This window comes from Saccoglossus kowalevskii, chromosome 2, assembly GCF_978046115.1.
Source record: "Saccoglossus kowalevskii chromosome 2, keSacKowa6.1, whole genome shotgun sequence".
In the NCBI taxonomy this organism is placed as follows: Eukaryota; Metazoa; Hemichordata; class Enteropneusta; family Harrimaniidae; genus Saccoglossus; species Saccoglossus kowalevskii.
The window spans coordinates 599536-671624 of record NC_140642.1 but is presented as its reverse complement, the minus strand read 5'-3'; the positions used below and the strand labels follow the sequence as shown (position 1 = coordinate 671624).

The window sequence follows — 72089 nt, the reverse complement described above, 5'->3', positions numbered from 1 at the left end:
TGATCAATTTGCCTACAGTATATTGTAAACGGATCACAGTACATGTCTCCATTACCCTAGATATTACAGAAGTGTAATGTCATAATTCTCTTGCATGAATGCAATTCAGCGCTAACTCAGGCATAGCATCGAAAGCCGGTAATCGCTGCTTGCAGCTATATTTATTATTATTATTCTTATTCTGCCGTTTTTTAAAACTCTTCTGCTCGAAGACAGGTTATCCACTTGACCTGATACTTTACAGAAATAATCTATATGCAATTCTCTAAAACGTCAAAGTTTTCGATTTTCGATATGTGACGTCATTCGGCCGCCATCTTGGATTAAAGGCGAAATTTTCAATGCCGAATTGCACACCTTTCTGAGGGTCTGAGTGCTCCCAGTTTTTTATGGTAGCAGCAGTGGAACAAGGGCTAAAAATATCATCAAAAAAAACTTTAGCGGTCACGTGACTTTTTTTACTAGAATTTTCAGAAATTTTGTTTTGCATCTCATTTGCATATTTTTTGACTAATTCACTAACCCTGCATATATTTTGAAAGATCAAGTGCCATAGTATTTAATTTTCCAAACAGTTTCTCCAGGCGACAAGCCGTTTTTTAGAAAATGATTTTAGAATGTTTTTTCACATTTTTTTATTGTACCATGCAAAGCATCATGGGAAAGGGGGGAGGGCCCTGTACATTCTGTTTGAAATATCTCAAGTACTATTGCAGATAGGTACATGCAACCAGTGCAATATTGAAGCTATGTGATAAGAGATGTGACTAACACATTAAATGACCATATATGGTCATATGACCTCATTAAATATGCAAGTCTCAAATATCTCAAGTACTATTCCATGTAGAAACATGGAACTAATGTTATATTGAAGGCAATGGACAAGAGAATTGACTAAAATATTTGTTGACCATATATGGTCATAGAACTCATTAAATATGCATGTCTCTAAATTCTCAAGCACTATTGCATATACAAACATGGGAATAGCCTTATATTGAAGGCAATGGACAAGAGAAATGGGTAAAATGTTCACTGACCATATATGGTCATAGAACTCATTAAATATGCATATCCCGAATATCTTAGACACTATTGCAAGTATAAACACGGAACCAATGCTATATTGAAGGCATTGGAAATAAATGGCTAAAATGTTCAATGACCATATATGGTCATAGAACTCATTAAATGTGCATATCACTAATATCTCAGGCACTATTGCAAGTACAAACATGGAATCAATCCTATATTGAAGGCATTGAACAAGATAAATTGCTAACATGTTCAATGACCATATATGGTCATATGATTCATATAGTGTAATCAATTCACCATGCTGTGACTAGATCAACATACATTGTGATCAATATGCCTACAGTATATAGTAAAATAATCACCGTACATGTCTCCATTACCCTAGATATTACAGAAGTGTAATGTCATAATTCTCTTGCATGAATGCAATTCAGCGCTAACTCAGGCATAGCATCGAAAGCCGGTAATCGCTGCTTGCAGCTATATTTATTCTTATTCTTATTCTGCCGTTTTTTAAAACTCTTCTTCTCGAAGACGGGTTGCCCACTTGACTCAAGACTTTGTAGACATAATCTATATGCAATTCTCTAAAACGTCAAAGTTTCCAATTTTCGATATGTGACGTCATTCGGCCGCCATCTTGGATTAAAGGCGAAATTTACAATGCCGAATTGCACACCTTTCTGAGTGTCTGAGCGCTCCCAGTTTTTTATGGTAGCAGCAGTGGAAAAAGGGCTACAAATATCATCAAAAAAATCTTTAGCGGTCACGTGACTTTTTTTACTAGAATTTTCAGAAATTTTGTTTTGCAACTCATTTGCATATTTTTTGACTAATTCACTAACCCTGCATATATTTTGAAAGATCAAGTGCCATAGTATTTAATTTTCCAAACGGTTTCTCCAGGCGACAAGCCGTATTTCAGAAAATGATTTTAGAATGTTTTTTCACATTTTTTTATTGTACCATGCAAAGCATCATGGGAAAGGGGGGAGGGCCCTGTACATTCTGTTTGAAATATCTCAAGCACTATTGCAGATAGGTACATGCAACCAGTGCAATATTGAAGCTATGTGATAAGAGATGTGACTAACACATTAAATGACCATATATGGTCATATGACCTCATTAAATATGCAAGTCTCAAATATCTCAAGTACTATTCCATGTAGAAACATGGAACTAATGTTATATTGAAGGCAATGGACAAGAGAATTGACTAAAATATTTGTTGACCATATATGGTCATAGAACTCATTAAATATGCATGTCTCTAAATTCTCAAGCACTATTGCATATACAAACATGGGAATAGCCTTATATTGAAGGCAATGGACAAGAGAAATGGGTAAAATGTTCACTGACCATATATGGTCATAGAACTCATTAAATATGCATATCCCGAATATCTTAGACACTATTGCAAGTATAAACACGGAACCAATGCTATATTGAAGGCATTGGAAATAAATGGCTAAAATGTTCAATGACCATATATGGTCATAGAACTCATTAAATGTGCATATCACTAATATCTCAGGCACTATTGCAAGTACAAACATGGAATCAATCCTATATTGAAGGCATTGAACAAGATAAATTGCTAACATGTTCAATGACCATATATGGTCATATGATTCATATAGTGTAATCAATTCACCATGCTGTGACTAGATCAACATACATTGTGATCAATATGCCTACAGTATATAGTAAAATAATCACCGTACATGTCTCCATTACCCTAGATATTACAGAAGTGTAATGTCATAATTCTCTTGCATGAATGCAATTCAGCGCTAACTCAGGCATAGCATCGAAAGCCGGTAATCGCTGCTTGCAGCTATATTTATTCTTATTCTTATTCTGCCGTTTTTTAAAACTCTTCTTCTCGAAGACGGGTTGCCCACTTGACTCAAGACTTTGTAGACATAATCTATATGCAATTCTCTAAAACGTCAAAGTTTCCAATTTTCGATATGTGACGTCATTCGGCCGCCATCTTGGATTAAAGGCAAAATATTCAATGCCGAATTGCACACCTTTCTGAGGGTCTGAGCGCTCCCAGTTTTTTATGGTAGCAGCAGTGGAAAAAGGGCTACAAATATCATCAAAAAAATCTTTAGCGGTCACGTGACTTTTTTTACTAGAATTTTCAGAAATTTTGTTTTGCAACTCATTTGCATATTTTTTGACTAATTCACTAACCCTGCATATATTTTGAAAGATCAAGTGCCATAGTATTTAATTTTCCAAACGGTTTCTCCAGGCGACAAGCCGTATTTCAGAAAATGATTTTAGAATGTTTTTTCACATTTTTTTATTGTACCATGCAAAGCATCATGGGAAAGGGGGGAGGGCCCTGTACATTCTGTTTGAAATATCTCAAGCACTATTGCAGATAGGTACATGCAACCAGTGCAATATTGAAGCTATGTGATAAGAGATGTGACTAACACATTAAATGACCATATATGGTCATATGACCTCATTAAATATGCAAGTCTCAAATATCTCAAGTACTATTCCATGTAGAAACATGGAACTAATGTTATATTGAAGGCAATGGACAAGAGAATTGACTAAAATATTTGTTGACCATATATGGTCATAGAACTCATTAAATATGCATGTCTCTAAATTCTCAAGCACTATTGCATATACAAACATGGGAATAGCCTTATATTGAAGGCAATGGACAAGAGAAATGGGTAAAATGTTCACTGACCATATATGGTCATAGAACTCATTAAATATGCATATCCCGAATATCTTAGACACTATTGCAAGTATAAACACGGAACCAATGCTATATTGAAGGCATTGGAAATAAATGGCTAAAATGTTCAATGACCATATATGGTCATAGAACTCATTAAATGTGCATATCACTAATATCTCAGGCACTATTGCAAGTACAAACATGGAATCAATCCTATATTGAAGGCATTGAACAAGATAAATTGCTAACATGTTCAATGACCATATATGGTCATATGATTCATATAGTGTAATCAATTCACCATGCTGTGACTAGATCAACATACATTGTGATCAATATGCCTACAGTATATAGTAAAATAATCACCGTACATGTCTCCATTACCCTAGATATTACAGAAGTGTAATGTCATAATTCTCTTGCATGAATGCAATTCAGCGCTAACTCAGGCATAGCATCGAAAGCCGGTAATCGCTGCTTGCAGCTATATTTATTCTTATTCTTATTCTGCCGTTTTTTAAAACTCTTCTTCTCGAAGACGGGTTGCCCACTTGACTCAAGACTTTGTAGACATAATCTATATGCACGTCTCTAAAACGTCAAAGTTTCCAATTTTCGATATGTGACGTCATTCGGCCGCCATCTTGGATTAAAGGCAAAATATTCAATGCCGAATTGCACACCTTTCTGAGGGTCTGAACACTCCCAGTTTTTTATGGTAGCAGCAGTGGAAAAAGGGCTACAAATATCATCAAAAAAATCTTTAGCGGTCACGTGACTTTTTTTACTAGAATTTTCAGAAATTTTGTTTTGCAACTCATTTGCATATTTTTTGACTAATTCACTAACCCTGCATATATTTTGAAAGATCAAGTGCCATAGTATTTATTTTCCCAAACGGCTTCTCCAGGCGATGAGCCGTTTTTTAGATAATGATTTTAGAATGTTTTTTCACATTTTTTAAATGTACCATGCAAAGCATCATGGGAAAGGGGGGAGGGCCCTGTACATTCTGTTTGAAATATCTCAAGCACTATCACAGATATGTTCATGCAACCACTGCAATATTGAAGCAATGGGATAAGAGATGTAACTAACACATTGGATGACCATATATGGTCATGTGACCTCATTAAATATGCAAGTCTCTACTATCTCAAGTACTATTCCATGTACAAACATGGAACTAACGTTATATTGAAGGCAATGGACAAGATAATTTACTAAAATATTTGTTGACCATATATGGTCATAGAACTCATTAAATATGCATAACCCTAATATGTTAGGTGCTATTGCAAGTACAAACATAGAACCATTGCTATATTGAAGGCATTAGACAAGAGAAATAGCTAAAATGTTCAATGACCATATATGGTCATAGAACTCATTAAATATGCATATCCCTAATATCTTAGGCACTATTGCAAGTACAAACATGGAAACAACGCTATATTGAAGGCATTAGAAATAAGAAATGGCTAAAATGTTCAATGACTATATATGGTCATAGAACTCATTAAATATGCATATCTATAATATCTCGATCACTGTTGAAGTTAGAGATATGAAAATAAGGCCCTATTGAAGGCATTTCACAAAAGAAATGGCTAAAATGTTCAATGACCATATATGGTCACAGAACTCATTAAATATGCATAACCCTAATATGTTAGGTGCTATTGCAAGTACAAACATAGAACCATTGCTATATTGAAGGCATTAGACAAGAGAAATAGCTAAAATGTTCAATGACCATATATGGTCATAGAACTCATTAAATATGCATATCCCTAATATCTTAGGCACTATTGCAAGTACAAACATGGAACCAACGCTATATTGAAGGCATTGGAAATAAGAAATGGCTAAAATGTTCAATGACTATATATGGTCATAGAACTCATTAAATATGCATATCTATATAATCTCGATCACTGTTGAAGTTAGAAATATGAAAATAAGGCCCTATTGAAGGCTTTTCACAAAAGAAATGGCGAAAATGTTCAATGACCATATATGGTCATGGAACTCATTAAATGTGCATATTACTAATATCTCAGGCACTATTGCAAGTACAAACATGGAAACAATGCTATATTGAATGCATTGAACAAGATAAATTGCTAACATGTTCAATGACCATATATGGTCATATCATTCATATAGTGTAATCAATTTACCATGCTGTGACTAGATCAACATACAATGTGATCAATTTGCCTACAGTATATTGTAAACGGATCACAGTACATGTCTCCATTACCCTAGATATTACAGAAGTGTAATGTCATAACTCTCTTGCATGAATGCAATTCAGCGCTAACTCAGGCATAGCATCGAAAGCCGGTAAGCCGTTTTTTAAAACTCTTCTTCTCGAAGACGGGTTGTCCACTTGACACGAGACTTTGCAGACATAATCTATATGCAATTCTCTAAAACGTCAAAGTTTCAGATTTTCGATATGTGACGTCATTCGGCCGCCATCTTGGATTAAATGCGAAATTTTCAATGCCGAATTGCACACCTTTCTGAGAGTCTGAGTGCTCCCAGTTTTTTATGGTAGCAGCAGTGGAACAAGGGTTACAAATATCATCAAAAAAAAACTTTAGCGGTCACGTGACTTTTTTTACTAGAATTTTCAGAAATTTTGTTTTGCATCTCATTTGCATATTTTTTTACTAATTCACTAACCCTGCATATATTTTGAAAGATCAAGTGCCAAGGTATTTATTTTTCCAAACGGTTTCTCCAGGCGACGAGCCGTTTTTTAGAAAATGATTTTAGAATGTTTTTTCAATTTTTTTTAATTGTACCATGCAAAGCATCATGGGAAAGGGGGGAGGGCCCTGTACATTCTGTTTGAAATATCTCAAGCACTATCACAGATAGGTACATGCAACCAGTGCAATATTGAAGCTATGGGATCAGAGATGTGACTAAAACATTTAATTACAATATATGGTCATGTGACCTCATTAAATATGCAAGTCCCTAATATCTCAAGTACTGTTCCATGTACAAACATGGAACTAACCTTATATTGAAGACAATGGACAAGAGAATTGACCAAAATATTTGTTGACCATATATGGTCATAGAACTCATTAAATATGCATGTCTCTATATTCTCAAGCATTATTGAATATACAAACATGGCAATAGCGTTATATTGAAGGCAATGGACAAGAGAAATGAGTAAAATGTTCACTGACCATATATGGTCATAGAACTCATTAAATATGCATATCCCTAATATCTTAGGCACTATTGCAAGATAAATTGCTAACATGTTCAATGACCATATATGGTCATATAATTCATATAGTGTAATCAGTTGACCATACTGTGACTAGATCAACATACATTGTGATCAATTTGCCTACAGTATATAGTAAACGTTTCACAGTACATGTCTCCATTACCCTAGATATTACAGAAGTGTAATGTCATAACTCTCTTGCATGAATGCAATTCAGCGCTAACTCAGGCATAGCATCGAAAGCCGGTAATCGTACCTTGCAGCTATATTTATTATTATTATTCTTATTCTGCCGTTTTTTTAAAACTCTTCTTCTCGAAGACGGGTTGTCCACTTGACCTGATACTTTACAGACATAATCTATAGGCAATTCTCTAAAACGTCAAGGTTTCCGATTTTCGATATGTGACATCATTCGGCCGCCATCTTGGATTAAAGGCGAAATTTTCAATGCCGAATTGCACACCTTTCTGAGGGTCTGAGTGCTTCCATTTTTGTATGGTAGCAGCAGTGAGACAAAGGCTACAAATTTCATTAAAAAAAAACTTTAGCGGTCACGTGACTTTTTTTGCTAGAATTTTCGAAAATTTTGTTTTGCATCTCATTTGCATAATTTTTGACTAACCCATTAACCCTGTATAAGTTTGAAAGATCAAGTGCCATAGTATTTATTTTTCCAAACGGCTTCTCCAGGCGATGAGCCGTTTTTTAGAAAATGATTTTAGAATGTTTTTTCACATTTTTTTTATTGTACCATGCAAAGCATCATGGGAAAGGGAGAGGGCCCTGTACATTCTGTTTGAAATATCTCAAGCACTATCACAGATAGGTGCATGCAACCAGTGCAATATTGAAGCTATGAGATAAGAGATGTGACTAACACATTAAATGACCATATATGGTCATGTGACCTCATCAAATATGCAAGTCTCTAATATCTCAAGTACTATTCCATGTACAAACATGGAACTAACGTTATATTGAAGGCAATGGACAAGAGAAATAGCTAAAATGTTCAATGACCATATATGGTCATAGAACTCATTAAATATGCATATCCCTAATATCTTAGGCACTATTGCAAGATAAATTGCTAACGTTCAATGACCATATATGGTCATATAATTCATATAGTGTAATCAGTTCACCATACTGTGACTAGATCAACATACATTGTGATCAATTTGCCTACAGTATATAGTAAACGTTTCACAGTACATGTCTCCATTACCCTAGATATTACAGAAGTGTAATGTCATAACTGTTGCATGAATGCAAATCAGCACTAACGCAGGCATAGCATCGAAAGCCGGTAATCGCTGCTTGCAGCTATATTTTTTTTATTATTCTTATTCTGCCGTTTTTTAAAACTCTTCTTCTCGAAGACGGGTTGTCCACTTGAGACGAGACTTTGCAGACATAATCTATATGCAATTCTCTAAAACGTCAAAGTTTCAGATTTTCGATATGTGACGTCATTCGGCCGCCATCTTGGGTTAAAGGCGAAACTTTCAATGCCGAATTGCACACCTTTCTGAGGGTCTGAGTGCTTCCAGTTTTTTATGGTAGCAGCAGTGGGACAAGCGCTACAAATATCATCAAAAAAAACTTTAGCGGTCACGTGACTTTTTTTACTAGAATTTTCAGAAATTTTGTTTTGCATCTCATTTGCATAATTTTTTACTAATCCACTAATCCTGCGTACGTTTGAAAGATCAAGTGCCATAGTATTTATTTTTCCAAACGGCTTCTCCAGGCAATAAGCCGTTTTTTAGAACATGATTTAAGAATGTTTTTTCACATTTGTTTTGTACCCTGCAAAGCATCATGGGAAAGGGGGGAGGGCCCTGTACATTCTGTTTGAAATATCTCAAGCACTATCACAGATAGGTACATGCAACCAGTGCAATATTGAAGCTATGGGATAAGAGATGTAACTAACACATTGGATGACCATATATGGTCATGTGACCTCATTAAATATGCAAGTCTCTACTATCTCAAGTACTATTCCATGTACAAACATGGAACTAACGTTATATTGAAGGCAATGGACAATAGAATTGACCAAAATATTCGTTGACCATATATGGTCATAGAACTCATTAAATATGCATATCCCTAATATGTTAGGCGCTATTGCAAGTACAAACATAGAACCATTGCTATATTGAAGGCGTTGGACAAGAGAAATAGCTAAAATGTTCAATGACCATATATGGTCATATAACTCATTAAATATCCATATCCCTAATATCTTAGGCACTATTGCAAGTACAAACATGGAACCAATGCTATATTGAAGGCAATGGACAAGAGAAATGGGTAAAATGTTCACTGACCATATATGGTCATAGAACTCATTTAATATGCATATCTCTAATATCTTAGGCACTATTGCAAGTACAAACATGGAACCAATGCTATATTGAAGGCATTGGAAATAAGAAATGGCTAAAATGTTCAATGACTATATATGGTCATAGAACTCATTAAATATGCATATCTATAATATCTCGATCACTATTGAAGTTAGAGATATGAAAATAACGCCATATTGAAGGCATTTCACAAAAGAAATGGCTATAATGTTCAACGACCATATATGGTCATAGAACTCATTAAATGTGCATATTACTAATATCTCAGGCACTATTGCAAGTGCAAACATGGAGACAATGCTATATTGAAGGCATTGAACAATATAAATTGCTAACATGTTCAATGACCACATATGGGTATATAATTCATATAGTGTAATCATTTCACCATGCTGTGACTAGATCAACATGCATTGTGATCAATTTGCCTACAGTATATAGTAAACGGATCACAGTACATGTCTCCATTACCCTAGATATTACAGAAGTGTAATGTCTTAACTCTGTTGCATGAACGCAATTCAGCGCTAACTCAGGCATAGCATCGAAAGCCGGTAATCGCTGCTTGCAGCTATATTTATTAGGCTTTCGATGCATTTCAGCATCGAAAGCCTTTTGTTATTGTAATGTTTATTATTATTATTATTCTTATTCTGCCGTTTTTTTAAAACTCTTCTTCTCGAAGACAGGTTACCCATTTGACCTGTTACTTTACAGAGATAATCAATAGGCAATTCTCTAAAACGTCAAAGTTTCCGATTTTCGATATGTGACGTCATTCGGCAGCCATCTTGGATTAAAAAGCGAAATTTTCAATGCCGAATTGCACACCTTTCTGAGGGTCTGAGTGCTTCCAGTTTTTTATGGTAGCAGTAGTGGGACAAAGGCTACAAATTCCATTAAAAAAAATATTAGCGGTCACGTGACTTTTTTTGCTAGAATTTTCGAAAATTTTGTTTAGTATCTCATTTGCATAATTGTTGACTAATCCACAAACCCTGTATAAGTTTGAAAGATCAAGTGCCATAGTATTTATTTTTCCGAACGGCTTCTCCAGGCGATGAGCCGTTTTTTAGAAAATGATTTTAGAATGTTTTTTCACATTTTTTTTATTGTACCATGCAAAGCATCATGGGAAAGGGGGGGGGGCCCTCTACATTCTGTTTGAAATATCTCAAGCACTATCACAGATAGGTACATGCAACCAGTGCAATATTGAAGCTATGGAATAAGTGATGTGACTAACACATTAAATGACCATATATGGTCATGTGACCTCATTAAATATGCAAATCTCTAATATCTCAAGTACTATTCCATGTACAAACATGGAACTAACGTTATATTGAAGGCAATGGACAAGAGAATTGACCAAAATATTCGTTGACCATATATGGTCATAGAACTCATTAAATATGCATATCCCTAATATGTTAGGCGCTATTGCAAGTACAAACATAGAACCATTGCTATATTGAAGGCATTGGACAAGAGAAATAGCGAAAATGTTCAATGACCATATATGGTCATATAACTCATTAAATATGCATATCCCTAATATCTTAGGCACTATTGCAAGTACAAACATGGAACCAATGCTATATTAATGGCATTGGAAAATAGAAATAGCTAAAATGTTCAATGACCATATATGGTCATAGAACTCATTAAATATGCATATCCCTAATAACTTAGGTACTGTTGCAAGTACAAACATGGAACCAATGCTATATTGAAGGCATTGGAAATAAGAAATGGCTAAAATGTTCAATGACTATATATGGTCATAGAACTCATTAAATATGCATATTACTAATATCTCATGCAGTATTGCAAGTACAAACACGGAGACAATGCTATATTGAAGGCATTGAGCAAGATAAATTGCTAACATGTTCAATGACCATATATGGTCATATAATTCATATAGTGTAATCAGTTCACCATGCTGTGACTAAATCAACATACATTGTGATTAATTTGCCTACAGTATATAGTAAACGGATCACAGTACATGTCTCCATTACCCTAGATATTACAGAAGTGTAATGTCATAACACTGTTGCATGAATGCAATTCAGCGCTAACTCAGGCATAGTATCGAAAGCCGGTAATCGCTGCTTGCAGCTATATTTCTTATTCTTATTCTTATTCTGCCGTTTTTTAAAACTCTTCTTCTCGAAGACGAGTTTCCCACTTGACCTGATACTTTACAGACACAATCTATATGCAATTCTCTAAAACGTCAAAGTTTCCGATTTTCGATATGTGACGTCATTCGGCCGCCATCTTGGATTAAATGCGAAATTTTCAATGCCGAATTGCACACCTTTCTGAGAGTCTGAGTGCTCCCAGTTTTTTATGGTAGCAGCAGTGGAACAAGGGTTACAAATATCACCAAAAAAAAACTTTAGCGGTCACGTGACTTTTTTTACTAGAATTTTCAGAAATTTTGTTTTGCATCTCATTTGCATATTTTTTGACTAATTCACTAACCCTGCATATATTTTGAAAGATCAAGTGCCAAGGTATTTATTTTTCCAAACGGTTTCTCCAGGCGACGAGCCGTTTTTTAGAAAATGATTTTAGAATGTTTTTTCAATTTTTTTAAATTGTACCATGCAAAGCATCATGGGAAAGGGGGGAGGGCCCTGTACATTCTGTTTGAAATATCTCAAGCACTATCACAGATAGGTACATGCAACCAGTGCAATATTGAAGCTATGGGATCAGAGATGTGACTAACACATTCAATTACAATATATGGTCATGTGACCTCATTAAATATGCAAGTCCCTAATATCTCAAGTACTATTCCATGTACAAACATGGAACTAACCTTATATTGAAGACAATGGACAAGAGAATTGACCAAAATATTTGTTGACCGTATATGGTCATAGAACTCATTAAATATGCATGTCTCTATATTCTCAAGCATTATTGCATATACAAACATGGGAATAGCGTTATATTTAAGGCAATGGACAAGAGAAATGAGTAAAATGTTCACTGAACATATATGGTCATATAACTCATTAAATATGCATATCCCTAATATCTTAGGTACTATTGCAAGTATAAACACGGAACCAATGTTATATTGAAGGCATTGGAAATAAGAAATGACTAAAATGTTCAATGAATATATATGGTCATAGAACTCATTAAATATGCATACATATAATATCTCGATCACCATTGAAGTTAGAGAAATGAAAATAACGCCATATTGAATGCATTGTACAAGAGAAATGGCGAAAATGTTCAATGACCATATATGGTCATAGAACTCATTAAATGTGCATATTACTAATATCTCAGGCACTATTGCAAGTACAAACATGGAATCAATCCTATATTGAAGGCATTGAACAAGATAAATTGCTAACATGTTCAATGACCATGTATGGTCATATCATTCATATAGTGTAATCAATTCACCATGCTGTGACTAGATCAACATACATTGTGATCAATTTACCTACAGTATATAGTAAAAGAATCAGCATACATGTCTCCATTACCCTAGATATTACAGAAGTGTAATGTCATAACTCTCTTGCATGAATGCAATTCAGCACTAACTCAGGCATAGCATCGAAAGCCGGTAATCGCTGCTTGCAGCTATATTTAGGCTTTCGATGCTTTTCCGCATTGAAAGCCTTTTGTAATTGTAAAGTTTATTATTATTAGGCTTTCGATGCATTTCAGCATCGAAAGTCTTTTGTTATTGTAATGTTTATTATTCTTATTCTTTTTCTGCCGTTTTTTTAAAACTCTTCTTCTCGAAGATGGGTTGCCCACTTGACTCGAGACTTTGCAGACACAATCTATATGCAATTCTCTAAAACGTCAAGGTTTCCGATTTTCGATATGTGACGTCATTCGGCCGCCATCTTGGATTAAAGGCGAAATTTTCAATGCCGAATTGCACACCTTTCTGAGGGTCTGAGTGCTTCCAGTTTTTTATGGTAGCAGCAGTGGAACAAGGGCTACAAATAGCATCAAAAAAATCTTTAGCGGTCACGTGACTTTTTTTACTAGAATTTTCAAAATTTTTGTTTTGCATCTCATTTGCATATTTTTTGACTAATTCACTAACCCATCATACATTTTGAAAGATCAAGTGCCATAGTATTTATTTTTCCAAACGGATTCTCCAGGCGATGAGCCGTTTTTTAGATGATTTTAGAATGTTTTTTCACATTTTTTAAATGTACCATGCAAAGCATCATGGGAAAGGGGGGAGGGCCCTGTACATTCTGTTTGAAATATCTCAAGCACTATCACAGATATGTACATGCAACCAGTGCAATATTGAAGCAATGGGATAAGAGATGTAACTAACACATTGGATGACCATATATGGTCATGTGACCTCATTAAATATGCAAGTCTCTACTATCTCAAGTACTATTCCATGTACAAACATGGAACTAACGTTATATTGAAGGCAATGGACAAGAGAATTTACTAAAATATTTGTTGACCATATATGGTCATAGAACTCATTAAATATGCATATCCCTAATATGTTAGGCGCTATTGCAAGTACAAACATAGAACCAATGCTATATTGAAGGCATTGGACAAGATAAATTGCTAACATATTCAATGACCATATATGGTCATAGAACTCATTAAATATGCATATCCCTAATATCTTAGGCACTATTGCAAGTACAAACATGGAACCAATGCTATATTGAAGGCATTGGAAATAAGAAATGGCTAAAATGTCCAATGACTATATATGGTCATAGAAGTCATTAAATATGCATATCTATAATATCTCGATCACTGTTGAAGTTAGAGATATGAAAATAACGCCGTATTGAAGGCATTTCACAAAAGAAATGGCTAAAATGTTCAATGACCATATATGGTCATAGAACTCATTAAATGTGCATATTACTAATATCTCGGGCACTATTGCAAATACAAACATGGAGACAATGCTATATTGAAGGCATTGAACAAGATAAATTGCATGTCTCCATTACCCTAGATATTACAGAAGTGTAATGTCATAACTGTTGCATGAATGCAAATCAGCGCTAACGCAGGCATAGCATCGAAAGCCGGTAATCGCTGCTTGCAGCTATATTTGCCTTTTGTATTTCTAACTGTGATATTGGTTGGTCAAGATTAGTTGATTTGAGAATATTAGTTTCTAAGTCTTTTTTGATATTTGGGTCTATTTCATTTGTAACCGTGTTTTCATTCAGATTTGTAAAGTGTTGGAACATTTTTGCACTTTCAACATGGTCACACTTGTTGTCGGCTTGGTTTTTTTTTAGTTCTTTCATGAGACGCCAATATTCATTTGCTTTCACATTACTCAGATTCTCAAGTTTACTTAAAATATTACTTTTAAATTCTCTTTGTTTCTTTCTTACCAAGTTTTTGACTCCCATGTGCGAAGCACAAAATGGGAGTCTTTGCAGTTAGTGTGTCTGTATGTGTGTGTGTGTGTATGTGTGTATGTGTGTCCGACTGTTCCACTGCTATCTCAAGAACCATACATCGGTTTTTGATGAAACTTGGTGCATAGATGCTCTGGGCCAATGCGCAGATTTGATTAGATTTTGGTAAAATTCCATGCTCGTTAATTACCTAATTTGCATGATAATTAGCTAATTTTTAGCTGTTCTATGACTGTTCCACTGATATCTAAAGAACCACTCATTGGATTTTGATGAAACTTGGTACATAGATGTCTGAACATATACGCAGATTTGATTAGGTTTTGGTAAAAATCTATGCTCGTTAATTACCTAATTTGCATGATAATTAGCTAATTTTTAGCTGCTCTATGACTGTTCCACTGATATCTAAAGAACCACTCATTGGATTTTGATGAAACTTGGTACATAGATGCTCTGAACAAATGCTAGGTTTTGATTAGTTTTTGGTAATAATCCGTGGATACTAATTACCTAATTTGCATAATGATTAGTCAATTTTCGGTTTTTCCACTGATACATGTATCTCAAGTACTAATCATCACATTTCAATGAAACTTGGTACATAGATGTCATATGACACTGCACAGACCTGATAATTTTTATGGTAATATCAGTACATATAATTACCTAATTTACATAATTAATTATTTTTCAGCTTTTGATATAAGTAGTGAGCAATACATTTCAATGAAACTTGGTACTTACATACTCAAGGACTATGCAGAGATTGATTGTTTCAGATAAATATTTGTGCATATTAATCACCTAATTTGCATAATTAGTTAATTTTCAGCTTTTCCACGGGTATCTCAAGTACTAATCATCGTATTTCAATGAAACTTGGTACATAGATCCTTTAGGACTATGCAGAGACCTGATTAGTTTCAGGGTAAATAATTGTGCATATTAATTACCTAATTTGCATAATTAATTTTCAGCTTTTCTACTGATATCTAAAGTACTAATCATCACATTTCAATGAATCTAGAATTATGCAGAGACCCAATTAGTTTTTGGTAAATATTTGTGCATATTAATTACCTAATTTGCATAATTAACCAATTTCCAACTTTCACACTGATATCTCAGGTACTAATCATCACATATTAATGAATGTTTATACATGGATGCTGTAGGACAATAGACAGACCTGGATAATTGTGGGTTAAAATCTGTACATATTAATTACCCAATTTGCATAATTAACCAATTTTAAGCTTTCACACTGATATCTAAAGTACTAATTTCCATTTTAATGAAACATAGTACAAAGATGCTCTAGGACAATGTACAAACCTAATTAGTTTGGGGTAAAACTCTGTTCATATTATTTCCCTAATTAGCATAATAATTCATAATTTTTTGGTTCTAATCACATTTCAATTAAACTTGGTACATAGAGTTTTTGTTACATTGCGCAGACCTCATTAGTTTTACAATCAAATCTGTTCATGTTAATTTTCTGATTTGCATAATTAGTTTTCAGCTAAGTAATTTCAAATTATATTTAATGTGTCTCCAATACTCTCAGCACATGGGAGTTCTTTCTAAGCTTTCTTTGATTATACTTTTTTTCAGGCTATAGCATTCAAGTCTCAGTTGTTTATTGTATGGCTCCTTACTTAGCTTGTTTGATAGTTTGTATACATCATTTTTCATGGTGAAAAGATCCTTTGTGTACCATTTAGAATTTTTATTTTTTTGTTTCTTTTTTGTATTAGTTTTACTTTTCCATTTTTTCTTTAAACTTTTACCAGCTGCCTCTAAATATATATTTGACAACATAGCACCAGCAGTATCAATTGACTGCTTTGAAAGATTAATTATTTCTTTGTTAAATTTATTTCTAAGTGATAAAGAATCTTTACTTTGTAAAGCATTATAAAAGTTATAGTGCGAGTCCCCATCCCATAAATAAGAAATATTTGATTGCTGACTGTTGTCATTAGAATGTGATACTATGTTGTTAGATATTGCATTAGTATCCAGTCTAAAAGAGATAGGATAGGGTCAGATTTAAAGGATGGATACAAAACTGGCTTATTTTGTTGTAAATAGCATGACTAACAATAGTGTAGTCCACTGTGCTGCTGCCTCTACTCTGATGGCATGTATACCTTCCTATAATGTCTCCCATGCAGCGACCATTAAGAATTACTATGTCTGAAGAGATACATAGGTCTAGCAGTAAATCACCATATTGGTTTTTTACTGCTAGATCTTGGGAGTTTCTTTTTTTTGAATGTATAATTTGGCTCTGATGAGTGGTAATCTATGTTATTATAAATAGCCACATCTTGTTCCATCTTAGTACGTACATTGAAATCACCTGTAAGAATTATAGAGCCAAATTTTGCATATTTTGTGACATTCTTTTCTAAAAGTTGGTAGAGATTAGTATCTTTCCAACTGAAAATACTAGAGGTTTGAGGGCTCATGTAGATCGTGCATAGGAAAACATCTTTTTCTAAGTCAAATACCCTTTTATCAAGGCATATACAAATAAAATCCTTGCAACTACTTTCCATTTGTTTTATACCATGTTTGTATATATTTTTGTAGTATAAGACTACGCCGCCAGAGTGTGAGCGAGCATTTTTATGTTTTGTTGATCTGAATGAGTGAAAGTAGTTGTAGTTTGGGATATCTAATTTGGAATGAATGTTAGTTTTTGTTTCTACTAAACTTATAAAATCAAAAGTGTTAATGCTATCTATAAAACTACTATCACTAATTTTATGTTCTAAACTACCATAGATGTTCCACGTAATAAATTTGAACGTGGATCTACCCACTGATTGTAGGTTATCATTAAAAATACCTCATACTAGGTCTTCATGTTTCTGCTGCATAATGGTTTAAGATTGTTTATCTATTCAAAAAATTCATTATGCCTGAAAATAGTTCTTCCATCTTTGTCAAATGTTCCATATTGTTGCTGTTATCAAATTTCTGGTAATGTCTGTATCTGTTGTTACTACCGGTATATGGCTTTTTATGATGATTATATTTCATAATCTTTTGTGAGCTCTAATTTTTATTTTGGTTGTTGTTGTTGTTGATCTGTGAGGTTATAACTCTGTACACATGTCGTTTGATGTTTGCGACTAATGCTGCTGTACCCTTGGAGTTTGGATGGACATTATCCTCAAACAGAAGTGACTTAACCTGGTTTCCTTTATCCTGGAAGTTGTTGTGTATGTAGCAGACATTGGGTATATTCAGGCTTGTTTCTTGTAGTGCAGAATTGAATTTGGTGCTGGCAAGGTTGAAGGAATGGTTGTTTTGTCTGGGTAAGATGCTGGATATGAAGATTTTGCTCTTTGGGTAAGCATTGCATGTTGTTTCAAGGAGTTCTTCGTATTTTTTGTGAAATGTTAAAAGCAAAGTTCCACTATCAATGTTATTTGATCCAATGTGTAGGATTATATTTTTGGGATCTTTGAGGCTGGAATTTTTTATGTAAGTAGTAACTTCATCTATTCCTTTTCCATGTAGTGTTTTAACATATGTTTTCCTGGCAGTTGAGAACTTGTGTGAGTCTATGTGTTTGATTGTGGAGTCTCCCATAATTAAAGTGTTGTAGCTACCTTTACTATGGCTTGTATCGGTTTGTACTTTGTAGTTGGTCTCAACTCGGCTACCATAACTTGTAGATTTAGTGGTGTCAGAGCTTGTTGACGGTCTTGGTGTTGGCTTAGTGTTGGCTATATGATGGCTATATGTCTCAGTTGCCTTGGTGGTTGACTTTTGCATATCTGAGGTATTTTTGTCCAAGACTTTATAATGGTTATCAACTGGTACGTTGGGTATAACACAGTCTGCGGCAGAATTTGTATTTTCGAGTTGTTCATTATTTGATTTATTGTTTACTGGAATCTCAAGTTCAGTTGTTTGTGTAGATGCACAGACTTTTGTTGGTTTTGGTGTTATCAGTACTAATGAAGTTTTAATTTCTTTTAGAACTTCAAGGATGTTGGTCTGTGTTTCTTCTATTTTCATGATGCCTTTCTTAACTTGTGCTATTTCTTTGTTAGATTGCATTGCGACTGTATTTACTTTACCAATTGATCCCCTTACTTCAGTAAATTCTTTCTGGTAATTAGCAGTAATCTAATCCTGAAAATTTGCTATTTTGTCCATTTTGTCCTGTTGTACTTTGTCTATTTTGTTTGACAAATTCACGTAACTTGTCTTTATGTCTTCAATTGTCTCCAGGAAACTTGTCTCTTTTTGTCTTAAAGTTGACTTGGAGTGTGATCGACCAGTAGTTGGCGTTTTTCGTGTTAGTGACTCGGGGGACTCGTCGATGTTGACGCAATCATAGCCATAATCTGTTTTTATTGTTGGCGACTGTACATTTGAACGATCAATCCCTACTGTTTCTTTCTCGACTTTGGGCGACTGTAAATCCACACAAGTACAATTATCTTTGGCTACTTCTTCCGCGACACTAGGAAATATGTCTATTTCTTCCACGTAAGTCTGTTTTGATGGAGATGACGCGGCGTTTTGTTTACAGTGTCCACCATCTTGGATTTCGTGATCGTTATCTGATTCACTAAACGTGACTTTTCTTTCTGTGATTGACGCTTCTACTGCTGATTTTAAGACACGATACTTGTGTTCTGCCCATTTTTGTATGTACCTGCCTTGGATATATATTACGCCTGATAAACTATAAAAGCAAACTGTAACTTGCTTACTACTGTGTTCGGCATCGTTGTGGAGGTCAATCCATTTCATCTGAATTCCACCAGAGACATTGAACCATTTTACTTCAATCTTGTTCTTTTCTTGGAAGGTCTCATCGTATTTTCGTTTGGCTACTTCTATCCATGATTTCATTCTTTCTGGAGTGGTCCTGTAGCAGATGTCATTTATTTCTTGATGTTTACCTTTATCTCTTCAGTGTATAACACTGTCGGTCTCGTCAGGGCGAAGATCTTTTCCCTTTCGTTGCAGTGTCTGTATCTGTGACAATATTTCATTGCTGTTGTTAGAGTAACATTCCTTGTTCAGATTAGAATCTGATTCGTAGATAAAATCCCCATATTTTGTTGAACGGGTTGTTCGTTTTGGATTGTTGTATTCCTGGATAAGCTCAGTTTCTTTGTTCTCGGCAGCCATCTTGTTGTTATGGACGCGTGTAGTTTTACGTAGCCGGAAACTGTTGATAATTTCACTGTAATGGATTTTCCGCTTATTGAAAGTATTTCTGCTGATGATATACTCCTTTATAAGAATAGTTTGAATGTTTTTAGACCTGTATCGGTATTTTTTGTGCCAAAACTAGCTATTCATGACGGAGTAGTGAACACACGTGACTAGTATGTTTTTGTTAATAATATATCTGGTATATATCAGGTGACAAAATCAGATTAGTACTTGAGTAAGTGTGAACAGCAGTGATTAACGCAAGCTAGCTCCTCCCCTTCTTTGAACACTCAGCCACCTCCCCCACACCTAAATGGTATAGTCCGGCACGCAAGTTATTGGCAATTCAATTGACCATGTCCGTTTCGGATTCGGGTTGCGTCAATGCATAACAATTTCTTGATTACAACGAGGCTATGACTTGAGTATCTACATCTCGATATGTGTATCCTCTCCCAAGGTGTAGCCTGCGCCCATATGGACTACTACACCCAAGGCAGTGACATAATAATATCCAGTCGAATTAAATTAAATTTTGGGTAACCTATAGTAACTACAATCACTGTCCGTCCTTTGGAACTCGCATAGATAAGTCCGTCAAGGAAATCGGCCATAGTACGTGATCTATAAACGGGAGTGAAAGAAGTGTGAAAATGGCACTCAATGAGAATGAATAGAATAAGCATGCATTTATTCACAGTTTGGCTACTTCCCTTTTCTTAATAAAAGCCTCAGTAATTATTGGAACTAAGATTGTTATTATAGTAGCAGTGACAGTACTCGATGACACCATGCGTTTGTATGTCACATACAGTATACATAAATTCTTAAGTGTACACAACCGATTAAATTAAAAAAATCGACGGCAATTCCCGTCGTCTGAGCGTTCCCGCCACTTAACGTTGAAGTTTGCACAGTAAATATTTATGCTTCATATATCTATCAAAATTTGACTGTAGTTAATGAATCGTGTGTGGTGCATACAATAATATTCCAATATAGGAATAAAAGCGGGTAAATTTATAGTTACAAGAACTTTAACCTTATGTAATTCTCAGATAACCAGTCTAGTGTGGATCCCAGTATATCGGACACCATATCTAGCGATCGTCTCAACATGACATGTGGAGAGAATCATAGGAAAATAATCAGATTACGTTCCCGTTGCAAATTGAATAACCAGGAAAATTTTAGTAGAACTTCGCAACTTGTTTCTTTTCTTGTCGTAAAAACTTGTTAACTGATTATTGGATTTTAAAGAAGTGCCCTGAATGCGTTTCCGTTTTAACTGCATGATTCAACCAGGCAGCTGTGATCTCATTAATTCAGACTCAGACCACTAAAGAATTCAGCCAAGTAAATTTGACAATCCTAAAACCTTTATAATAGACGTCTAAGTTCTCCACAACTTTAAAAAATACAGTGTTCAGGAAATGAGTAAGGGTCCAAAATGTTGTATACAAAAGCGTTTCACAGCTTAATATTATGTGTATACAACCAACAGGGCAGTCTCGTATTCAACTCTGAATACAACAGAGATTATACAGAGTTAGATAACCAAGGTCATGTAATTCACTGTTTGTAAATCAGTGGACAAATATACAGAAATTAGCATATCAATAGGTAACCTACAAGGGGGCGCTATTTTAGGAAAGGTTTTTTGACCGAGTAGGATACCGTCGGCCAATACGCAATGAACCTAGGAGACAAACGCCTGAGCATGGCGCGAAGAACCTAGAACACTTTCCCGGGGTATTTGAAACCAAAATTGTCATCTAACTGTAAGCCCGTCGCTGATTGGCTGCTGAGCTGGAATGTCAATTCTTGGTTTCAAATACCCCAGAAAAGTGTTAATTCTAGGTTCTTCGCGTAATTAGGTGTTCGTATGCAAGGGATTTTTCCACACAGGAACGCCGAATTCGGCCGAATTTTGTTATCTGTTGGCTTAATATAACCCCAACGGATCGTAATTTGTTAAAGATTGGTAATTTTCACCAGATTTGTAGGAATCTGAAAAACGTGTTTCACAACTTGTCTCTTATTTTTGGTTTGTGTTGGCACAGACCTGGTTTGTAAAGACATGGCCCCTGAGCTTGATGCAATTCAAGGATTCACACCTTTTTGAGTTAACCAATCAGTTTGCATTAATTTTGACCACTCACAGGACTCCTGTTTTAGCCAATCAATGTAATTCTATTAGCCAATCAGTGCTATCTTGCATAGCGTCTCTCCTTTTTTTAGCCCATTCATAAATGTGTTATTCATTCTTTGATGCAACTCGTTTGCGTGAATGTTCTTGTCGGCTAATATATTCTACTTTTCGTGTAACTTCAACTTTATTTACATCACAATTCGTTACTGTGATCGACACAAGCTAGAGACTATTCAGTTTTGCGTGAACGGTTGTGAAACCGGTTAGCTTATACAATTACTTGGACTAATTGCTTGCGGGAGCGTGAACAAAGAAAGTTTTACAACTTCGTGACCCAGCCTTTGTTCCGTGTCTAATTGACTGTAAGTGACAATCTACTTTCTAAATATTTCGCTATGGCGCCAAGAGGAAAAGGGAGACCTCGCATTACACCGAATACTCCACCGACAACGCGATCGAGCACCCGTGCGTCGACCAACAACAGTACAAGCTCTACACTAGACGATCTAGCGGTTCAACAACAACGGGATAACAAAAAAGTTTGATTTAGATGAAAGCAATATTGTTAGTCCTTTAATAGCTTTTAATGAGATCATTTATAATGCAGCTGACAAATCTTTGAAATTTATTAGAATTAAGTGCAAAAGAAGCAATAGGAATAATAAGAGAAGGGTTAAACAAAAATGGTTTGACAATGATTTTGAGATTGTACGTAAAAAACTTAAAGATATTTCAAGGCAAGTGGACAAATTCCCATTTGACCCACACCTTAGAATGAAAAGAATGGGGCTGAATAAGCAATACAAGAAACTCATAAAAAATAGAAAAAATCAGTTTAAAGAAAAATTGCTTCAAAAGTTAGTTGACATGGAAACTTATAATCTTTCAGGTTTTTGGGACATCATAAAAGAAATTAATGATTTCACCAACCCTGGCAACAAAAAACAAGCCCCTTCAATTTCACCAACAGAGTGGACAAATCATTTTTCATCCCTATATAATAATAATAATGAATTTATTGCATCCTTAGAAATAATTTCCATTGGTTGAACAGCAATAAAATGTTAGTAATAAAGTACAATACGTATAAAATTAAAGTAAAAGTAAAATGTCAGTTATTGATATTTCTGATTTCAAATATTTTGTATAAGTATTCACCAACTTGTCTTATTAGTACGTCTTCTCTTGAACTCATAATATATTTAAATATCTGGTTATCACTTTTCAATTCTTCTGGAATACTGATATTATTAAATAGCTTTTGTCTTTCTGTTTGGTACCTAAGACATTCCATGAAGAAATGTTCTTCATTTTCAATTTTGATCTGGGAACATTGCTTACAGATTCTGTCTTCTAAAGGTATTTTGGGTTGGGTATGTCTACCCTTCTCAATTTCTAATACATGACTGCTAATTCTGAAACGAGTTAATAAGATTTTATGTTTCAGATTACATAAGAGCAAATATGGTTCAAAAGTGTATGAGTCTTTAAACTTTATATACGTTCTCAGTTTTCTATTATCATTTGTCACACTCAACTTCCAGAACTCTACATACCTTTGTTGGATGTTGTTTCGTATGTTTTTAATTTTACTGTGTGGTAATTTTTGAGGTATGACAGACGAGGACAAGTTTGTAATATTTTCGGAGACCATGTTTTTTACTGATGTAAACCAATTTAAATTTTGTTGTTTTTGTTCTTCAAAGGCTTGTTTTGTAATATTACTGTCTGGTAAGGCACTAATACGATACCAGTATTTAATAAGATTTTCCTGAATATCTATAAGTAATGGGAATTTACCAAGTTCAGCTCTGCATGCTGCATTTGACGAGAATTTACTCACACCTAGTATTTGTTTGCAGATTTTCAAATGTAACTGTTCAATTGGTGTTTTGTCCCATCTATTATTGTCTAGTATGTCATGTCCCCAAGTTGTTGATCCATATAACAAAATTGGTTTAATACATATCTGAAAAAGGTGCATAAATGTTCTACAGTCAGTCTCTCTTGGCATTGCTTTCAACAGTGCATACATTGCTCTAGTAGCTTTGTTTGTTAAACATTGTCTTGTTTCTTGGAACTTTCCATTTGATTGTAAAGTTATACCTAAATAAATATAAGAATTGACACAACTTATATTTTGTTCTTGGAATTGAAATAACTCTCTCTTTCTCATTGTTCCCTTTTTGAAAATCATAACTTTGGTTTTATTAAGATTTACCTGGAGTTTCCATTTGTGGCAGTATTCAGATAGTTTATTTAATGCATTTTGCAAACCTAATTGTGTTGTTGAAATCAATACTAGGTCATCTGCATAAAATAGAGAGTTAATTTTATAATTAATGTCAGTAATGGACAGTCAAGGTCAGATATTGAGTTAAAAGTAAATAGCTATATACAAAACACTGATTTGACTTCCACAGATAACCCAATGCTAGATAAAGAAATTAGTAAAGAAGAAGTTATTCATGCTATCAAAAAGACAAAAGTGGGGAAATCATCTGGTCCTGACTCTATTATTAATGAGATGTTTAAGAGTTGTACTCCCACATTATTATTATGCATGTTAAAACTTTTCAACCAAATATTGTCAAGTGGAAGCTACCCTACACTGAGTGGAACACAAGCTATCTAGTACCCATCCATAAAGCAGGGGACATTTCAGATGTAAATAATTATAGGGGCATTGCCCTCTCAAACTGTATTTCAAAAATATTTAATTCGATCATGAACAACAGGTTAAAAAGTTTTCTTGAAAGTACGAAATTCTTTCAAAATAATCAGTTTGGATTTCGTGAAAATCATCGTACAACAGATAACATTTTCATTCTAAAATCACTGATCAATAAGTATATAAATCAGGCAAGTAAATCTTCATATTTATTTGCTTGTTTTATTGAGCTGCGTAAAGCATTCGATAGTGTTTGGAGAAATGGTCTGTTATATAAGTTATCCAAAGCTGGTGTAACAGGAAAGTGTTTCCATTTGATTAAGACTATGTATTTAGACACCAGATATGCAATTAAAACAAATCAAGGCCGCACTGATTCCTTTTTATCTAGTAGTGGAGTAAAACAAAGGTGTAATTTGAGTCCCCTTCTATTCAATGTCTTCATTAATGACTTATCGGATAGTGTTAATTCAAACCTGTTAAGTCTAAGGAACTCAGATTTAAACAGTCTGCTTTTTGCTGATGACATAGTATTGTTATCAGATTCAAGCAAAGGGCTTCAAAATAACCTAGACAAACTCAGTACGTACATGTATTGTGAGATGTGGAAATTAAATGTAAATATTAATATTAAAGACAAAAATAATTATTTTTAATAAAAGGGGGAGAACTCTTGACAATGTTTTCTATTTTGGTGATCAGGAAATTCAAATAGTACCTTCATATACTTATCTGGGAATTACATTTCAAAGCAGTGGAAATTTCACAATAGCGATAGACTGCTTAGCTAAAAAATCATTACGTGCATTGGGTGCACTTAGACAAACTTTAAATTTAGGGAATCACACTGTTTCCCCCAAAAATGCCATACATGTACATCTTTTTAAAAGTACAGTGTTACCAATTATCATGTATGGGTCAGAAGTATGGGGTGCTTTCACTTTTAAACTGTACAAAACAAAACAAAATAGTATTATTACTAATGAAGCATTCATTGAAAAATTGTTTAGTGACAAAACCCAATTTGAACAGCTTCACATCAAATTCTGTAAGAAGGTCTTGGGTGTACATAAGAAAGCAAGCAATAATGCTGTCAGAGCAGAGTTGGGATGCTACCCTATTATTATTGAACTCTGCACACATATGCTGAAATTCTAGAAAAGACTTAAGAATTATAAATGGAATGAATTGGTGTGTTCTGCTTTCAACCAAGAAAAAAATAGTACTGGTAATACTTGGACAGCATTTATTAATAAACTGCTTGAAATTACTGAAACTAGTGTAACTGGGATTGATATTTCAAATTTTAAAACAAAGTTAAAACAATTGTATATAGAAAAAATGTGGTTGCAAAGTCTACAAAAACCAGAAAATAACAAATTACGAACATACAACAAAATAAAATTAGCATTCAAATTTGAGCCATACCTGGATCTTATGAAAAATATAAAACATCGAACCAGCTTAACTAGATTTAGAATTTCAGCTCATTCACTTCCAATTGAAAAGTTGAGATATCAAGGAATACTTCTAGAAGAAAGAATTTGTACACTATGTGATCTAGGGGCTGTTGGCAGTGAAACTCATGCATTCATGGACTGTGGAAATATTGAAATTAAGAATAGTCGTTTAGAATTTTTAAATATGGTTTCGGTTTATGATGAAAAAATTCAAGAATTATCCAAGGATAACTTACTTAAAAAATTATTTACCTCAAATGATAGTTTCATTGTTAACAGTCTCGGAAAAATTGGTTAATCAAATTATAATGTCTAACAATATCTAAATTTTACTTTTGTTTCTTATTACATGTACTACTAATATTTTATATTTCTTTGCTTACTTATTGTTTTATTTGTTATTGATGTTTGTTACTTGTTGTTGTATGTTTATTGACCATTGATAATGTAATTCAATGCATTATTTCGTGCCAAATAAAATATACTATACTATACTATACTACTACCAATATCCAATACGGCGACCGACACTGTCAATCCAGTAACTACCATACAGACTACTAGTACATCGCCTCAAAACTGCTGTCACTGCTGACATGTTTTTAAGTCTACAATTGTCCATAGCCGACTTAGCTAGAAGTGTCGCAACACAAGGTCAACAGATTGCAAACCTAACAGCGTCCACAGCAACACAAGCACCAGTAGCAGTGACGTCACATGCACCAACATCATCGCCATCAGTAGCAGTGACGTCACCAGCAGCTCCCACAGGAACGACACGCAGACAACAACCGAGCGGTGGTTTTGAAAATGACTTGCTTCATACCCCTGGTGTTTACTCAGAGAATCTACCCTACGTTGAGTTAGTCTCACAGGCCGTACGACGAGATATTATCCAAGGTAAGGATATTAATTTAGCATGCTTGCTAATTCCTGGATACAGCAGTAACGATACACAATGTCATGTTGTCATCGGCGATGATACCTTCACCTTAAGACCAGCACACGATAATAGACTTTCCCGATCATTGACAATCTCCTAGTTTATTCTGGCTTTCTCAATTTACAAGAACATAATGTGCTCTGTCTATAAAGATCGACGCCCCGAATTGGACGCGTATGAGCGGGATATTGTTGAAATGAACTCGCGTTTCAAAGGTTATGCTTTTTACCAGTACCACCGGGCGTTCTCTGCTAGATCTGCTGCCCTCTTGATCAATCATAACATTAAAGTCGATTGGTCACGACGTGACAACCAACTGTATTGTTCCATTATCTCAGGGTGTGTTGCAGTCACATGCGATACCTGCTACGACCCAGGACACAGCACCGACATGTGTCCTAACTTTTTCAATAGAAAGTCGAATCCCAGCAATAAATTTGACCGTCCATCCAGTGCTACGAACACCCATGATAGGAAAGGTCGTCGCTGTGTAGTTTACCAAGGCAAAGAAATTTGCAACAATTTTGGTTCTGGTACCGGTTGCAACAAAGATCCCTGTAATTTTGCACACATGTGCAGCTTGTGCTACACCGCAGATCACAATATAATTCGTTGTTCAAAACGTAATGATAAAAAACAAGCTTGACTGTTGCCTGCTGTTATACCAACTCCTGTGAACAATAAAGCTCTGGAAAAAGAACTGGCTCTATATCCGGATGTTAATTTTGTCAACTATCTTGTGGGTAGCCTCAGAGGAGGTTTTCACACAGGAGTACACCATCCCCCGACATCGTCATTGGTTTGCAAAAATCTTCTCTCTGCTCGTAATCAGCCAGAAATTATTAATGAGGTCAAAAAAGGTTTTCTAATTGGACCGTTTGTCTCACCACCTTTTGAGCACTACCGTTGTAGTCCAATAGGCATTGTGGACAAAAAATACTCCAATAAAAAGCGCCAATAAAAATTGTTGATTTTTCATCACCACATGATGTTGCAGACACACCAAGCATTAATGACTTGATTAATAAGGAGGATTTTTCTCTTTCATATGTGACAATCGGCGATCTGGGAAAGGAGCTAAGTTATGCAAAACTGACATTGCAGATGCTTTCAAACTAATGCCAATTCATGCATCTTTGTGGCATCTCTATGGTATCCATTGGAACGAACAGTTTTACTTTTTTGTTCGCTTGGCCTTTGGATGCCGTTCTAGACCAAAGTTTTTTGACCAACTTTCAACAGCAGTATGTTGGATTGCAGAACACAATTATGGAGTCCAGACAATTTTTCACCTCCTGGATGATTTTCTTACTGTGAACTCTCCTTCATATGATGCAGAACGTACTATGGCTATTCTAACATTGCTATTTCACCGACTTGGGATTCCGCTAGCCAAGCAAAAAACTGTGGGACCTTGTTGTAAACTTGAATATCTCGGGATCGAACTTGACACTAATCATATGCAGGCTCGTCTCCCAGAAGACAAACTTGCACGCATTCGTGAGCTTCTTCAGACTTTTCTCAATCGCAGGACTTGTACAAAACGTGAAATCCTCAGTCTGCTAGGCCATTTGAACTTTGCATGCAGGGTCATAGTTCCTGGTCGTACATTTATCTCCCGACTAATTACCCTATCCAAAGGCGTTAAAAAACTCCATCATCATGTAACAATTACCAACGAAAGTAGACAAGACTTGCATATGTGGAATATACTTCTCTCAGACTGGAATGGAATTTCCATGTTTCTTTACACCAACACAACTTCAACGTCAATGCTTGAGCTTTTCACAGATGCCAGTGGTATTGGTTTTGGGGGCTATTTTCAGGGCCACTGGTTCCAAGACCGATGGACTGATAAACTCTTGCTGGAAAATGATCCATCCCTCTCAATCGCATTCCAAGAACTTCACCCCATTGTGGTAGCATGTATATTGTGGGGAAAACATTGGGCTCGTAAACGCATACTCTTCCATTGTGACAACATGGCAACCGTGCTTATAATAAACAAAGGAAGATCAAAATCGCCAGCAATAATGAATTTAATGCGCCGTCTGGTCATTGTAGCAGCAGCTAACAACTTCATGTTTCAAGGCACTCACATACCAGGTGTGCGTAACATAACCCTTACCAAATAAGAATACATTTGAAATGTATTTAAAATGTGTTTTTTTTCACTCTTTTCAATGCACTGTAAATATGTTGTAAATGTGTTTAAAATGTATTAGAAACGCCTTTTACACAAGAAAAAAACGCCTTTTAAACTGCCAAGTTTTCGACACTTGAGATGATGAGGTGGATGCATTTTAAATGCATTCAAAATGCGTTTTAAACACGTTTGGAAATAAATGCATTTTAAATGCATTTATTATATCGAGCCATATCAGAATGGAAATAAACGCATTTATAAATAAATGCGTTTAAAATGTATTTTAAACGCATTTATTTATAAAATTATTAAAATGCAGTTTACTTGATATTCATGTCTCAGGAACAATTAGTATAAATGCATTTTGAACTGGTTCATCTTCATTCACCAGATTGTGTGTGTAAATGTACTTGGGAAATAATGAACTGATACCAAAAAAATACCAATAACAATCCGTTTTATTACAAATGATACATGTGTAAAATTCTTACAAAAATAAATATTAAAAATTTTTTTTTTTACAATCTTGCACATTGGGAATCCGGAGTAATGTGCATGGCAAAATTAAGTATAAAAGCTCGGAAATAATGTATATAAACATTTTGCAAGTAATATACTCTCTAAAATTTAACAAGCATGCATAATTATTACTACTTAATATAGAATAAACAGACCAAAAAGTTTATTACTGGTACTAAACTGATATCAAATATTCATTTTTTGGTGTCTTGATACCGTAAACCTGATATCATAGTGCCCAATGCACGGTTTATGGATGCTTCTGGTGTCGATTTTGGTCCACTCATACAGAAAGCTGTTGAGGAATAAACAGTAAATAGAGTAAAAGTTCAATGAGATGCATGTTCTTAATACAATGTGTAGTTTGTACATGTGACTTGTGTCCCCTATTTAAACTGATGCATTAAAAACAATTCATTGTTTTAAGTATATGACTCAGAACGAAGGTTTGTTAATGCGAAACCTTGATGTATGATGCCTTCATTGTGCAGTTTCATTGAGACACAAAATCAGTCAACCTCACAAGTATACAATCTGCACTGGTTATTGTGAAAGCCATTTTTTTGTATATTTCATAGATGGAAGCTCAATCAACAGGATGAAATGTCTATTGCTATTTTGACTTGTGCAATAAGCTGTAACTCACTTTCACAAAAAAACAAATTTTATTTGCAGTGCATTAGTATCAATAATTACAATATACTTACCAATAATGGACGACCTTATGTCTGGATCCATTGGTTTTTCCCCATTAACTCCACGTATATTCATGTTCATAAGCTCCTTATCTGTGAACATTGTTCGTGCTAGGAACAGTGCGCTAGCAGTTGGCGATGAAGCAAGCTTGTGTTTTGCCTTCATCAAGTTTTTCTGTGTTATATAAACACCATCACCAGGTGTCAATTCTACCATCTATGCAAATAATACAATAACAAAAACATTAAAATTATCTCTGCACAACAATCTTTATAGTTGTTACACTAAACAGCAACTAAATTGTTGACTGATGGGGGACCTGTGTATCATATTCATTTCAATCTTTAATGGCTACACAATTTGCTGTTTGTTATTGCACATTATGTAGCTGTTATTTAACACTTAACATAAAATAAAACTAGGGGTGTTATCAAGTTTGTAAAATATACACTCCACTTTATAATTCAGCTATCTTTGTGATAAGCCAAAAACAGAAATCCGACACAGTTTTTGCTGCTAAGTGGGTTTATTAATTAACATGGAAATCCTTTCGTTTTTTGACTTGTCACTCTGATCACTCCTAGACAACTGAATATTGCAAAATTGCCTGTCGGCTGAGATAGCTCCGCTGTTAGCAATGCACATTTCAATTAAAGAACAGAAGATATCATTAAATCAAAGAAAGCTTAGAAAGAACTCCCATGTGCTGAGAGTATTGGAGACACATTAAATATAATTCGAAATTACTTAGCTGAAAACTAATTATGCAAATCAGAAAATTAATATGACCAGATTTGAGTGTAAAACTAATGAGGTCTGCGCAATGTAACAGAACCAAAAAATTATGAATTATTATGCTTATTAGGGAATTAATATGAACAGATTTTTACCCCAAACTAATTAGGTTTGTACATTGTCCTAGAGCATCTTTGTACTAAGTTTCATTGAAATGGAATAATTAACACCGCGAAAACTCCAAAATTTCGACCCCTCTAAAAATTTGACCGCCTATTTATTTGCCGGGTTTCGGTGTTTTATTTACCTCCAAATTTTCGACTCCACTAAAAATTGCCGACTCATTCTTATTCGAAAATTGCGACCAGTTTTAGTTTTCCCCCAAACGAAAAAAAACCCGATGTGAGCGTTCAAACGGGACCTTCCTCAAAGGCATGAATCCGGGTTTCTGATTGACTGAGAGATTTTTATTTTATTGGTAACGAAAATATATTCTAAATAAACGAAGTTTCAAATAAAAACGAACACAAAAATCTCGGCATGCTGCGTTTCTGAATTGTTGATTATTACTGTACTCAGTAGTGATTATAATAATGTACACAAAATAAATTTGTTGAATGGTTATGAAATACAAATAAAAGTCAACTTAGTTTCATCGTAAGCGAATGATTCCGGTCTCGTATAAACGTTTGATGCTGTAGGATATCCGCCATGTTCTCTTAGGTCAAATAGGTCAAATCGCTAATTAACCAATCAAAAAGCTGGATGATGCGAAAACGGCATGATTTTTTTTAAATAAAAAAATTAGTTTTTAAAAAATAAACTGGTCATCTGAAGAATAATTTAACATTGTTCACAGTGATAACAGCTCATTCTCGAAAGGAAGCTTACCCGCTCACGCTAGTCACGATAAAAATCATACACGTGTACTCTTGAATAGACAGACGTCAATGACTACGGTAAAACTTAGACTCTATTTTAGCCGGCAGGATTGATTGAAATGTCCGAAAAATGACGCCAAAATACACCTTAAAAGTCCCATTTTATTTTCTTAAATCCCATTATATTTTTTAATCCAAGGGCGAATTTACGGCAGAATTTGGTCCCTCAAATCACCGGTACGGTGCTCAAATAAGGGACACGTGAGCTTTGATTCTAACCGGATACATTGCACTGGGTCGGGGAGATCGTTTGCTAAACTTCCATGTATCTTTTGTCCAATGGGTACCTGTACTTCGAACATTCACAAGTTTTCCTAGGTAGTGCGAGACAGCTTTGTCTTTTGACCTATTAGTTTTGTGCTGACCTCTTCTCCGCGTCTTGATGTTTTGTTTTGCTTGTCATAATACTCACTGATTGATGACTTTGTTTAGATTTTGAGTTACAACTCGGCCACGACCTTTGCTTTTACCGTGAAACATGAGGAAGTTTACGTCAATTGACGGACATTGCATTTTTTAAAAACTAATGAAGCACACTGTCTATCATCCCCATTTTTTTTTGCTGATTTCTATTCTGAAAAATTCGACCGTCCGAAAATGCACCTTAATTTTGACTCTAAAAACACGTCACATTTCTAACACAAATTATTTAAAACCAGTCGAAATTTTGGAGTTTTTACGGTACTTTAGATATCAGTGTGAAAGATTAAAATTGGTTAATTATGCAAATTAGGTAATTAATATGTACAGATTTTAACCCACAATTATTCAGGTCTGTCTATTGTCCTACAGCATCCATGTACATTCATTGATATGTGATGTATAGTACCTGAGATATCAGTGTGAAAGTTGGTTAATTATGCAAATTAGGTGATTAATATGCACAAATATTTACCGGAAACTAATTGGGTCTGCATAATTCTAGATTCATTGAAATATGATGATTAGTACTTTAGATATCAGTAGAAAAGCTGAAAATTAATTATGCAAATTAGGTAATTAATATGCACAATTATTTACCCTAAAACTAATCAGGTCTCTGCATAGTCCTAAAGGATCTATGTACCAAGTTTCATTGAAATGCGATGATTAGTACTTGAGATACCCGTGGAAAAGCTGAAAATTAACTAATTATGCAAATTAGGTGATTAATATGCACAAATATTTATCAAAAACAATCAATCTCTGCATAGTCCTTGAGTATGTAAGTACCAAGTTTCATTGAAATGTAATGCTAACTACTTATATCAAATGCTGAAAATTAATTAATTATGCAAATTAGGTAATTAATATGTACTGATATTACCATAAAAACTATCAGGTCTGTGCAGTGTCGTATGACATCTATGTACCAAGTTTCATTGAAATGTGATGATTAGTACTTGAGATATCAGTGGAAAAACCGAAAATTGACTAATCATTATGCAAATTAGGTAATTAGTATCCACGGATTATTACCAAAAACTAATCAAAACCTAGCATTAGTTCAGAGCATCTATGTACCAAGTTTCATCAAAATCCAATGAGTGGTTGTTTAGATATCAGTGGAACAGTCATGGAACCACTAAAAAATAGCTAATTATCATGCAAATTAGGTAATTAATATGCACGGATTTTTACCAAAAATTAATCAAATCTGCGCATATGTTCAGAGCATCTATGTACCAAGTTTCATCAAAATCCAATGAGTGGTTCTTTAGATATCAGTGGAACAGTCATAGAACAGCTAAAAATTAGCTAATTATCATGCAAATTAGGTAATTAACGAGCATGGATTTTTACCAAAACCTAATCAAATCTGCGCATTGGCCCAGAGCATCTATGCACCAAGTTTCATCAAAAACCAATGTATGGTTCTTGAGATAGCAGTGGAACAGTCGGACACACATACACACATACACACACACATACACACATACACACATACACACATACAGACACACTAACTGCAAAGACTCCCATTTTGTGCTTCGCACATGGGAGTCAAAAATGAACAATATGTATAGTATCAAAGCAATGGGACTTGCTGTTTTCAACAAGAATTCAAAAATATCACTTTTCACCAAAAATACAAAAATAATCATCAAAATTAGATAATTGAAGATATCACCACGAAATTAACAAATCTGAAAGAGGTCTACATGTAGTACCTATATATGTAATATAAAAGCAATTGGACTTGCGGTTTTCAACAAGAAGTCAAAAATATCACTTTTTACCAAAAATATTCATCAAAATTAAAGATATCATCACGAAATGAACAAATCTGAGAAAAGGTCTACATGTAGTATCTATATATGTAATATCAAAGCAATTGGACTTGCGATTTTTAACAAGTCGAAAATATCACTTTTTACCAAAAATGACAAAAATATTCACCAAAATTAGTGAATTGAAGATATCATCTCGAAATGAACAAATCTGCAAGAGATCCACATGTAGTACCTATATATGTAATATCAAAGCAATCAGTCGAAAATATCACTTTTTACCAAAAATGACAAAAATATTCACCAAAAATAGAAAATTTGAGATTTTGACATGAAATGACTTTTTCGACAGCGGAGCTAAAAAGGGGAACATACCTTGAACAAACGAGCAACCTCTTTACTTATTTTCCCATCAGTTGGGGTTGATGCCATTTCAATAACTTCTTCATCCAGTTCTAAATAAATAAAAAGTATTTTCAGCACAAAATGCAAAAAGCAACTTCAATCACTGGAACTTCTATAAAATTGAGTCGTATACCTGCCTTCAGTGGTACCGTACTCAAGTCGGAAAATAATGATTTTTTAAGGATGAGCACATACCCGACCACCCCCTCGGAAAAAGAGAGCAAATTTTAATTCATGTGACAGATTGAGGGGGATATCACGTCTTTTAGAGAAAATAAAAATACAAAATTAGTTGCGTCTTCATTGACTTTTACAATAAAATAACAGAAATGGTCACAAAAAATATGCACATTTTTATAACAATATTAATTATATACCACCCAAATTAACTAGATTAAAAATGTTAAGCCAAAATCTTTATCATTAATTATCAAAGACCAAGTTTTAAATTAAACAAGTCATTGTCAATGACACGTCCCCGTTCCGTTCATATTTGAGTGACATATACATTCAAAGCAGATCATGACCGAAATGCACCTGCATATGTACAACACATTGTACTAAATCTGAACAAAATCCTTGCATGCATGACTGAGATCCGGTTCTGGAATTGTGAAAATGTGCGATTTCAATGCATTTTCGGCCTTAAAGCGGCCGCCATTTGGCTATCGTTAATGGGATCATGAAACAAATGCACATACATATTTGTGACATGATGTACCTTGTGTGTGTGAAGTTTGAACTTGATCAATCCAGACATGTCTCGGATACGGATCCAGAACTGAATTCTTTAAAACAAAATGGCCGCCAGTCGGCCATTTCGAACTTGATCTGAAAAAAAAAATGACGTGCATCAAGGTCCTATTATGTTTAATGTATGTACCAAATTTGAATGAAATCTGTCCATGCATAACTGAGATCTGGGTCCGGAATGGTGAAAATGTGCGATTTCAATGCATTTTCGGCCTTAAAGCGGTCGCCATTTGGCTATCGTTAATGGGATCATGAAACAAATGCACATACATATTTGTGACATGATGTACCTTGTGTGTGTGAAGTTTGAACTTGATCAATCCAGACATGTCTCGGATACGGATCCAGAACTGAATTCTTTAAAACAAAATGGCCGCCAGTCGGCCATTTCGAACCTGATCTGAAAAAAAAAATGACGTGCATCAAGGTCCTATTATGTTTAATGTATGTACCAAATTTGAATGAAATCCGTCCATGCATAACTGAGATCTGGGTCCGGAATGGTGAAAATGTGCGATTTCAATGCATTTTCGGCCTTAAAGCGGCCGCCATTTGGCTATCGTTAATGGGATCATGAAACAAATGCACATACATATTTGTGACATGATGTACCTTGTGTGTGTGAAGTTTGAACTTGATCAATCCAGACATGTCTCTGATACGGATCCAGAACTGAATTCTTTAAAACAAAATGGCCGCCAGTCGGCCATTTCGAACTTGATCCGAAAAAAAAAATGACGTGCATCAAGGTCCTATTATGTTTAATGTATGTACCAAATTTGAACGAAATCCGTCCATGCATAACTGAGATCCGGGTCCGGAATGGTGAAAATGTGCCATTTTGATGCATTTTCGGCCTTAAAATGGCCGCTATTCGGCTATCGTTAATCGGATCATGAAAAAAATGCATGTGCATATGTCCCATATAATGTGTGATGTATGAGTGAAGTTTGAACATAATCGGTCCATGCATGTTCGAGATACAGGTGATCACGGACGCACGGACGGACGCACACAGGGCAAAACATAAGTCCCCGTTTTCGGACTCCGTCCGAACGGGGACTAATTAGTGGCATTTTGAAAGAATAGGTGCTTTACTGAATGCGACCCCGAATATAAAAATTATGCAAAAATGGGATGTGGGGCCTAGACCAGGCATGGGCGCTAACAGTACTTTATCAATTCACTTCTGTGTGTTTTTTTTTATGGCTATAAAAAGTCAATTGTGCCTTATGAAATATCGTAAAGTTCTACAATTCAGTCCAAAACAATTTTACAATTTTTGTCATGAAAACGGGTGCCCACAACCCTTGCATAGTAAATAGCTCATGTATCACATGTAGGAACCACAATCTATAAATTAAAACTATTGTATACATAAATACATAAATGAAGAATATTGAGAAAATATTTATTTTTCACTAGGCGCAAAGGCAAACTTATTGGGCATTGCGCCAATTGCTCTGTAGCCTCTGAAGTTCAAGCCCTGTGATCATTATACTGTCATGTAGTGTATAGGAAAATCAATTTTGCAAGAGTAAAATCATGAAATTTTGTGTCAGTGACTTTCCAAAAATTGTGTCTGCAGTAATATTATCAAATAACGAAAATTCATAGTTTTGAAATTTGAGCAGCTTACAGGAATTCAATTTAAAAAATAAAAATGCACAAATGTGCCCTCAACACGAGTGTCTTTAAGGTTGTTCAATGCAGTCTTGAACGTGGGTGGGTCCACCATATGTGTTGGCATAGGGCAAATCACTGAAACCCATGTATCTTTACAAATGTAGTTCCAGATGCATCGTTTCATCACGTAATTATAATTTCCCCATGTATTAACTCCATAATCCATCTAAAGTAATAGTATGTTTATCTAAAAAATTAGGTATGTACACCCTATTTTTTTCACATATGACCATGTAGCAATAATTCATAAATATAAAAAAAAAATCCAAGTACTTTTGTGAAACTGTATTGAGCAACCTCACAGCAAGTCTCAGAAGTATTGGGGCAGCCAATTTGCAAACTCGCTAGCGAATTGGCTAACTGCTTGGGTTTTGACTAAACAGTTGGGTTTCGAATCTTACTGGTGCCGCCTTGTGGTCACGCCCACTCTGGGCGAATCTATATAACAGCAGGGGATGACGATTTTTTTAGCAGTTGGCTAATGTTACCCTGACGGGGTCATTTAGGTGTGAAAGTTTGTCATTTTCTTCCTGATTTGTAGGAAATTGTTTATCAACTTGTCTCTTTATTTAGTTTCAAGCAGTGTTCAAGATGGCTACCCCCATATAGTAAATATCGGCGGATTAATCGCATTTATCATATTATCGCTTTACGCCAGCTGACTATGGCCATTTTCAGGCTTACCAGGCCATTTTCAGGCTTACTACTTTTACATTATCACGCCTCGTAACAAAGTAAATCATTCAGGGGAATCTAGACATGCTTCTACCAGGCTACGTAAAAGCATTCTATGTCCTCTAATGCAATTTAGACTCCCCCAGAGTGGATGCGGCCACGAGTCGGCAACAGCGAGATTCGAAAGCCAAATGTTTAGTCAAAACCCAAGCAGTTAGCCAATTCGCTAGCGAGTTTGCAAATTGGCTGCCCCAATACTTCTGAGACTTGCTGTAAGGGAAGTAAACAATGAAAATAACAATGTAACTTACATTCATTTCGAACAGCTGCAAGCTGAACTTTAAGGTTTGCATTTTCTTTCTTCAGAATGTCATTATCCAATTTCATTGATTCACATCTCTGAAGAAGTGTTGAGTACTTCCTGCTCAGTTCAGAGTAATTAGTTTCATTACCAGTAGTACCCTGTTTTAAAAAATGTGCACGGGGCGCCTTACCACCTTGAGTTGGTCTATCATCTTGATGTTGAGATTTGTGTGCTGGTTTTTCTCTTGGTGGAGTTAAAAGGCTTAATGATTCTTCCACCAAGTCATCACTACAAAAGTTTTGTAAAGTGGCATACTGTGGTGGTTCATCATCATCATCAACATTAGTATCATTATCATCCATAGAAGTAATTAATGGGTTCTCATCAAAAACATCCACAGATGACTCTGCATAACTGCAAATAATGTACAAAATATCTTTACACTTTTGTGTCAAAGTTGAAGCCACCTGCAGAAAAAAATATGCTCTTGTGAATAATATTAAAGTCATATGAAAGAAAAGTACACACACATAGCAAAGCTGCCAGACAAGTACAGACAATGATTCAGTGCAATAATTTTTGTAAAACGTGAAGTGTGCTTTGGAAGCTGGTGATTGTATTACAATTTTGTTTAGAGAGGCAGTTCAGACTTAATTGGAAAATATGTTTTTTGAGCTTCTACAACAATTGAAGACAGTCTTTTTACCTGAAGAGGCCTTGTTGTTTCATCTGCTGCAAAGCATCATCACAACTTTTTAAATTAATTGTCCTTCTCTCTTCTTTTTCTTGTTTTTTCTTCAGGGTTTCCTCTTTCTCTTTTCTTTTTAGTTCCTGCTCTGCCTTTTTCTTTTCTTGAGCTTCCACTTTTTCTTTTCTCTTTACTTCATCCACAACAGTTTTCTGTTTTTTTTCCCCAGAATCTTTACTTTGGATCACATTCTCTGACTTCTTCTTTTTGTCAGATTCATTGGTTGAAATCAGTTGTGATTTTCTTTTACCACCATTCAAGGCTCTCTCAATTACTGACTTGCGATGTAGCAAATCATCTTTGTCATCTTTAAAATAAATTCATGAGTCAAATCAGAGAAAATCATTTAAAGGCATCAATGTGACAAGAACAAGTCTCACAACACAACCCAAGTCATGAAGTTCTATTTTGATGTGCCTAACAATGACCATTTGTGGTTAGTGAAAAAAAATTATCAAAGACAAAAAAGAAAAGTCCAAATGAAGTCGCATTATGAAAAAAAACTACTATAAATTGAGACAGATTTAGAAGAAAAGGCTGACAATCTCTGGAAAAATGTCATTTTCATTCTAATTCAAGTAATTTAATTCTAGTAATGTTAAAATATGAATTGTATTTGGCATTATAGACACACAGACATGTATTTTAGTCCATGCGCTTCTAATAGACAAAACATGATAAATGCCATTTCACTGATACCATTCAGTGTTTTTCCAATATATAGCTTGTGAAAAGTGAAAAAAATATACAAACACTATAAATAAATTATTTAACTTGTGTGTTAATTACCATGCAAATTAGCAACAACCAGTGACCAAAATCCTGGGGAGAACATGCACTGACAAAGAAAGGCTATCGAATACTCACCACTTTTACCGAGAACTAAGCATTTATAATGCTTTTTATCACTGGGCCACACTGCTGTGGTAACACCTCCATTTACTGTCAGACCACTCTCTTTCACAACAAGATATTTGTTGTCTTGAGTGAACTGAACTAAGACAAAATCTGAAAAGAATAAATAATTATGACAATTAAAGTTTTAAAAATGCATAAGAATGAAAGATAAAATAAGGCATCATACATTGAAAAGTTAAACTAAATTTCCTTTGAAATACTAGTACTCAATCATGGTAAAATAATAGTTCGACACCCCCCCCCACCCCCCACCCAAACAAACATACTTCTGTTTATAGCATTTACGTAAAGCTGCCATTAATTTTCTCAGAACATCACAAATTCTAAATAAGATTTAAGTATATGGCACGTTCGTGAGTAAATATATTAATTGGGTTGATAAAATAATGAACCCTCTGTTGGTCAATAGTTGGTCGAAGGGCGATCGAATTATCATGACTCAGAATGCATTCAATAATTCTTTTTAAAAAGAGCAGATCTCTCATAAACTTAACTACATAGCAACGTACCTTCATCTCTGAGATGTGCTGGTGGTTGTCTTTTTCTTGCAACAGCCATAACATAAGTATGCAGCGAATTGTTATTCAAATGCAAGCGACTAACAATATAGACTGAATGAAAATACCGCGTATTGTAAGAGCGGGAAAAGAAAGTAAGGTCATTACATGGGGTCATTTCGTTTTCTTCGCTGTGATTGGCTGAGCGGAACCGGAATGGCGAGTTTTTTTTTGTTTTTTTTGTTTACAAAATTGTACACACTTTCAAATTGTTTTTATAATAATCAGATAAAAAGGGAACATACATAATTAACTCAGTAGTAAATTTAAAAAGATAAAAGATTCATCCTGAGGAATTATGACGTCACGCCGCCATTTGGCATCTGTACTTTGTCACACTTGCGTTTGAGAAACTAGTCTGTGAACTTGTAAACTTACTGGTTTACAAACTTTAGTTATCTTTTTTACGCGTAGTCATGGATGAACACATCGATCAGCCATCAACTAGAAAACGGGGACGTTATTTGTCGTATCTCAGTGATACATCGGTGGCACTTCCACGCTCGACTGCAAGAGTTTGGCCGAGCACTGCCCGCCGCGGCTTAACAACGCCGAATACGATTGTAAATACTCGCGCCAGTTTGAATGACTCTGTCGAAAGCACCATTTTTCAGGCTAGTGGTCCTTCTGATTTCGGGAATGGAGTTTGTAGTGAGCGTGTAGGATTCCCGGTCGTTAATGTGGATGATGGAAATTCTGACGTTTCTGGCATATATAGCGAACGTGCAGACGAGCAATCTAGCCCGGAAATAAACACCCTTACTGACAGTGACATTGGAGAGCCAAATGCCAATAATTTCGAGAATGATTTGTTTTCCCCAGAGGGACACCAAGAACAGCATCTCTGGGGAAAACTATTTGGATGACGCTCCATTGGATATAGACGACGAACCTTCGTCACTGTCTGAGTCAGATGAAAACATGCCCTTATACAGTGGCTCCCCAGTTACTGTAGGTGCCAGTATGCTCCTAATCATATCATTTGCTATTCGTCACAGTCTTAGTGGTGAAGCCCTTTCAGATCTCTTGACACTTATTCAACTACACTGCTTGTTACCCAACTTATGCCGGACAAGTTTGAAATTATTTCAGACGTTTTTCATGAGTTTGAAATCACCAATACAACGCCATTACTTTTGTCCACACTGTGGGGTGTACATAGGGAAGACGCTTATTGACCACTGTTTGGTATGTTTGAAAGACACAGTGGATAAAGGATCATCCAGCTACTTCATTATTTCGCCTCTCTTCAGTCAACTACAGAGTATTTTAGGAAGTGAGTACCTTTATTTGTTATTTTTGACCTCACCAACAACTTTAATTTTTCATGTAAATGCATTTTTAAATGTTAATTGTGTTACAACTCAAAGTATGGACATTAATTTTACTGAAAACTGAATATGAAAATTTGCTATTAGTTCAGACTTTCCGCGGTCAATTAAAACTAAATTATTTACAGCTTCAATTTGTTTTTATCTAAATTTTGCAAGTACATGTAAATTCTAAATTTAAGGGTTATCATATAGGTTGAAGTTGTTTGTAATAATTTCCTGAATTATGATTGGTTGAATCTGCTACAGTGTTTGTGCAATATTGATATTCATTTTACAAGCAGGATATTGTTGACCATATCTTTGGTCGTGCATGAACATATTTTGTTCAAACTGATGCATCATGTCTGTCACACAAATGTAAATAATTATTTGACCCTAATTTTGATAGTCACTAAAAACTGCTTGGGGACTTGTCATTGACAATGACTTATTTTAATTTTCAGGAGATAAAATGCTTGATAAAATGAACTACCGTAGAGAGAGAAAGAAGAGACATAGGCACAATGTGGAAGATGTTATGGATGGAATTCTATATAAGAAACATTTCACTGAGGATGGGTTTTTTCACCATTCAACTGCAGAACAGAAAAAAACAGAATTACATCTGTCATTGCAGATGAACTTTGATGGTGTTGCTCTATTTCGGTCCTCGAAGTTCAGCATATGGCCAGTATATTATACAATAAATGAGCTTCCGCCATCTGAGAGGTAGGCTGTTTTTTCTAATCGTAGAATATTATTACTGGTGTTATACTAGGTGTACATGTATAAACAAATTATTTTGGATATTTTTGGTCAAAACCAGGATTTGAAACTTTCAATCTATTCTCCAAAACAGAAACTCACAATGCTTTTAAATTAAATATACAAATATATTTGTTTTTGTTAAAATGTGTTTATCTTATACATGTAATACAGAAATTGTCATTCGCCCTCACTGTAATGTGTTTATATCTCTTGTGTTTGTGTTATTACTTAATATCTTATACTTCAAATTGCTTTAATTCTGCAAAAGACAAATTTCAGTGAAAATTTCTCATCATCAGAACAAGAAAATTGCTCGGAGTGGAAATTTAATAGTTTACAGTATTTCATTTACAGTAGAAGAGTGAAGTGAAGCTCTTTCAATCATAAGGTCACATGTGTGGTATTCAGGGCTTGAGTTGTGTGTTATCATTAATTTTTCTATGAATAATTGCTTGTGAAACAAGACACTTGAATACAGTCTGAATTTCATTTATCTTTAGGTATCGAAGGTGTAACAAGATATTTGCTGGTATTTGGTTTGGTTTTAAGAAACCAGAATGTAAAACATTTTTGCAACCATTTGCTGTGTCCCTTAAAGAGTTGTTTACAACTGGTAAGTTACTCTTTATTTTTTTTTTAGCTCCACTGTCATTGAAGATGACACATTTTCCATTGCTATCTGGTTTCTGTTTGGAGGCCATCAACAATTTTCATCTTTCTCGTGAAAACCAGTAGTCTGAGTGCTTTGATGTTTAGTATGGTTTCCTCATCAATATCTTAAATCTTTTGATCAAAACCAATATTTTGGACTTAATCACGAGTTTCATTAAGTGCCAGCCACCGGCCATATGGCCGGCTACAAGCCCAAATTAGCCGTCTATTTTCATGTCTCAAATAAACGTACCAGGACGTTTATTTTTTCCCTAAAAAATTCCATGCTTAAAAAAAAAAATCGTGCCGTTTTCCCATTGAAATCAAAGCCAAAAGATCTCACTAAAACATCGGTAAATCTCTTCCGTTTTGTATTCACAATAAAGTTGCTGAGCTGCATTAACATATTTAAATGAGCTATGGTAATTCAAACATGTTGGCACCCTCCAGCATTTTGATTGGTTAATTAGCGATTTGACCTATCAGATGAAGAAAAACAGTTGTTTCAGGACCCATGTGCATGAAAAATATGGCTGATATCATATTGCATCAAGTGTTTACATGTGACCGAAATCATTCACTTACGATAAAACTAAATTGAATTTTACTTGCATTTCATAACAATTCAACAAACTTATTTTTTGTACGTTATTATAATCAGTACTGAGTACTACCGGTAATCAATAATTGCAACACTTTTATAACAAATAATGTTTATTAGATTTTGAAGATTTGGCCGAGGGTATGTTTATTTGGGACATGAGAGTACTTTCTGCCATAACCCCCACCCCACTGCCAACACAGGTCTCGCTGCAGCGCTTCTTCACACTGCCTAGAGCCTTTTTATTTTATTTGTTGGCCTGTTGTTACAGGATAATGGCCTGCTATTAAATGCATTTGTGAAACCCCTGCGCAATTCTTCCCGAAACCGTTCCTCGTGGTTTAAAATTTGATATACTAGTACCTTGGGTGGTTTTTTGTGACATTAATTTTCTTGAATTTTTTTTTTTTTTTTTGAAATTTCAGTTAGAAGCTGCAACATAAACCACAGTTGTTTATATTATTTCAATGATATTTCATTATACAGCTGACATAATCATGACATTATTGACATTATCACAAAATTAAATGTAATCTAGCTTTTATATTCAAAGCCATGTGTGTTTTTTTTTTTCTTTTCAGGAATTGGTGTTTCAGTTAAAGGGAAGAAAGTCTTGGTGAAGGGCATTCTCCTCAGCTCAGTGTTTGACTCACCTGCGCGATGTATTTTCATGGAACTGAATCAGTTCAATGGGTTTTTCGGTTGCCCATTTTGTTTAACAAAGGGAGCAACTGTTAAAACAGGCCAAAAGGGCCATATGCTGGCTTATCCCTTCAACACTGATAACAGTTCCACTGGACATGACCAGCTGCGAACTCTGCTGGAAACAAGGCAGCATGCTATGGAAGCATTCACTAAATCTCAGCAAGGGAATTCTTCAGCTGTGATTGGGAGTAAAAGGAGTTAGCTGGTTTTTGCATGTCCCTAAGTTTGATATGATCAATGGCATGGGTGCAGATTATATGCATTGTGTTTGCTTGGGTATAACAAAAATGTTGCTAATCCTTTGGACTGACAAAACAAATAAGGACAACCCATGGTATGTAGGAAATCAACTTGAGCTGATTGATACAAAAATTCTTAGAATTAAACCACCCCATGTAATAACACGTGCTCCAAGAAACATTTTTAATGAACTTTCTCATTGGAAGGCATCTGAATTTAGAAATTTTCTTCTTTTTTACTCCATCCCTGTGCTATGGAAAATTTTGCCAAATGAATATTTCCAACATTATTGCTTACTTGTTGAAGCTATTTTTATTCTGCTACAGTCATCTATATCACCAATGCAACTAAAGAAGGCATCAGGTTTATTAAGGCACTTTTGCTTCAAAATTTCAACACTTTATGGAGCACGCTATGAAACATCAAATGTGCATCTATTGTTGCATCTCTCTCAAAGAGTTGAATGCTTAGGTCCTCTTTGGTCCATGTCATGGGACTCAAAGCATGCCGCAACAAATAGTCACAGGAGTTTCCATTCAACAGAAAATACCAGAACTAGAATTTTGTTTACCTCCTGATTCACTTCATTATGATTTCTACAAAAAACTCACTAAAAATAGAAAGATAGTTGCTTCTAAAACAACAATTTCAAATGGTGTTTGTAGTGTTGGTGGGATGGAGAAAATAAATCCCTCTAGATCTGAGGTGCAAGCTTTGAGAAGAAGCATAAGGTCTGGGGATATTCATACAGTATTCAAGTTTAAAAGAGCCCAAATTCATGGTAGTATCATTCACAGTCAAGATTATAAAGCAGTTACTCGTCGAAATAGCTATACTATTCAGTATGACGGAGATAATGGTCTTGAATATGGTCAGGTTAAATATTATGCAAAGTGTATTTTGAAATGCCCAAGCCAAGTGTTATGCGATTCTAATTGTATATGTTTGAACCCAGTATATAGAGCTATCATTAATAAGTATTCTAGAAAGCATGATGTACATCTGGTACATGATGATATAAGTGGGGCTACTTTGCCACATATAATCCCAGTCATTAGAGAGAACACCTTTCCTTGTGCAATACCACTTCACAGCATCACACAGTGCTGTATATCTGTAAACTGTGGTCACAGAGAGTGCGAGTTTATTTGCCTTATACCAAACAATATTGAAAAAGAATGAGTAGTTGAGAACTTAGTTAAAATCCCAAAATCTAGTAATGAATAAATGAATTATGGCATACCACTGTACTAGTCTTGTCTGGTTAATGTATTTGACAATAACACTGCTTCAGCAATAACATGAGTTCTGTCCACTATCAGGTCACTTGTTTCATCTTCAATTTATGTGTATTTATATCACACATTGAAAAGGCCATTTTGTTTACAGTTCTGGACCTACATATATATTTTGCACTTTCAGATTTTACAAACATGAGGCTTCAATACATATGTTCACTGATCTGATTTAAATGGCTGATAGAAGTAGCATCCATTCTTTTTGAACAATTCAAAACCAAAAATTCACCATTTCTCATACGTGTAGAAGCTACATGTCCTATTTTGTGCTATTCAGCTCCGCTGTTGACTTTGTCGAGCGGAGCTTATGAGTGATTATCCGGTGTCGTTGATCATGTCAACTTTTTAAATTTTCAACTTCTTTTTGAAAACTACAATTCTTATTACTTTGATACTTGGTGCATATGTGTTTTCTTAAGACTCATTCAAATATAAACATGTTTAATATTCAATTGTTTATGCAAATTCATAGATTTTATTTTGAATAAATTGTCAATATATACATGCAAGTTAATATTGAAGGCTCTCTTTGTGAATATGCGATTTACCGGGGGGTAGTTCACTTTTAAATTGTTGATGCACATACAGTACCATGTCTGTGTCATACTGGAGGTTACAGAATATGAAAGTAGCAATCATGAATAACGTAAAAATTAAAGTGTGGAATACATGCATTTCAAATGTATTTTTTGTGTGTTTGAATTGGACTTTGTCATTGAGCTCACCATTGTGGGTGGATTCACAGACTAAGATTGAAATAAATGTATTAAAAATGCATTTACAATGCATTGAAAAACTTCCACTCATAGTCAGTGAGTGCTATTTCGTTAGAGATTGAAAAAAACATGTTTAAAACACCTTTTTTCCCCCCAGCGCATTTTTACAAAAAATATTGTGTTCAAATAAACTAGTTTCAAATGTGTTTAAAAGGCATTTTGAGATTTAAATGTATTCTAAACGCATTTTCAACATGTTTAAAATGTGTTTTCTTTCTTCTGATTCGGTAAGGGAATTGCCGATTCATTGTCTCGATTTCAGATGCAGCGTTTCAGAGAGGCAGCCCCCTTGTCAAAAATAAATCCTTGCCGGATACCCTCAGAGGTGATGTTTACATGTACTTAACTCGCGTAGTCCTTCAATTTCAACATGCAGCACTGAGTACACGGACATGTCAGTCTTATTCAACAGGAGTTCGAGCATGGCTACGTTTTGCAGCAATGTATAACATCCAAGGTAGTGCTACAACTTATCCAACAATTACTGAGGACATCTTAATTTACTTTGCAGTACATTGTGCATTTAAAACACTCTACTATAAAAGTATATCTTTCAGTCATTCAAAACCATTATGTATTGGGAGGCCAGAACACACCCTGTTTTATTGGAGATAGACAAAGCAGACCAAGGCTGCAACATGTGCTTAAAGGAATCCTACGTATTCAAGGCTCTGCAACTCGTCCGCGCTTGCCAATCACAGCAGAAATTTTAAAGAAACTGTGCTCACTTCTACAAGTTGGAGTTTTCGGACCATATATTGACTTACTTCTGCGTTCTGCCTTCCTTTTGGCATTCTTCGGTTTTCTACGTTGTAGTGAATTTGCATGCCCCACATCTGTTTTTAACCCACAAATTCATCTTTATGTGGGCAATGTCCAGGTCACTAAACTTGATGGTTTTTTAGACTACATATCTCTTAATATTAAAACGGTCAAAAACAGACCAATTCCGTCGTGGTTTCCAACTTCGCCTTTTTCCAACGAACAATCTCCTATGTCCAGTCTCATGTTTGTACCATTTCCTCACTGTTCGCAAACAGATGCATGCAACAGATGATGAACCACTGTTTCTACTACCTGAAAGAGTTCCAATGCATAGACAATTCTTCACAGACTCCTTACGTACTCTAATTTCTAAACTTGGTTTGAACTCTGATCTTTATGCAGGTCATTCGTTTCGCATTGGGGCAGCAACTTCAGCTCCTTCATCTCATTTACCTGACCACTTAATCCAGACTCTTGGCAGGTGGTCAAGCGATTGTTATAATTGTATATCCGCACTCCAGAACAGCTTCTGCGTGAAGCCTTCATGTCAATGGCTATTGTGTAAGTCCTTTTCATCTCATCACTTCATCACAGGTCGCACATAGAGCATGCCAGAGACCCGAGACTTGCCTCTCCCTCTAAGTATGCTGTATGTCTCCTGCCTATCCCACCAGGTCGCACATGAAGTATCTCCCAGATCAGAGATCAACCTCTCTCTCTGGGCATGCGTTATGTTCCCTGGACACCACGTCAGGCCGTGCAGGCCATTCCTGCCCCCTGATTTTTTCACTGCACTCCCAGGTCGTTACATTACGCCCTCAGGCAGTGAGATTTTATCTCCCATGTCCCCTGGGATGTTTTCATGCTTTCCAACATTCTCAGGCCGTGAGGTCCCACCTCCCCCTGACTTGTTTTCACCCACACATCATCTTTTTAAACATCACTTCCCACCTTTTCATGGGGGTCACTCAGTCCCACTCCTTTTTCTTTGTGCTCCCTCACTGGGCAATAGACTTCATCCTGTCCCCCATTACAAGGACGAACGCCCACTTTCTGGCTTTTCCTTTGTATGGCATGGCAATTTATCAACACCTTTGCCCAATGCTCACCAGTGGGAGTTTTGAAGGGTGACCCCTTGCCCAATTTTTAGTGTGTATTTTTATTGTGTAATCTTTCCTTTAGTAGTTATGTTAACGCATGTTTTTTATTTCTTTATAGCTGACTAGTTTTAATAAATTGTCTTACTTTTAATCTGGTGTGTTGTAGTGTTTTTACAAATTTAGTTTTATGCTGCATTCAAGATGGCGGCCCCCATATAGTAAATATCGTATTTATTTTATTATCACGTGTGCGCCAGCTGACTGTGGTTTCGGCCTAAGTAGAGTTTATAATAGACTATGTATTAACTATTTCTGTAAACAACTGCATGAAGACATCACGTACTAGACTGTGTTAAATATGTCTGTAAATTTCTTAAATAAAACCAAGTAAATATATACAACTAAAAAACAATGGATATCTAATGCCCATGTAAAATGACACGTCACTCAATGTGTTTTGTCTACTATTTTCCACTTCAGAATAAACCGAATACAATGTATCTTTAACAATCCTATACTGCCAACACTTATTGTTATGAAATGACTGTAATGTATTTCAATGGTAAATTAATCCAGTGTATATTCAATCTTGCTTTAAAAGAGTCCACTGTTGGTGCTGAAACAACATTACTGGGTAAAATGTTACAAATCTATTACTGAAAAAGCATTTTCTCACATCCAGACGTGACCAAAATTTTCTTAATTTAAAGTCATGGCCTCTAATTATAGATGGATAAGTTACATGAAACCTATATCGAACATGGTGTGGCATGACGACTTTCAAATCACCATCAGCACCAAGTGTTGACCGTACTAGTTTTGAGGTCTTCAGGATTTTAGGTTGAATTTATGTAATCTCAATATCTTACTTGTTTTTATGAATTATATATGTTGATGGTTGTTGTTATTCAACATAGATTAACTATAATTTATCACTCACAGGATTTCAAGCTTTAAAAGTATCTGATAAACTCCATGACAATGGTTTGAAGCTGTCTATTCTACCAAACTTGGCCCATGCTTTGCTATATAGCAACAAGTTAGTATTCCTTATATATATATTCCGTAAAATCTGTATTAAAAGCCACATCTCTAATATAAGTCGCACCCATCCTTTTTGAGCAATTGAGTACCAAACATTTACATTTTCTCATATGTGTAGATGCTCTAATTGAAGCTGCATCCCTTCTTTTGCATTGTACCATTTTAATAGAAGCCGCAGCTTCTAATACAGATTTTACAGTAGATATATATATATGCGGAGATGACACTTCGTTTATTGGTGGTGTTTGGACTATTTTTGACAAATAGTTTGCTATATTAGGGAAAGGATCAAATTATATTAATATACTCATTATTGCTGGTTCTGCATTTTCACAAAATGAGCTGACATGGGAATCATTTCTTCTTAACATTAGGTTATCATCCTGTGTAGAAGTTCTTCAACAATTGGATTACATCAGTGAGGAAGAAGAAGATGCCGAAGGGAGAGACTGGTACTTCTGTTCTTGCCTGGATATATTATTAGAAGCCGGTATAACATATGTTAACTGTTTTATTATAGTTATTTATCCCATATAACATGACACTTTCAGTGTAATGAAACAGTTAATACTTTAAATACTATCTCTAAATATTAATAAATCTGATATTGTAGGCAACTCGTGAAACAGTCTCTATACATATAATAATAATAATAATAACTTTATTTAATTAAGCGCAACAATTCCAACATATGAAAATCTAAGGTGCTGATACAATAAGCAATCAGTCAAATATTAAAAGCACATTTAAATAAGTGCGTTTTCAGTCTGTATTTAAAAATGTCTACTGAAGGACTAGAACGAACAGACAGAGGTAATTCATTAAAAAGTTTAGGACCTAAATTTTCAAAAGCACGGTCTTTGTATAACACCTTGGACTTTTTACTACTCATCTGACGAGTTTTAATAAGAAACTTCGATTCAGATCTTAAACTACGACTCGGTACATAAAATTTGATTAATTCACATAGATAATTTGGGGCAAAACCATACAAAGATTTATACACTAGTAAAAGTAATTTTAAATTGATTCTTTGTACAACTGGTAACCAATGAAGTTTAATAAAAATGTCTGTAATGTGGTCATATTTTCGAGCACGAGTGACAAGGCATGCTGCTGCATTTTGTACACGAATAAGAGGTTTTATCTTAGTTACAGAGAGACCAGACAATAATGAATTACTGCTGTCTAAGCGAGAAGATATGAAAGCATGTACCAACTTTTCAGTATCAGATTGGGATAATGATTTACGAATACGATTAATATTTCTTAGATGGAATATCCAGATCTACAAATAGTAGAAATGTGTGTTCCCATAGATAGCTACGAATCAAACAAGACACCTATAATCTACTTATTAAGCAATTAAATGTATACAAAGTTACATGTAATTAAGTATTTACTTGATGATTTATTGCAATGTCTAGACGTGTAATGCACAATTATAGTTTTGGTACACACACATATTAAGGAAGTATTAATATGTCTATAACTATATTTTAGGGTTTGCTCTAGAGACTCATGAGAAATGCGTTGAATTCGTAAAAAAGACAGCAAAAGACCCAGCTCACTCCGCACACATTGTCCCCAGGTTTTACATGAGTGCATCTCTGGCTCTTTGGTAAGTATGTGTATTCTGTACAAATCATGCCTGTTTTAGGCAGGAGCCTATTATCATTAGCTGTGTGAAGTAGTGATAGTACCTTGTCAACCACTTTGAGTGTTCTAGGCTTTTTGTATATTCCCCATATTCATTCATCATATCACATCTATTCTCCCAAATTAAAAATACATTTAACTGGGATTTCTGACTTCATTATTTCTCTACCCCACTCAATGGTGGGAGATTGATACATTTTGTTCATGATCTTTTTTCCCAGAAAGATGTGGTGCACAGCCTGAAGTAGTCTCTTTCACACTGCTCCCGCACTCTTTTTAACCCAGGGTTGCTATACGACTTTCAGTTGTAATTGTGTAAAACCCAGGGACATACAGTGGGTGTATTTATTAGCTCCATTGTCATCATCATAGTGACATAGCAGAGTTATCCGTATAGATGATTGCCCATCGTCATCCGTTGCCCGCTTTTACAACTTCAATTGCTTTGATACTTGGTATGTTGGTACCTTGGATAGACCTCTCACAGATTTGTTCATTTCGTGACGATATTTTCAATTCCTTATCTTTGAATACTTTGAAAACTACCAGCTCAATTGCTTTAATACTTGGTATACCTTGGGTGTGCCTCTGTCAGATTCGTTCATTTTGGGACGAAATCTTCAATTCCCCATTTTTGGTGAATATCACTATTCCCTGCACTTGTACAAGGAATTAAACTTTCCATTAGTGGGTAGTCACTCGAGCAGATACAAACAGAATTAAATCTAGTCAGCCATCTTTTTTTTCCTTTTACAAACAACTTACAAACACTACTGGCAACTACACTACAAGCCGGCATTGCTGGATGGCGATCCACTCTGCTCAAAAACATTTTTTCAGGTGTTGCCATGGTAGGTAATGAAGATGAAGCTAACGCCAAATTGTAATTAAAACTGGGATCCCATATACGAAGTTCGCAAAGAGCATTCAGTCTTCACTTTTTACTAGTGCGTCTTTTGCTGTTATTATTGTATTCACGCAAGTTGACCCTTTGACCCAGATTTTGATAAGATGGCAAACTTTTTATTTTATTTCCGTGATAATATGTCAGTATTGTGAAATATGAAACTATTTTCTTTGTTTTACCTTGACACAGTTACTAAATTTTAGTTACCGTGCAGCTATCCAGACATGTTGAGTTTGGTTTTCTATAATAACAAGTCATTGTTAATGACCCCGTTGGAATTAGGGGAAATGTTATTCATGCCAAAAATAATGTATTATGGACCAAAATCATAGTTAATAATTGAAAGTGAATAATTGGCTGATCTAGTATCAACAGAAATTAGATGTTTTAAATAAATGACTCTTCCAAAATCATAATATATGGTCAGAAATTAAACAAGATATGCTATTCATGTATTTTTTGTATCTAAACTGAATTTCATTGGTCCAGGCTCATGTACAGAGATATGAAACACAAAACAAAACAAAACATCATGTACATGTATCTCGAAATGTATAATGTTTGTATTTAAATAAAAACCGACAAATCCTGTCCAAGCCTTAAAGATATAGTAGGATGGTCAAAAAGCAAGATGGCCGACAGTCAGCCATCTTTGATCTGATTGTAAAACAAATTGTCATAGACATGTAATCTATAATGTATGTACCAAATTTGAACAAAAAATTACAAAGCATGCATGAGATACCACATTTTCAAAAACCAAAATAGCTGCCAGTCAGCCATCTTGGATTGAATCAGTAATGCCCCAGCATATGCCCCAGATAAAGTACTTGGCATATATGCAAAGAATAAACAGATTTGGTCCACAGTGTTCTGAAATATGACGCTGGACGGACAGATGGAGACCTAATTATAAGACCCTGTTTTGAACTTTGAACGGGAACTAATTATCCATGGATCGCCCATGTCCTCTGTCGACAGTACATTACATGCATACATGTATTGCATACATGTATATTTTTCTTTGAAATGTTCCTGCCGCTGCTGTCGTCTGCTGAGTTCCAAATACTTGTCTACGAGCAATCGGTATTGTCATTTCAGTGTAACACAGTTTTTAGTTTGATATAATACAAAAAGCCAAATTAAATTACAAAAATAGCCTGTGCGACTGTTTTGCGATTGTATTTTCTAAATTCTTTGAACACAGCATTTACAGTTCATTCAAAGTTCAAAGTTGCATGGGGGGACGTGTTGATGGTCTCTCTTCGGGGCTCAGCATAGCTAAACTAAAAAAGCATGATCATTTGAACACTGCTATTACAAGACTTTTACCATTACTGTTTGCTTTTACTATGGCAAGGGTGGACGGTTTTCCAGTTTTTACTATATAATAATAATAATAATAATGTTCAACCTTTGTATCGGCAGCATGAAAACAGTAAGTAATACATATATTTAAATTACATTCATCATTTTTTTTCTATATTGCCATAAATCAGTATACAAATAGAATGAAGGTATGAACAAAATCGACCCTGCCAAACAAAATCACAGAGGAGTTTAAATGCCATTGCCATTTGCAAGAGGTGTCTCTACTTCCATTGATTCTGTTGTTTGCAAGGTACATTGTGGAGACGTCAGATGAATTGCAGTCTATTATAGCTTGTTATAGACAGTGGTAACCCATGTGCTGTGAAGAATTGCTCTATAGGCTCTCAATTACTTGTTCCGTGGTTGTTGATTTTGTTATACTGTTTCCATAAAATCTATAGTAGTCGATACAAGTATAGAATCACCAAATGACACCAGACCTAAAAAGTCTATAGCAAGATCCTGGCATGGTTCTTCTGGTAAGATAGTGTAATAGGTTCTGGCACTGCCTGTCAGCTCACTAATAGACCATTTTCCGTTCACTGCGAGAATCACGCGTTATGCATGGAATCGAACGTAAAAACAGGACAAACAAAGGTCATAGCGTCGTAGTCGCGTCAAACATCATGTGGGATTCGACAAACGCGAAAGTATTTCGGGGACATTTCCATGCTTAATAATGTGCTGTCCACATTTGATGATAGGCAATTTTGATTAAGTAAGGGTATTTGGAAGCAATATTCCTCTGTCGAAGATCGGCCGGTCAATGTAAGCTACGAAATAAAGAAATTCTAGTTCAAAATCAAATTGATTTTTGCAGCAGACGTTCGACGCGCGTCTTTCATGCATCTCGCGAGATCTCGCATTTGTACGGAAAATCACCTATTGACAACTATGACAGTTTTACAAAATGCTTCAGCTTGTCAATTCCTGGCCAGTTTTATTTGCAATGTTTTGTGTCTACTATTCCCAGATGTCATTCGTTTGCTAATGTCACTAGCACTAGCTTCTAATAACCAGAGTTTTCCCACAGACCATGTTTGATACAATGTCTTAGTGTGGTAAGCTCTTCAGCACCCCCCTGATGCTTATTCAACTTCTCTGGTTGTTATCGCATTCAAGAAGGCAACAAATTTGACAAAACAATTTAGTAGCCGACAAGACATTGTTTTTTGAACTACAAGACAGTCTATTGCTGTAGATAAACATTCCTTTCTGTGTGTTGCCTTGTGTAGCTTCTATTGTTGTGAATTCAGAACCGGACACTCATAGCATAACTATCATGCACTTTGTTGTGTTTGAGGACTCTAGTCTTATTATAATTTAGCAAGTTTGTTTTCCATGCAAAACCGCATGGTGTGATCGAATACTAGTGTTCGGGGTTTGGTCGCCATGAGGATATCATGATATCATATCTGTTCTATTCATAGCACCCAGGTTAGATTAGGGTTGATGTGTTTAGGGTTTAGTTTAGCTATCATTTAATACATCAAATGGCAATAAATTCAGAATCTGTGACTTTCGTTATAGCAGTAAAGCTTCTTAGTATCCTCAGGGGTTCAGTGTTTCTGTAAGCATTATAGCATGTTGTTTGTGCCTTTAGTTCAGTTAATGACATTTTTTGTTATTCTTTTTCAGCTTTTCCCAAAGCATTTTGTCATCAGGTTGCTACTGATTCTGGAGTCGATTATCATATCAATTTTAAACTATTCTACGGTCACATATTTTCTGATTGCCTCCTCGTTGTTGAACAGCAAACTTGTATTTATCCTCAGATCATTAGAATTTACGTGATTTACAGATGGTTTATATTCTCCTTCCCTTTTGGTTTTAGGTTGTTTTATTTTGGTCAGGTAGACTCTGATTACCAATGTGCAGCGAAGTGATCTGGTTTCCCACACACTTAAAACATGTTTTACCTCTTGACGGCATTCAGTTCTCCCACATAAGTAAGTTTAATTAGATTTCCTACTGGAGTGGTTAATTTCTCTGTGAAACAGTTCTTCTTCTTCTGTGCATGTAAGCGATGCACAGCTGCAGTGGCGGATCCAGGGGCAAGGCCCCCCCGCATGACGCATGACGATTCATATCATCTGGATTACGCATAGTTTCTCTGTGATTTACGCTCTGTATATCTTAAGTGAAGCTTGGACACCCCATTACATTTTGCTGGATCCGCCACTGCATAGCTGATTTACGATTTAATATGTTTGGTTTCCATACCTTCCAGTTGTACTTGAATAGCCTTTTTTGGAGTAGAAGTTTCTAATATATCAGTCAATGTTAGTCCTATTTCTAACAGCTTTTTAGGCTGATTGATCAACATATTCCCACAACTCGGTTACAAATTTGTTTGTCGGCATGGGCCCCATAGTCATAGTGTTTCATACCTTGTTTCATCTTAGTTAAAAATCCATGACGATTTATTTTACAATTGGATCAAAGATGGCCGACTGGCAGCCATCTTGTTTTTTGAAAATGTTGTATTTTGGACATGCTTTGTCGGTTTTCATTCAAATTTAGTACATAGATCATACATGTTAGGATACATGTCCCTGACCATCCATCCGTCCGTGTGTCCGTCTGTCTCTGCGTCAGTCTGTCCAGAGTCATATTTCAGAATCCTGTTGACCGATTCCGTTCATTCTTTGCATGTGCCTAGTACCTTATGTGGGACATTTGCACATGCAGTGGTTTAGCGATTCGATTCAAAATGGCTGACTGGCAGCCATCTTGGTTTTTGAAAATGTTGTATTTTGGACATGCTTTGTCAGTTGTCATTCAAACTTGGTACACAGATTATACATGTTAGGATGCATGTCCATCTGGTCAAGGATGGCTGATTGACAGCCATCTGACCTTTTGGCCTTACTACTATATTTCCGCAATTTATGTACAATTTTCATTCGTATTTGGCACACACATCATACATATCAGTGTGTTTCATAATCAGATCAAAGATGGCCGAATAACAGCTGTTTTTATTTTTGGCCATATTACTACTACATGGAACATGTGTTTTGATGTAAATAAACAATCTGTTGTATACACCACTTGGAACTCAAGTTTCAAGGACAACCTCTTCGCTTTAATATGACAAGCACAAAGAGAACTTTCAAAAATTTAACAGGGACTGTGTCATTTTCAATGACTTGTAAATTTGGACATCCTCACCTGCTGAATGAAGTAAGCAGTGTTCTTCTTTGCTGTCATCTTTGGTATCTTCAATAAACAATCCTTTGCTGTTAACATGCATGGACAAACACTTAATTCATTCATTGTTTCCAATGAGTACCCAGAGTGTTTGGGTCTCCAATGGGGTCAAACTTTTTCACAATATTAATTCAACTATTTAAGGATTTCATGGATAGTTCTTTGTTGCCTGTTTTTGATTCTTATCGCAAATTTCCGTATCTGCACTCACTTAATATAAGATTAAAATGATGCTAGTACACTACTATCCCTACAAAGACTTATATAACATGCATGTTTCCTTGAGTACAACTTCAGTACAACATTTGCACAAATTATACAATGTACTTTTGGTATGGTTTTGTGTCAGTAATATGCTGCGTTATTTATCATTATTCTCACTATTAGGTTTTCCCGTAAACGTAACTGGCCCCAAGCGGAAGAATGGCTTATGTCATCAATAGAATACATGCCGGACACGTTTGAGACATACATGGCTGCTAATGCGTATACCAAGATTGTTGAAAGTCAGTTATTGGCATATTGTCATGCTTTGAGATTGTACACGGGTATTGCCAAAATGAAAAAAATGGGGATGGCAGTAAGTTTACAAAAACACACATTCACTTTTCTGTATATCTAGTTATTTATTTTTGATGTTTGTATGATGGAGTCATTTGATACATCAGTTAATATTGCTGAATATATACCAGTATGGTGATGATCACTGACTTGAAAAAGGCGTAGATATACCGGTAATACACAAAGTTTGTTTTGCTATTTATGTACTAATAAACTGCTTTTGATAGTTTATATATTACATGATTCCAGATGTTCTTATTTTTATTTTTCAAATAGGCAATCTGTCGTTTAAGGGAGATTTGTAATAAATTCCCGACATTCAAAGCGAGACTTTATCACATGAAAAGTTACTACCACAAGCTGTCAGACAACGAAAACAAATGCCATCTTGAAATTGAAAAGGGACTGAGGCTGAGTGAACGTTTAGGAAACATACTTGAACATCAATGGTTAGAACACAGTCAGATTGTATGGTTTGATCCAGATCACTCAGCTGTCCAGGATGAGTTCTGGCAAGTAGCTACAGAGGATGACCTAGATTGGCATATAGCTGAAGCATTGGATGGAGAGATTGCAAAGTATTCCCTACCATTACCCTATCAGTTACTATCTAAAACCAATGTCGTCTAAACAAAATCAGCTGGGCAAAAACAAAAATAGTAATTTACAGTGCTTTTAAATATTGTTTTGATTGCTAATGCGAACTGAACAGTGTAAATACATTAACTAAATACTGAACTTCAACGTATCTACATTATAGGTATAACATTGCCAAGCAATGTGTTTTTGATTATATTATATTTAGACACAGAATTAGTGTATATATACTTACTTTACATATTGAAAGCGAAACATAATATTTTAAACTACTAGCATTCTCCGGCATTATTGCAATACAAAAAGTAACTCTACAGATAATAACAGTTAGTGTTGTCTGAGATTGGGTGTTCCACTTATTGTATAGTAGCACAGATAATTGTATCTTAATAACTGTAGCCTTTACTTACATTTGTATTTCATACAACATAACTTGTATGTAAATGAAGATATATACAATTGTGTATTAAACTTTAAATAAGTATATGTTTAATCTTTACTTGTATACAGGAGTAAATACTTATATACGCTTTAAAATTCAAAATACATTTGTACATTTCGTTAATATGCAGTATACATATGTGCAGCATCTTCGCCAGTCAAGAACCATTTATTTAGCTGAAGCATCAACATTAACCCTTGGCAGATTTCACCATGATTTACTGTATGTAGCACGCCCTCAAGCGATTACAAGATTCACTCGGGCTCATTTGCATTACCCAATCATAACTCGCGTTAGAAAAGAAACATACTTTAAACAAGTCATTGTCAATGACACGTCCCCGTTCCGTTCATATTTGAGTGACATATACATTCAAAGCAGCAACATATGGATGTTGAACTGCATTCAGTAAAACAAAATAGCCACCAGTCAGCCATTTTCAACACAATTCAAAAAATAATTTAAACTAAATTTGCCCACGCATGACTAAGATTCAGTTCCGGTATGGTGAAAATGTGCAATTTTTGTGAATTTTTGATCTTAAAAGGACTGGCCCAAATGCACAGGCATATGTATGATATAATGTATGATGTGTATGTGAAGTTTGAACTTGATCTGTCCAGGCATGTCTGAGATATGGATCGAAAACTAAATTCTTTAAAACAAAATGGCCGCCAGTTGGCCATTTTGAACTTGATGCGCAGAAAAATTGGTATGCATCAAGCTTATATTATGTTTAATATATGCACTAAATCTGAACGAAATCCATCCATGCATGACTGAAATCCGGTTCCGGAATTGTGAAAATACGTGATTTTGATGCATTTTCGGCCTTAAAATGGCCATCATTTGGCTATCGTTAATGAGATCATGAAACAAATGCACATACATATTTGTGACATGATGTACCTTGTGTGTGTGAAGTTTGAACTCGATCAATCCAGACATGTCTCAGATACGGATCCAGAACTGAATTCTTTAAAACAAAATGGCCGCCAGTCGGTCATTTCAAGCCCGATCCACAAAAAAAAAATGACGTGCATCAAGGTCCTATTATGTTTAATGTATGTACCAAATTTGAACAAAATCCGTCCATGCATAACTGAGATCCGGGTCCGGAATGGTGAAAATGTGCGATTTTGATGCATTTTCGGCCTTAAAATGGCCGCTATTCGGCTATCGTTAATCGGATCATGAAAAAAATGCATGTGCATATGTCCCATATAATGTGTGATGTATGAGTGAAGTTTGAACTTAATCGGTCCATGCATGTTCGAGATACAGGTGATCACGGACGCACACAGGGCAAAACATACGAACGGGGACTAATTAAAATTAAAAAGGTGGAATATAGAAATCAACGCGTTACTAGCTTTTTGCTCTGTGGACGAGCTTACTGACCATAAAAATAAAGAGACTAGTGCTGTATCTGAGGGAAATGATGTGTTTGTTGCAACGAAGAGCGGATCAGTCGATATAATCTGTGATGACCCCAGACGTTCACATTTATGATACAGCAATGCTGATTGGTGGCGCCAGCTCCTTGTCGCGCCCAATCAAATGACTCAATTTAACTGCAGTGAAACACATCTTTTCCTAGCACGATCAAGCACGGGTTCTTGAGCCAGTTATGAATGGCCGGCTTTAGCGAAACCGTGAGATTCAGATGATGTACATGCAGCTGTTTTTAATTTCACCACACGCGGAAATGAGTAAAGCCATTGCCAAAAAAAATGTTTATTCCTCATGAGGACCAGCTTACTTCCATCACTGCTGACGGTGGACAGGTATTTTCAGATTACTACTTTAATTTTCTAGATGGTTTGATAAAAGAACATGGTTTCAATTGCCATTTTTTTTGTTCGCTACAAATTACTCCCGCTCGTGTGTAATCGTTACTCAGCTCTGTTTTAGTGTTTATTTGTATGTGTCCTGTCCAGATCATTTGCATGTTGTTTGGTAAATCCATTTAACATCTTCCTGTCGAATGGTCATGCCCCCCCCCCCCCAGTAGCTGCGGCGACTCAATGACTGCATAAATCAAAAAAAATTACTAAGAAAAACAGATGTAACAGTATTGATACTGAGAGAGAGGAAAATGTCACTCAAATTACAATAACGGCTCCAATGGGGTTTCCTTGTTTTTTTGTTTTTTTTGTGCACGTGGAGGGAATCATTCTAGACATGGTATAGTTACTAACTTACCGGTATAATAAAATATGTTTGGATATTTAGAGTACTAACAAATTTCCACTTGCGGTCCGGTTAGACTTAAAATACATATTTTATATTCACTTTTGAGATATAATTTTTGTCATCCTGTACTTCGTTTAGTAGTTCGAACTTCCCAATTTGCGTAAAAAGAGTTTCACGATTTCGACATCGAAAATGTCTTTGCTTCATTATTTGCTGAGGGACGGCTGCTTAAGTATGTGCTCTGTAACTTGCAGCAAATGAACCTAAAAAACATTAGGTAATTAAACAAAAATGATATTGTACTAAAGTCCAAAAAGTATGATCAAGGTCTGCATTTTTTCGTAGCATAAAAAACGATTTACTACCTCTCTTATTGTGACACCCTCAAATCAACTGATTTCCATTCCCCTCAATAGTCAAAATGGTATGTGCCTCCAATTTACGCCATGACTTGAAAAAGTCTTTTTTGCTTGACGTGTTCATTTGCCTTCAATTGCGTTTCAGTGGCTGTCACAGTCGTATTCTGATTCTTGCCGATAACATTTTGGTTCAAATTCACATTAGATATCGCCAAGAAAACTCAAATTTTCAACTAAAGCTATTTTGCATAACAATGTTTTTGCCCTTGGTCGCCATATTGGACACCGCATACAACTAGGGAAATTCACTCGCATTAAATTGTGTTTGCTGTGATAGGCAAAAATGTATTTGCACTAAAGTACGTATAAGATCTGCACTTTCTCATACCATAAACTAGGTTTTTACCCCTTGATTACTAAAATTAAAATATAATTGAGTTTCTCACCTGTTGGTTATGATTGTTGTCCAAGTCATTCACGTCCCAAATTTTGGTTCCACTAATATATAAGCTATATTGCGAATGGGCTGAATCAATGATATATCACCCCCAAAAAATGGATGATTGGGCGAAAATCTTTTCTTGTATATTTCTTTTTTGCCTTGCCCAAAGTGTAGTGTAAACAAAGGGGAAGGTACATGTATAGTAAGGGAAAGATTTGGCGGCGTCGTTGTTGGCATGATTTGTGGGTGTGATAACTCAAGTAATTTTTACACAATCAGTTACAAATTTATATATGGTGTGAACAAACATGCAACGATGGCCAAGTTCGATGTTGGTGCATTTTGCTTGCATAATTAATGAGAGATGGCTACTGATTGGTTATCTCTTGTGGGCGCGAAAACAAGTAATTTTCACCCGATTGGTTTCAATTTATATATGTTATAAACAAAGGTGTAAGGATAACCAAGTTCAATATTGGTGCACTTTACATGCATAATTAGTGAGATATGTAGTAATTATTTTTTCAGTTAAAACGTAATTGTTGTGAAAGCATTTTTTAGTTAAAGTAAAGTAATTTTAATGTTTTGAAATTCAATCCTCCTAATCTGTATCAGGATTTAACAAGAAAATCCATGGTGTAATAGTTGTTTTGAAATCCTTGGAATTTTCCATTGTTGTGTGATTATGTATACATTTTTATCTTTAATATTAGAACCAGTGCCATCTTAAGTTCATTCTAGAAAAACGCCTTTGTTTTTACTCTAGTTATTATTTGACCTTTGTGTGAAGTCACTGTATGGTAATTAGATCTGTTCAAGGTTTATTTTCAAACACATTTGTCAGTTTATACTGTGAGCAGTAATCTTCTCAAATAGCTGCATTGGGTTAACTTTGTACAACTATGTGTGTCATTTCATTTCCATTGTGTGACTTGAGTATGTTTTTCCATCTTATTATAATCAGGGCCATCTGGAGTTCATCATTAGAAAATGCCTTCTATTTATACTTTAGTAACATTTGATCTTTGCGAGAAGTCCATTACTACGTTCACGTTACGGGATCTCGGCACGTGCCGAAATTTTTAATCCGTTGTGTTTGCAGAGGAATTACAGCAGTTGCGTTCACGTTATTCAGGACCCATTTAGGACTGACTCGGCTCGTGCCGAAATCACGCACTCATTCGTCGATCTGTTGGCCCAAACATGGAAAATGATACGCATATGATGATAATAATAATTGTTATAGTGAAATTATATCCATTTGTTGCTATGGTGTTTATTACGAGCCATCGTGCACATGAACGGCAAAGAAGATTCGAAACACAATTATATTTTTCACGTCAAATGTAGTATTGCAAGAAAATAGAGGTTGCAGCAGCACATAAATATGCATCGCTGACGACGGTTTGCATTCATTCCATTCATTATTATAGCATCCGACCATATATACCAGTATATCTGAATTTCCTGTCATCGTCATTTCATACTAGTATGAATCAACTTATGTTTTTCTTAAATTTACCACCGAGGGCGTGATTTCTGCTTGTGCCGAGCGTTCAGGCAGCAAATCTCGGCACGTGCCGAGTTTCGGGACCGAGATCGAGTACTCGTTCTCATTGTTCAGTGAGTTACGAACTAAGTGCAATAAGTTTTGTAAAGTTGCTACTGTACATGTACAAGAAGTTATATCCTAGAGTTCACATAAAATAATTATACTATAAGTTGCTTTAAAGCATATTCAGTATTCTTCAGTGCAATAAGTTTTCTAAAGTTATTACTGTACAATCAGTTATATCCTATTAAGTCACATAAAATAATTATACTATAAGTTGCTTTAAAGCATATTCAGTATTCTTCAGTGCAGTAAGTTTTCTAAAGTTATTACTGTACAATCAGTTATATCCTATTAAGTCACATAAAATAATTATACTATAAGTTGCTTTAAAGCTTTTTCAGTATTCTTCAGTGCAGTAAGTTTTCTAAAGTTATTACTGTACAATCAGTTATATCCTATTAAGTCACATAAGATAATTATACTATAAGTTGGCATATATAGTAGTTGTTAACTGAGCGGTATTTGCTAATATCCAGACTATTGAGTTAACTTTGCACAATTATATAAGTGTCATTCCAAAAGTAAATAGTGAAATATTTCCTCAGTCAGGTAATCATGTAGAATTAGATGTTGTTACCCATGAGGTTGATAATTTTAATTATCCAATTAATGAACAGACAAATCAAAGTGAAATATCTTCAAATGTAATGCAATTACTAAATCAGTTTTACCTGTATCAAAAGAATATTGTGAGTACTGATTGGATAGATGTTATAAATGGACTCCTTGTTATCAAAATGTTATTATACAAGTATTAATACATACTCCAGCATTTGCAAGAATGTATTCTTACCAAATCAAAAACCTATCAATGCAGACAAAATAAAACACCATCTTGTTTATGTGAATGGGAATCATTTATAATCCAGATGTATTTGGGTGACAACAGTTTTAATAGTGCAGCATGGTTACAGAAATACATTAAAAGTACAGAATTATTTAATCCTCTTGTGGAAAATGATGCCCATGAGTTTCTTGTGAATATATTTGACATATTAGAAAAATATGACGTAAACAGTAATAATATGCCAGTACATACTTTACAAAGTATAATCTATAATAACACATAAATCAAAACACTGCATATCAGAATGTTTGACTTGAACCATTTACTGTTTTACAACTTCCTATCACATATTTTAGTAATAATGAACCAGTTTCTATTTCAAATTGCCTTAATGATTATTTTAGTGAAGAAACAATACATGAATATTTGTGTAGTCATTGCAACGAAGCTCATGACATTGTAAAAAAAATGACCAGTCAGGTATTACCACCATACCTTGTAATACAGTTGTTCTAATTCCCTGAAAAGGAGAGCTATCCCATTATGTTCATATGCTAATAAAATTAAATTTCCTGACAAAAATCCTAAATTAAGTTTATACCCACTTGAAGAAAAATTGATTTCTCCACGAATTTCATTTATGCAAATAAGAGAGCTACTACGTGGTGGTCAATTAAGTATCCTTGGTAATATTGTCAACATAGTTGCTAATGTAAATAGCACAATTGTGAATTTACCACGAAAATTAAGTGAATCAGAAACAGTACCCATTAAATTGAAAAGGAAACTATTTACAGCAGTCATGTTCAGTTTGAAAATATTCGTCTTTATGAAGTGTTTAATAGAGGTTCTGCATTGTTTAGTGAGCAAGACTGAACTGCTTAAATCACAGGGTATAACTGTATCAGATACATGGTTACATAACACTCTTAATGAAAGTGGTGTTTGGGGCAGTTTTGTGAATGATTTCACTAATAATGGGAATACTGTGGAATCAAACAACGACAATGATAGAAGCAGAACATCACAAAATCAACACCCCTCCCCCAAATGTATAGCTTAGAGTGATATTTGGTAGTAAGAAATAAAAAATTTGTTATAAAATTTCACTATTTCAAGAATTTAGCCAATTCTTGGTCTCGACTCAACCAATTGTATCAACTATTCCCTTGCGGGTAAGGTTTTAATATTTCTGCTATGTTTTTTTCTTTCGACACTTTTCACTTGGAAAGGTATTCACGCTAAATTTTGGATTTGGTAAATAGTCCCTCGGCCTTTGGTTATTACACAGGGACTGTGGGTATTACAGGTATCACTGAATTTTTGCCGGCAGAGTGATTCACTTTCCAAATTTTGGTTTCGCGGGAGCCTCTAATACTACTATTCCGGTTTGAGTGTCCCGTTTACCGCAGGTAAGCAATTAGTGATAAACGATGCCCGACGACCAGTGTGTTTTGTTAATGTCATTAAAAGTATCAATATTGTGAAAGGCGAGCGCCGGCGAGTCAAAAAAAAAAAAAAAAAAAAAAAAAAAAAAAAACACTTCTACTCACTGTAAACGTGACAAGACATTGAAATACACTAGACGGGAACTGGGAACACAACACACTACGATTCAATTATTTCAATTTTTATTTTTCCTGGTAATTGCATGCTCAGTGAATACTAATGATATCTCAATGGCGGAGGCATATAGTGAAGTATAATCACATATCTGTATTATAGATTTACCTAAATTTATAATTCATAGACAAAAATTCACTTCACCAGTCTACGTAGCACAGACTTCCAATGCGATGTAAAATTTGGTACAATCATTGCTTTGTGTGACATAACATAGTGTTATCGTCACATCTGAAAAAGTCCAACGTGATTCTTAAAAACCGTGGCATTCGGCTGTGCCAATGGTCATCAGTGCATGGATTACAGCAAAGTCTAAATTGCGTCGGAGCATGTCTCTGTAATGTGGGGCCTTTAGTCGAGTTTTCGAAACATTGGACTGGCACTATATTAGAAATATGGCGCTGTTAAAACCAGCTTGTGATGACGAACTTGAACTCATCATTTATCATTTTTACTATGGTGAGAGCTGTACACCAATCGACGTGAATGCCGTGGACTTGATGCGAATGGGTTGATGTGGCCTCGAAGCGCGGCTACGACAGGTAATAAGGTACATTAGTTCGCATGGAATATATTCGACACTTATCGCAATGCCGATGGACTGTGGATTGATGTTACCGAATTGTCGTTTCCACGAATAATGAGGGTTGCTCGCCGTACATCTACGTCTGATGTGACAACGATTCATATCCGTGTAGTAGATGGAACGTCGCCGTTGACAAAAAAAATGGAGCAGTCCCATACTAGTAAGAGTGATCAGACGTCTAGTACACGATGTGGCTTAATGTTTCTTGGAAGTGAAAGTCAATTAATACCGACGAAATATTTATCTATTGCCAGTCTACCGATTGCCAATGGAAATATACATAGTTATGAAAAAGAAAGAATATGATGATGAATATGATGAGTACAAGGAAATATATGATAGTCTACAGGAATGTTGTGTAAAAATGAAATCATACGAAATAGTGAACAACAATTTCAGATAGTCACATTTTATTCGTTCTAATCCCACTAAGTATGTACTTTACAATTATTGTCTGACATCGGGATTCTGAATAAACACTACAAAGAGAATACCAGCTAACTTAGAAATTGCGTACAAGTCGTTCAAGACCATAGTTGGCAATGGAACTCACCATTTAACTGAAGTAGCCGATGCAGTAGCGTTGACTAAACGTGGCAAAAGTACACTTGTTGAAATGTTAATAGCAAAAAATCCAACCAATCACAGACTGCAGTTGCCGTCCCCTGCTGGTGTAAATACAGATCAGCGAAGTGCGTCGATGTCTCCCGATGTTTCCTTGTCATCGCCACTAGCCATGCAATATTATCCACTATTGATTCTGTACCCATACTACCCCTATCAATATGGATGGAACTCGCCTACACTATTACATCAACCGAGAATGCAAGCTCCTACTAGTACAGCCGTACTACCACTTTCTACCATTGCCACTAGAACCACCTCCAAAGAAACCACCACGGCCACTATAAATCACACCCTATACTTGTGTTCAGTTCTTTGTTACCTCTTCTCATGTAGTTATTTTATAATGTAATATAACATTTTAAATTATTTATTCGGAGTTTTATATTGTGTTCATCGTTATAATTAGTATCAGGTGTTACTCGTAACATTCTTTGAAGTGATTTGAAATAATGAACAGATATAGTTCAACGTTGTGTTCCGTGGAGAAGACAATAATATTCAAGTTCTTGTTTAAAATTTTTTGCTGTACAAATATTTTTTGTACTTTCAAAGTTCATTGTTTCAAAATATTAAAAAATGAGTATATACTCGTTTCACATTGTATCAGTGTTACAATGTAGTAGTCACGTACCCAATGATGTGTCTTTGTTTTGACTCGCTGGCGCGCGGCTTTCTTTGTTGCCCTGATTATTGATACTTTTGGTGTCTTGTTTATACCATGGAAGGTACTAACGTTAGTACATTCCATGTTTATACTGATCTGGGTTCTGCGCGTTGTTTATCACCAAGTGGGTACTTGTAGTAAAACGGACACTCAAACCGCAAAGGCGATAAGACTAGATTCTCTAGGACGCAGGTCGTTTGGATCGGACGTTTTCTTTTGTTTCGAATTCGTTGTACGCCTAGAAACATGGCAACGTTGTTTTGGGGGAATCTATAACATGTTCTGTTCCAATAAAGGATTTTGATATGCATAAAAACTCCTTACTGAAACGTTTCCTGTTCTCTCTAATATTTGACAATGCCACTAGCCCAAGATAGACTTCCTGTTCAACACGCTGTTGAATGTTCGTGTCAATGGACGTAAAAACACACTCTCGAACTTGACATTCTTAAAGTTCAGACCATTAAGCAAATAGATGGAAAAAGCAGTTGCATAAATCATGACGATTCGATTGCCGACCGGGATAGCTATATTTAGTGTTCTTTTCTATGCAATATAAAATCATATCAATGCTGTGGGCGGCGAAGGGTGACAGATTGTTTTGGTTCAACGGCTCTAAAGGCACAGGCAACTGACATTTCCTGACTTTTTTTTACTATTCTGACGTGTTCTGGGTTGTGTATAACAGTCAGTCACTGACAAGTAAGTAAGTACTAGTAAACAGTCCGGGACATAGTCAATACACGCTGGTTGGCGTCCGCTCCACTCAAAAAACAAGCAACATGTTTGTTGCAGTTTCCATGGTAGAACATGAACGTGAAGCTAACAATTATAACAGTTTGTTTCATTTTATTTTATTATATATTTCAGTTACTAACTTCAATTTAGTCTGTTTTTGGTTGTCCTTTAAACTATTAGTCATTGTAATTTGATTAATTTGTATCTGTAATTTTCATTTGTAACCTTTAAGCTCCTTCAGTAGGTTGTTATGAGTTAATAAAATAGTCTTTAGAAGTCACTTAGTTTATTACTAGGACGTATTCTGCTGTTACATTTATTATTTCCAACCATTCAGTGCCAGTGATATCTTACCAGCGCGCAAAGTAGCCAAACTAAAAAAGCATGATCATTTGAACACATCTGCTGTAGAAAAAGGTTGGGACAGCTACACAATTCAGGACAGCAATAATGCGCTTATACCACGGTTGAGGTTGAAATGAATTTATTGTCCAAATGTCTCATTCAATTCTAAAATGAAAAATAACAAGTCATTGAAAATGACACAGTTCCCGTTCAAACTGTACAAATAAATCCTCATGTACCAAACCTGACAATATTCAAGAAATATATTTACATGGTGAAATACCAAAACAGTGTACATTCTGAGTATGACAAATAAGAATAAACAAAAGAAAATGGTTTACAGTGCACTGATCAAGTATGAGTACTTTCAAAACATTTTTCAATGCAGTGTCTAATGTCTGAAACGCAGTGACAAGGTCAAAGTCAACTTCAGAAAGGCACCCAGAATGATATGCAGCTATTTAAATCAGCAAGCAACCTGTAAATACATACTGGAATGACTTGTTAAGATAAGTTTTAAATACAATATGTCCCATATCTAGTATGTTATCAATAGTTATACTGTTAGCAGTACTGACATATTAGCAGTATCCATAATCATTGAATATACCAAGGTTATACGACTCCAGAGGTGATACCTGAATATTTAAGTGAACCTTAATGAGCAATCACTAATTTATATTGACCAGCACTACCTTCCATATCATCACTCAGCAACAGAATCATTCTCTTACTGTACAATAAAGTTGCATAAATTCACACAGAAAAAAAGTTATTGGTGTTTTTATTACAAACTTCATTTGGTGTACAATGAAATTCAAAGTTTAAATACATAGTTCTATATTTATTATTTTTTATAATAAAATAAACGTGTCATAAATGAAGATTTTTAATTGAAGTCAGCAAATCTTCTGTAATAGATTTGTGTATATTGCAGAACTATGTGGTATTGTTGCATGATATTATTTTATTTTATTTCAGACTAATAAGTCCATATCCACACACACACACACACACACAAATAATAATAATAGTAAATAAATACTAGAAAGAACAACAAACAAAAACAGGAAATGATAGTTCGCTTGCTATTACATAACTGCACATAGCATCTCAGTTCTGCATTTCATTCCAACGTTGCAACAAGGCTGACTTCCATCTCAAATCACTGTTCCATAAACTAGTTAATATACTGTTGTTGGACGAGCATGCACGCTCTCTAAATTTATATACTATATTCCTGTAAGTTTCATAAAATGATTTGACACGATTAGCAACAAACATGGATCTGGCACTGTGGTCATATGGATAGGCAAAAAGTCTACGGAATAGGTTGTTATAAGAAACCTTTAAAGAATTAAGGGTCGCTTTGTTAAAAAAGCACCACAACTGCGAACAATAAATATTATAACAATACGTTTTGAACAAGATACATTTAACATCATAGCTGCATTTAACGAATTTCCTAAGAAGTAGGTTTGCTCTCACACAAAACAAGCGACGTTGGTGGTCAATGTCTGCATTATCCTTCATGTCACACGTGATCCTATGACCCAGATACGTAATCTGCGAGACAAATTCTATGTTCTGGCCCATCAGTCTAATCTGTGGCAGAATGTTCAGTTTAAGCTTGGATGGAAAGTACATACACTTCGTTTTCAACACGTTATAGAGCATATCATGATCAGTAGCAAATAATTCACAAGTTTTCAGTAGTTTTCGTAGCCCTTTTATAGAGGGCGCTATTAGACACGTGTCATCTGCATAACTGATATTATTAATTAATTTGTTGCCAACAAGACAGCCACATGAAAGTTTATTTAAATTCACATTTAGGTCATCTATATACACATTGAACAGGGAAGGTGACAAAACACCACCTTGTCTAACTCCATTGGATACACTGAATGAGCGGGAAATAGAACTTCCCCATCTTACGCAGTACATTTGATTTTCATACCAGTTGATAAGAAACCGAATAATGTAACCCGGCACCATGCGTTCTGTGAGCTTATTAAACAAGGTCCAATGATTGACCCTGTCAAAGGACTTAGATGCATCGAGAAAGCAAACAAATACATGTCTTCCACGGGAATTGTAGTGCTTAATAATTTCTTTCAGAGTAAAAATACATAAGTCAGTCGAGTTTCTTTTTAAAACCGAATTGATTGTCTGAAACATCAAGATAATTTTGACATCTGTTTAGAAGAATGTGTTCAAAGACTTTGGATAAAACTGTAGTTATGGCAATGGGTCGATAATTATCTTTGCTAGTCATATTTCCACATTTGTTCTTAGCTATTGGAAGCAGTTCAACTTCGATCAACCGTCTTGGAACAGTTCCGTGTACAAGCATTGCAGACAGACACATTGACAGATGCAATGAGATCACTGGGCTAGCGAATTTAAGGTGCTCAGCACATAGACCGTCTGCTCTACATGATTTCTCTAGCTTGAGACTCTGCACAACCGTAGCGACTTCTTTTACGGTCACAATTGGAACATCTAACGGATTAACTGAAATATATTGCTGCACTTTAACTTGATGAATATCATTATTAACAGAATTTAAAATCGTATTAAAATGGTTTGCCCACATGTTCGCAATATTAGATTCACCGGAGCAACCGTCAATATAGTGCTGCAGCAAGGGCCTAAAAAGGCCATTATTTTGGGAGTTGGTGGCACCCAAAGTGCCACATTTGTACTCATGCATAAATTTGAAGGTTAATATGTCTAGAGTATGAAACAGCCTGAGGACATTTTAGGAAATGCTGGCGAGCTGAGAAATTGAGGTTTGAATTTGGTAATGTAGAACCGCCAAAACAGACGCTAGCGGTATTATAAAATGGGGTAGGGGAAACGTAAACCCACATATATTTTCTGCTAATTACCCTATTTTAAAAACCTATACCCCGTTTTAAAGCTAGTGCAATGGTCTTTTAAGCCATGTAAGATATTTGGTCAGAGGCCAGAGACAAAGGTCACTTGAGGTCAAAAGGTCACATGACAAATATATTAAATGCATTTTCAGGAACATACTGTTGTTTGTGCACAGATAACTGGCTTTTATTGTCTCTAGGCATATCATGGTTCAGAAATATGGTTGTACTTTATGCTTAGATGATGGCAGTTGTAGTGATAATCGCCAGAAATATGTTTATAAATAATTAATATCATTTGAAAAGGTCATAATTTGCTATATATTATAGTATACATTTATGAATCGGTCATGTGTATATGCACACACTCTTCAATGATATGATTTATATATGATTCCCATTCATGCATACATACATACATAAATTAATCCAAAAGTTTAGCTTCAGCAGAAATTTCCCTGAAGAATTTATTGCAGATATCAATGCATGTGTAAGATATGTGCTACATGAAAGAATGTATTTTGATATCAATCTAAACATGTTTTCTTATCATGATTACATCAGTATTGCAACTGTTTGGTTGATGACACCCTGCAGCAGAAAGTAATCTAATAGACTGAGAAACTACTAATATTTTACAATATGGTATTGACTGTTAGAG

General features: G+C 35.2%; 2 protein-coding genes and 1 pseudogene across 2 annotated transcripts; 2 read left to right on the top strand and 1 right to left on the bottom strand.

The window, feature by feature from the left end:
* Positions 1 to 28606: 28606 nt before the first annotated feature.
* LOC144357999 (uncharacterized) lies at positions 28607 to 48275 on the top strand (annotated as a pseudogene).
* On the bottom strand, positions 30120 to 41238 carry LOC146748042 (uncharacterized). The gene is made up of 8 exons (XM_085495857.1): positions 40506 to 41238; positions 39946 to 40086; positions 39037 to 39385; positions 38338 to 38744; positions 38285 to 38296; positions 34883 to 34962; positions 30633 to 30837; positions 30120 to 30220 (listed from the first exon to the last, which is right to left on the bottom strand). The coding sequence occupies exons 1-8, from the start codon at positions 40669 to 40671 to the stop codon at positions 30120 to 30122; spliced, it is 1461 nt and encodes a 486-aa protein (XP_085351983.1). The 5' UTR covers positions 40672 to 41238.
* On the top strand, positions 42405 to 44793 carry LOC146748041 (uncharacterized). The gene is made up of 3 exons (XM_085495851.1): positions 42405 to 42595; positions 43135 to 43247; positions 44468 to 44793. The coding sequence occupies exons 1-3, from the start codon at positions 42405 to 42407 to the stop codon at positions 44791 to 44793; spliced, it is 630 nt and encodes a 209-aa protein (XP_085351977.1).
* Positions 48276 to 72089: the final 23814 nt, after the last annotated feature.

Coding starts and splice junctions, on each gene's coding strand:
- LOC146748041 (XM_085495851.1), top strand. CDS start 42,405: ATGGATGGAATTCTATATAAGAAACATTTCACTGAGGATGGGTTTTTT. Junction 42,596..43,134: donor GAGCTTCCGCCATCTGAGAG/GTAGGCTGTTTT, acceptor ATTTATCTTTAG/GTATCGAAGGTGTAACAAGA. Junction 43,248..44,467: donor TAAAGAGTTGTTTACAACTG/GTAAGTTACTCT, acceptor TTTTCTTTTCAG/GAATTGGTGTTTCAGTTAAA.
- LOC146748042 (XM_085495857.1), bottom strand. CDS start 40,671: ATGACCCCATGTAATGACCTTACTTTCTTTTCCCGCTCTTACAATACG. Junction 39,386..39,945: donor CTTAGTTCTCGGTAAAAGTG/GTGAGTATTCGA, acceptor TTTATTTTAAAG/ATGACAAAGATGATTTGCTA. Junction 38,745..39,036: donor AAACAACAAGGCCTCTTCAG/GTAAAAAGACTG, acceptor CATTATTTGCAG/TTATGCAGAGTCATCTGTGG.